The sequence below is a fragment of the Lactuca saligna genome, chromosome 4, assembly GCF_052625555.1.
Source record: "Lactuca saligna cultivar CGN05327 chromosome 4, ASM5262555v1, whole genome shotgun sequence".
NCBI classification, from domain to species: Eukaryota; Viridiplantae; Streptophyta; class Magnoliopsida; order Asterales; family Asteraceae; genus Lactuca; species Lactuca saligna.
In genome coordinates, this window is record NC_136420.1 from 269,498,898 (window position 1) to 269,570,986 (window position 72,089).

The 72,089-nt window shown below is 36.8% G+C and overlaps 3 protein-coding genes across 3 annotated transcripts; 1 reads left to right on the plus strand and 2 right to left on the minus strand.

Annotated features, from left to right (window-relative positions):
• Positions 1–6,195: 6,195 nt before the first annotated feature.
• Positions 6,196–8,694, minus strand: AKRP (ankyrin repeat protein). Its single transcript, XM_078992303.1, has 7 exons — positions 7,872–8,694; positions 7,673–7,749; positions 7,455–7,553; positions 7,248–7,346; positions 7,048–7,146; positions 6,729–6,827; positions 6,196–6,539 (listed from the first exon to the last, which is right to left on the minus strand). Exons 1-7 carry the CDS (start codon positions 8,617–8,619, stop codon positions 6,420–6,422), a joined length of 1,341 nt encoding a protein of 446 aa, XP_078848429.1. The 5' UTR covers positions 8,620–8,694; the 3' UTR covers positions 6,196–6,419.
• A 19,077-nt stretch (positions 8,695–27,771) lies between these two features.
• Positions 27,772–30,046, plus strand: LOC145043600 (putative pentatricopeptide repeat-containing protein At3g49142). Its single transcript, XM_078992304.1, has one exon. It carries the CDS (start codon positions 28,002–28,004, stop codon positions 29,610–29,612), a length of 1,611 nt encoding a protein of 536 aa, XP_078848430.1. The 5' UTR covers positions 27,772–28,001; the 3' UTR covers positions 29,613–30,046.
• An 852-nt stretch (positions 30,047–30,898) lies between these two features.
• On the minus strand, positions 30,899–35,108 carry LOC145043601 (phospholipase D delta-like). Its single transcript, XM_078992305.1, has 10 exons — positions 33,947–35,108; positions 33,750–33,866; positions 33,452–33,646; positions 33,069–33,377; positions 32,711–32,779; positions 32,474–32,621; positions 32,188–32,336; positions 31,882–32,034; positions 31,605–31,805; positions 30,899–31,427 (listed from the first exon to the last, which is right to left on the minus strand). Exons 1-10 carry the CDS (start codon positions 34,859–34,861, stop codon positions 31,131–31,133), a joined length of 2,553 nt encoding a protein of 850 aa, XP_078848431.1. The 5' UTR covers positions 34,862–35,108; the 3' UTR covers positions 30,899–31,130.
• Between the last annotated feature and the right edge of the window lie 36,981 nt (positions 35,109–72,089).

Genomic DNA, 72,089 nt, shown 5'->3' on the forward strand with positions numbered 1-72,089 from the left:
CATTTGAAATACTGTTTACGGAGAACTTTGTAACAAAATGTTTCTCGTTCAAAATTTCTATTAGAACCTACGTTTAAATATTGTTAATTAATAAAAAAAAATAATATACAAATTAAATTTAAAATATCGCTTGTGAAAAAAACAATTTACATTAAAAGAAAAAAAAAGTTGGATCGTATGTGACCAGTTTGAAAAATGTTTGAAGTATAATGAGTTTAATTTAAAAGCTAAAATTATTATTTTGCTTTTTACAAGGAGCTAAGTTGTAAAATTTTAAAATATGTTTTGCTGAAATCTTTATTGAATATTAAGGCAGTCAAATGGAAATCCCATTGCAAAAGGTTATTTGACTTTTAAATTAGATAAATTAGATGTCTAAGAGTGTTTAAAATGGTGACTTATTAGCAGCGCTCTATCTTGACCACTCTATCGTATAACACTCCATTCTACAATATAACTTTTTTTTTATTAAATGTCATTTATTTTTCAGCAAATACATGCAATGTTTACTTTACTTTTTGTTATATATATATATATATATATATATATATATATATATATATATATATATATATATATATATATATATATATAACACCCTTAGTCAAATACCATAATTATATTAATTAATATTAAATTAGCGGTGACACTATTACTGGCGACATGGGCTTTTAGCGGCGATAATTGCTCGTGTCGCCGCTAAAAGTTCAGGTCACCGGTAATAGTGTCGCCGCTAAAGGGTTATCACCCGAATCCGCGTTTTCCCCCTCTATTACATCTACGTTGTTTGATCAAATATCCAATCCAACGGTTGGGGTTCCTTATCCGCATTAACCTAATACCGGCGACATATCTGTCGCCGCTAATAGTTAGCTAAAAAATGGCGCGGTACCCTTCCCTCCATATTGTCACCGCTATTGATCATTGTCGTCGGTAAATCTCTAATTGTGGCTGCTATAAGTGTTGTCGCTAAAGGCTCTCGCAGATAAAAGAAAAAAAAAAAACTCACAGTTTCTTCATTTCTCCATTTTTCTTTCTGTTTGCTTCCATCGGTCTTTCAGCTATATCCCGAGTTTCTGTTGTTCCAACTACATATCTCCTTACATTGTGTGAGATTAAGCATCAAGGGGGTGGTTAGGGCTTTTGGGACTGATTTCTAGCTTCATTTCCTTAAGAAAGGTTAGTTGATTTTGTTGTTTCCTTTGTAATTTGTATGTTCATTTCGATTTGTAGCTGCATTTGATGATTAAATGGCAATAAATTGTTCAATTTCTTGTTTATGGTGGTTTTGTCTTTGGATTAGAAAAAAATGAATTTGATTGTTGTATTGCTTCCACTTGTAGTTTAGTATTTAGGGACATTTGGTGATTATTAAGAGTTGGAATTTGATGATTAAATTGCAATAAAATGTTCTATTATTTCATTTTTTTTGTGTGAATTTGGTATTTGTATGTGAAAATTATGTGAAAATTGTCATATGTGAAAATTAGATTGTATATTTGGTATTTGTATGAATATATGTGAATTTGATGTATATATGCCAATGTATGTGTGTTTGATGTATATGTGGTATATGAGTATTTGGTATATATATATATATATATATATATATATATATATATATATATATATATATATATATATATATATCAATAGCGGCGACAATATAATTAATGGCTTCCTCAGGGGCTACTACTTCCTGGGAAACCTTTGGCTAGGATCCTAGAAGCAACTTCGTCAACACTGTCTCGGAATCAGGTTAGGATACGACTCTAGAAGCTTCTGCTTTCTTGTCTCATGAGAGAACGAAGTAGTTCCTCCGGAATCCAATGAACAACAACGATTACTTAGGATCAGGTTGCGAATTTGCAGCAGCGGTTGCCGCTCGATCGAAATGGGTCTAATCCTGATATTGGTATTGGCGCCTTTGATTAAAGAATGTTCTCCGCCTTTTTCCTCCACCTACCGGGCTAGGTAATTGTTGGAATGTGCTTCAGACCCTCTTGGCCACCTACGACCTTGGCTTTTTAGAGAATCCCGCTCCTATCTCATAGGACTTGTAGCTCGGCAGTCCACCGGGTGGGTTTGTTTATCCTTCTAGTTTCAAGTGTATTCTTGGATAGTTATAGCGGCCCATAGGCGCGAGATGTACGTACAATCGTGTCCGGTGAGCAACAACCGCTTCGTCACAGTACTTACTTATGGGCTAACAGGCACCTTAAGGATGTCTTTATCCTGAGAACCCTCGGAAATATTTAGAGACTCAGCTAATGCTTCTAGGCCCACTTCTTCTAAAGTCCCTTGGAGCCAATCGGTTGCCTGAACCTTAGCATGATGAAGAAAGCAAAAGTGATTCCCGAATGTGGGCCTAGAAGCATTAGCCGAGTCTCTGAATATTCCCGAGGGTTCTCAGGATGAAGACAGCCTTAAGGTGTTAATGGAGCTTCCACGGTCTCAGTCCATTACCCCATATTGTAGGGTGGATCTCGAAAGACATGAAAGATCTCCCTCCAAGCCGTACATACGACTTTCATCGAATACAGCTTTCCACCCAGAAGGTAATGGGTTACTCCTTGAAACTCGAATAAAGGGACGTTTGAGCGGAGCTATAGTGCTTCAAATCCCTCTTTTCGGGTAGCGTCGAGGCAGTAGTGACGACTTATTACCGACGACATGTTGCCGCTAATACTATTACCGACGACACCCCTAGTTATTACCGACGACTTTTGTCGCTGCTATTGATCATTTTCCTTGTTGTGTAATGATTAAAAATAATAATTAATATTTTACTTTTATTTAACAGATATTAGAAAACGTTTATTTTAAAAATTCATTAAAAGTAAGCCCTACCTTTTCAACCATTTTTTAAAACAATAAACTCTAACCTTAATACCATATTTTCTCTACTCAACTTTCTATATCTCTCTAGTTAACAATCAATGGCCAGTCATCAAGAAAAAAAAAAAACAAAGATTCAAGTTATAAATAATACGTAAACAGTCGCCAGAGTATCTCAACAACCGGAGCATCGTCGCCACCGGTGCACCGTCGCCACTATACAAACAACATCACCAGACCTCTGCCTCTAGTTCCGACCACTCTTCATGTCTCTCACGTTCCATGGTGGTTGCCCACGGTAGGCTGCCGGCGTTTTGCTATCTGCCTTCATCTTTGTCTCTCGATCTTTCTCTATGTCGATCCCTCTCTTTTTCCCTTTCTGTTTCTCCAAGAGGTGGTCGACGGTAGCAATCCGACAGGACTACGGTGGTCGCCGTCGGCAGTGATGGAAGTGGTTTGAGGACTCGGTTACTCTAATGTTGTTATAGTGATTTATAAGATTACTAATTGAATAAGACCACAATTTTTTATCAGATATAGATGTATAAGATTGCTAATAATAATATGAAAAACATTTTTTATATGTGATGCATGAAAGATTTTAACAATGCCGTAATCTTTCAATTTTTGCTCTGCTTTTTTAGATTTTAACATTTAATTTAATAGGGCACAAACTTTAAGATTTAAGGGTGTTTTTTAGTAGAAAAAATTGATTTTTAAATAAAAGTATTTATGGGGTGTGTATTTAGTAGCACCTATATATATATATATATATATATATATATATATATATATATATATATATATATATATATATATATATATATATATATATATATATATATATATATATATATATATATATATATATATATATATATATATATGGGAAAAGTGAATATACCCTTAAGGGTATATAAGCGTAGGTACCCAAACTCATAATAATACGTCGTTTTGTTTTTTGATATATTCATTATAATATTGTTAAACTTCAATCCTTAACTTGATTTATATTCAATATTTTTAAATTTTCACTATCATCTTCCTCTTACATCACATCTTTTTGTAAAACACTTACTAGGCTATATATATTATTGTTGAAAATGACAATTATATAAGAGGAAGATAAATATGAAATTTATAAAAATCTTTGAAGTAATTTAAGTTAGAAGTTGAATTATAAGAACATTTGACAATTACAATGTTTATATATGATACAAAACGATGTAGTATAGTGAGTTTGGGTACCTAAACTTATATACCCTTAAGGTATATTCACTTTTCCATATATATATATATATATATATATATATATATATATATATATATATATATATATATATATATATATATATATATATATATATATATACATTGACCTTTCATAATTTTATTTATATCTTATAGAAATATAGAAATATATTGGTATAACGTAAATGAAATTCCTAAATAACTGTATTTATTTATTTTAATTAACGATTTAAGAATTAAAAAAAATTTAACGTTTACAATTTAAAGTATTTTTAGTAGATTTAAGAATTAAAAAAAATACAACTTATGATGACCAAAATATAACAAAATCGAGAACTAAAGTGGATGTGTTTTTTTTTTACCGGGAAACCATTTTGTAAGTTACTCTCAAATTTTAATTTCACACAGAAATGATGTCCATTTTTAACATGCGAATTATAACTAAATATAATTTCAATATACAATCTTGTTAATATGCATCGAGAAATTCATATACAACCAAATGTTTATTTTGAGAATTTATCATTTATAATCAATGAGTTATGGGAGGGTAAAAAACTACCTGAACAACACAATTAACTAAGAATCAACTAACTAAGAATCAACGTAAATCGAGAAGAATTTTGTTTTATAATATGAAATAATATATCATCTATAATCGCACTTTTGAATTTTTGCTTTATAATATGAAATAATATATCACCCTAAACATAATAAAAATGCATAAAAAAAATACTTTGAGATCACAATTTTTTTTTTTTAATTTTTGTTTGAAAAAATCGCATCTTTTAACATAAAATCGCTGAATTTTTTTTTTTTTTTTTTTTTTATAAAAAAGATTGATTTTTTATTATTTTTTTTCAACAAAATTTTATAAAAAGCTGCGATTTTTTTTTGTGTAAAGTCAAAAAAAAAATTTGTGATGTCTAGGTATTTTTTTATGCATTTTTATGATTTTTAGGGTTTTTTTATTTTCCATATAGCCATTCTATATATATATATATATATATATATATATATATATATATATATATATATATATATATATATATAGAGAGAGAGAGAGAGAGAGAGAGATAAGTAAGAGAAACAATTTTTCAGAAAAGAATATTAATATTTATTGACCATGATGTATGTTAGACTAAGCAATAAAAAGTACCTAAACAGTTTTACCTATTTGCATCTTTTTTATTTTTCACACTCTAGGTAACCAAGTGTGAAAATAATATTCTTATATAGGTCAAACATTTCAATTAATCAATAATTTAAACCACATAAAATTGAAGATGTTGATTATTTAAGTTGCATAAGTTGAAAAGGTTGTATGATTTCAAATGAATATAGTTCAAAAGAAATGGTTTATCTTGAACCACATTCATTTTAAATAGTTTCCATTATAAGATTTAGAGATAAATACATAAACATAATTATACATATATATGTATCTAATATAATATAATAACAGAACATAAACGAATATAAACGGATGTAAATGAACATACAAGATTATTATTCGTGTTTATTCGTTTAACTGAACGAACGAAAAAACTTGTTCATGTCCGTTCATTTATTTAAATAAACGAACACAAATGAACTTCTCCTTAAATGGTCCATTAGCCTTAAATTAACAAACATATTTGAACGGATTGCCCTATTTTTTAATGTCAACCAAACATGACTATGGAATCTAATAATTCATTCCATTATCCAGCTCATTATCCCTTAATGAATAATAAATCACCTTCACAAACCCAAGTTTTTGATTTCTTATGACCCAACATAATAAAAAAAATATATATCACTCCTCTCCCATAACAACAATCTATCTAACAAAGTTGCTCTATTAGCAATGTTATCAATTAAATTTGTATCCCAACACATGTTTTGAACCGCAATATTTATAAAAGTACGTAGAATTAATAATGTATTATTGTAAATATTATACAAAGGCTAGGGACATAACTGGACAGGACAGAACCAAACATGACATGACAAACATTCCAAGTCTATTTTCAATGATAGGGGCATTCATGTCTTTTGTCTCATTGATTGGTCTGAGTGCAATGCACGCCAAATGCACAACAAGCAAGAGAAAGGAACTCAAAGTTTGGAGAAAAAATAATTAAAAAAATTTACATGTTGTTCATGTCTCTTAGCTGCATACTAATCCATACATGTCTATAATACCTATCCTACCCCTGGCATTGTGTAACAGTAACTTTGGTCATTAGGATCTTGCCACTTGTCAACCAATCAAAGTTTTGCATCATGATGATGATGATGATGATGATGATGATGATAGCCAAAGAAAGCATGATGGAAGTAGATTGCTATTCCATGAGTTGAACATATTTGCGTGGTTTGGGTGGCAGTTTTAGTAGCCTGATCAACTCATATGTTCGTGTGTCTCTTCCACTATAAAGGCAAAGATCCACCGGGGTCAACCCTTCCTATATACACCATCACAAAAACTACATTTTAGATTACTTAAATGAACTTAATAAAACAATACTTACTCCATTGTTTCTTTATACAAAAATTAGTTAAAAGTGTAACGTTGTAGTAGAAAGAAACAAAAGTCGGATGCTATAATTAATAACTAGTAAGCAAAATATGGATCTTTAGGGTAGAGAGAATACTTGGTTTTTAATGGTCTTATCAGCTTTCTTGATCAACAAAAGCCTCACCACATCAGTTCTACGCGATTGGACAGCTAGATGCAGTGGGGCCCACCCATCCTAATTTAAACAAAACAAAAACATTTCCAAATGAATGAAAAACAAAAACAACCCAAAAACGTCTTTTGCACAGATGAGCGATCAAGAAAAAATCTCAGTCCCACCAAAAAATTACAGTTTGTCTCATTGACGTCAGTATCAGTCGAAACGCAGTATAATCTATCATGTCATGTCATATGTAACAAACAAGGCTAAAGTAAATAATAATATTTCGACGTACGTTGTCTTGAAGGTTTATATCCACATTATAAAGTAAAAGGATTTTTATCATTTGAGTCGATGCAGTGCGTACAGCATAATGCATAAGGGTAGCCCCATCCTGTTACCAAAAAGACCAAATTATTATTCATATATAATACTATATAATATAATATACAATTTCCTTCAATAAAAACAAATTAATTTTAGGTTTATGCTTACTTTGTCACGAACAAATGGGTTAGCTGAATTTCTCAATAGATAATTACAAATGGCATGCTTTTTTCCAAGTATTGCTTTGTGAAGTGCTGTGAGTCCCTCCTACAAAAAAAAATCACAAAAAGACGTTAATACCCTTCTTATCCTATTATCAAAAATAGTAACTTGCCAAAAGTAATAAAAAAAAAAGGAAAAAGTCATGAGTTTTACCTGATTGGGGACGTTGATATCTACGTTGTATTTCATTAAAGTGTCAACAAGGTAAAATTCTCCTGATGCAGCAAGAGTGTGTAAAGGTTGCCATTTATCCTGTTTAAAGAATCATCTCCATTCGATTAAACTTGCAACAATTTTCTTTTCATATGTGACATGAAAATTGCAATTTCTGAAAGTTTTCATGTTAAATTAGTATGTAACAGGAAGCTTACAGAGGTGGCAGTTGACAAATCAGGAGTCCGCCTATTCATAAGGACTTTCTCCTCCTTTGAAAACAACTTACGAGGACCTAATCGAGGTTACAATAACACAAATTCGTCTTCAACTCATGGAATTATAAGAATTCAGCTTTATAGAAGTGAAATTTGAGTACTGTTTGAGCCAATTTTAGTGGGAATGTTATAAAATTACCTTCTGGATCTTTGGCAGCTTCAGGATCATACATGCCGGAGTTCAAGTATCGTGAAATATCCTCCAAATTCCGGCCATATACGGCCATTTTAGGGTTCCTAGGGGTCACTCTAATGCCCCTGGTACCTTCACCCTCGTCAATTTCATCTTCGGTGTCATCACCTTCGTTCTTTTCCACCAAAAATTGAGGATTATCCAACAGAACTGGCTTCAATTCCCTTAGTTTTGCAGCTTTGTACTCTTTCATACTCTCATACCCCATCGGTATAGGTTTTAAGCCGTCTTTCCTCTTCTGTAATCTGCTCCCGAATTCCATTTCCTGAGCCATCTTTCTCCTCTCTTTCTTCGTGATATTAATCTCCGTCTGAACGTCTTTCCAGTTCGCTGGAACCAAATCCTCTGGTTGAACCACGATTTTGGTAACCCTTTTGGAGGGTTTGGGCGCTTCAAGCTGAATTTCGTTTTGAATGAAAGGGTCTTCGAATATGCCTTCTTCAAAAACCAAGCAGTCTCCGATTACTTGTTCATCTTCATCTTCTTCGTATCCTTCGTCGTCTCTATTGACGTTGGTGTATGATTGTTGCTGGGGATGGTGGCGGAGGGAGAATTGAAGGAATGATAAGGTGGGTTTACGGAAGAACAATGGTTGGGTTTTGTGGTGGGATTTAGATAGGGAAGTAGAAGAGGTGGTTGGAAGGAGAGGGGAGATGGTGGTTTGCTGGTGGAGTTGGGGGTTTAACAAGAACATTGTTTTTCTCCGGCGCCGGCACGAGGAGCCGGTGAAGAGGGGAGTATTTCAGTTATCTACTTCTATGTTTCGATACTTTTGGCAAAATAATGCGAAAAGGGAAGATTTAAGGTGTTGTTTATATTTTGGTAATTTTTTATTTTTATATATATTTATTTAAATATGTATAAAAATAATTGTTTAAATATAAACAAAAAATTAATTACTCTCGTAAATTAATTTTTCTATTTTTAATAGTAATTTTATTTTTTATATTTGCTTGTATTATTTTTTTCAAACTTTATTTTTAAAATATTTATAATTTTCTAAATATTAATTAATATCGATCAGTTTTAAACTTTATTTTTTAATTAATAAATATATATTTGTTTTGTGAAATATTTTATATAACATTTTATAATTTTTTCTTTGTTTTTAAGTATATATAATATTTTTAAAGTAAATAGTATCTAATAATAAAATTAAATATATAACAATAAGTATGAATGATCTTTTAAAAAAATAAAAAGAAAATATTACTTAGCAAATTAAAAGAACAAAAAAAAATCTATATAATGTAAATGTTTTAAAATTATTCCAACTTTTTAATACTTTTTAATTAGAAGTTTATAAACTTTTAATTTTTTAATACAACGTTTTAAACTAGTATTTTGCAAAAGTGTTTTAAAATGTTATACAAATTATTAAATTGTCATGTAAAATTTGTGAAACACTTTAAAAATGTTGTAAAAGAAAGTTTAGAAATAAATGTATGAAAGTTATAAAAATTTTGTATGAAAAAAAAAATATATATATATATATATATATATATATATATATATATATATATATATATATATATATTAAAAAAAAAGTTAAAAACCTGTAAGAAAATTTTATATCGTTTATAAAATATTTTGGTTTAAAAGCACTTATATTAAAATTATATGTAGATATATAATTAAAAAAAATAGTTTAAAAAAAAATATGAGCAAAATTTAAAACATTATATTAGAAAATCCTATAAGAAAAAAATATCATAAAAATGTGTTAAGAAATTATAAAAAATCTTAAGAAATTTGTAATATATATATATATATATATATATATATATATATATATATATATATATATATATATATATATATTCACATTTAGACAATTTTCTTTTTTGTATATATTTGACCATTTAACTTGTTAAATGGTCAAATGTATACAAAAAAAATAAAGTTACCTAAACGTAAACAAGACGAAAAGATATTACACTCGCAAGTCATTTTTCCAAAATATTTTTTCATATGTTTGGTAGGATTGTTATTCTAAAGATACGGAAATAATCATGAAAAATCAGCTCTTACATATATGTAAATTAAGATACAAATGGTAAAAGAATACACTTTTAAGAATTCCTATTGGAATATGATGACTTTAACTATAAAGACATGATATCATCTCCTTTCATTCATTAGAAGTTTAGAACCATTTTTGTTATTTAATGTTGCAACATCACATAAACATTAATCTTTGTTGATGAGCATCATGAGAATTAAGTATGAAGGTTCTAAGTGGCGTTAGACGTGGCGTGACGACAATGTCAAGTATCATGTTTTACATGTTATAACGTTTTTCAAGACGTGATTTATCACGACAATTTTATATACATAAAAAAGATAAATCACATATTTATAGATTTATATTAAATATATCAAGTCATTAAAAGATTTATATCAACACCTAATAACAAAAAAACATAACAAAAACTTAACGAATTCAAGCCCAACAAACAAACAAAAAAGGTTTCTTGAAAAAATCCACATGTTGATCCATCTTGATAAGTGTACACGCCAAATATCATCACCATGAAGGTTTTCAAGACAACATACTCATAAACAAGTTCAATATTAATACATGTATAATAAACACTTTGTGACTAAATGTGTATGCAACACCATGATTTTTACTCAAATTTTTTTCTTTATTTTTAAAGCATCATTTAGTGGAAAGATGCAACATAAGACTTAATTGTTCAACGTTACAAAAACAGTCATCAACCTTACATTATTCCAAAACATTACCCAACAACTAAGGTCTTTACAGAAATATTCAAAATAAAGTAATAACCAAAAACATCCAAGTTGTATCATCTACTAAAGCAAATATCAAACACAACTACCTAAAGAACCTCATTCTCATTGTAATCTCCTAAGGCACCTAATTCAATACAAGACAAACACAACAAGCAAATAGTGTCATCAACTTCTAAGTGACTCAGTAATAAGTACAATGTTAAATGAAAACATACATGTCCTAGATTGGGTAAATCATTCACATAATTGTAACAACCCAAAAGTTCATGTAAAAATTTTCATTTAATAGTTAAAAATCTCATTCATATTTGGTTTCCAAAATTACATTACATAAACACATTGTTCAAAAGATCAGAATATCCAAAACAACTAGAGTGGAAATATTGGAGAGTACACACTGCGCCATCAAGTCGGGCCCTTGCCCTTACTGATGGGTTTTGAGCAAAACAACAATCCTATGGTGCACATACAAACCCTAAAGCTTTGGATCTAGGTTTTTCTAATTCTACATGCAATAATCATCCAAAGCTTGTAAACCCTAAATCTAGCGTACAAAATCGAATACTATGACTAAAACAAGTTAGAAACACACCTTTCAATTGTAGCTTGATAATCTTGAACCTTTGAGAACTTAGCACGTCAAATGTGATGCCTCTAATAGATCACAAACACCAAAAGCAATTGGAGAATATTAGAGAGAGAGGAGGAAGGCTAATTTCGGCTCTAGAGATCCTTAGGGTTCAGTGTAGCTAAAAATAAGATGCCAAGGGGGTCCTTTTTTAGGTGAGGAATTAGGATTCAGTCAAATACCTAATCCAGTTGCTTAGGCCATAAGCAGCCCAAAGGAATCTTCCAGAATACCTAGCCTTGAACGAAATCCTTATGGGCTTCCATAAAATTTCGTCCACCTCTTATCCAAGATATCCTAAGCCCATTTTGCAATTATCTTATAATTACAATATTAGTCCCCTTAATTCAATTAACCTCTTTTGACCATAAAATTAATTCTTGACCAATATTAATTTTCTTTTAATATATTATTCTCATAATATATTAATACATTTATCCTCTTTCTCCATTATTCATCCAGTCAAGTTGCTTTGGTGAAGGCAACCCAAAAGGACCATGCTACTATCGGGTCAAGTACATACAAAATATAATTATGGGATTAGACACCTAATCCAAAACTTACAACCAGAAATACCTGAAACACCCAACAAAATTGTAAGCACACGCTTAGTGAGTTTCCCAAAATACACAAAACACATAACCATATAATGTCATGCACATATACACATAAATCTGCCATGGACTCCCTCCATGCTCTTCAGTTGGGATGCCATGGGCTACCCCCATGGTCTTATATCCAAGAGCCATAGGCTCCCCCTCGTGATCTTACCATGTGATATAGGCTCCCCCATGGCCTTCACATAAATCAATACATACCAAATATCAAAACCATTGCATATTCATCTATAGCAATCTCATATCAAGTAATGGACCGGCTTTGGTGCCTTCGACCTAGTGGTATAGTGAGAAGACTCACATCATTCTGATGAACACAAAATTTGCTCGACTACTAGTCCAAAAACTCACACTGAACAAAAAACAAATAACCCTAGTTAGAATTATGGCATAACCTAGACATGGACCCAAAGTCCTAATTCCAAGTCCCTTCATTATAACCCAAAGGCCTTTCCTTCACTAATGAGCCTAACATAAAAATCCAATTCTATATCGGTCCATAAGGCCTAAAAATCGCAACATGCCAACCATGGCCCAAATGATAAATTTAGGCCCAAAACACCATCGAGTCCAGGCACAAACACTTAGGGCCCAAAGGTTCAAAATCCACCAAAGGCCCAAGCCTTCCTGAGACCGTACACCCAACGTACCTCTTCTGTACACCTAGTGTACTGAGCTAAGGGGTTGTATGCATAGTGTACAACATAGTATGCCCATCGTACAAATCGTTCATGCACAAAATCCATTAAGTGCTTAATGCATGCAAGCTCTTCACTTAAATTCCAGATCTTGGTCGATATAATGGTCCTAAGGCGTAAAGTTGGCAACTTTATGCCTTTGCATGCTATATAAGATCCCAACAACTCAATCTGATTTATTAAGACCTTTCCAAAGGTCGTAACTCATGCATGGAGCCAAAGAAGACATCAAGTTTGCATTTTTATACTATAAACAAATCCAAGAGTCTTAGATCTAGCCTTCCTAACCTCTAGAGTTGCTCAAACTCCCAAGAGAAGATTTGTGGACTCAAAAGTGGGCTCTAGCAAACCCTAACTTAACAAGCAATGAGGATAGACAGGATGCAAGCGTTTTACCTTCAAAAGCTCTCTAAGATGCTCTAGATGCAGGATACAAAATCTCCTTCCTTGATCAAGACTAGAACACCACCTTCTTATTCTTAAACACCCTCTAGAAAAGTCACCAAACACACCTTTAAGCTCAAAACTCACAAGTTCTTGCAAAAATAGGGTTTAAGGAACAAATGAGGCTATGGAGGCTGGTTAGGATTTGGTCCAAGTGATATAGGGTTGTTTAAATAGAGTGCAAGTCTAGAAATTAGGTTTTTAGTGTCACACCCCAAAACCAAGAACGACGGAAACATTCCGGGGTGGAGGACGTCATGTACAGTATCACAACAGTGTAAAGTAGTAAACAAGCAACAACATCATCCATTGCATTAAAAGTAATGTTTTAATACATGTGTGTTCTTTCAATGTAATAAGACACCAAAATATACAATCAAAATAAAAGACGAGTCTTGTCTGTGCTCCGTCTTCTCAAAACCTGGTCATCGTACCTGTCTACTGGTGACCTGAGAATACAAGTTATTTTGATAGTGAGTATCAGCCTAAAGCTGGTGAATTCATAAGTATTTAAGTGTCATTGCCTTGTTTTGGAAAGCTGTTATGAATGCCTTGTAAATCTTTAAATGAAACAATTGATATAAGTATGAAAACCCTAGAAAATCCATTATTTCCTACTAGTATGAAATGTAGTCTTCTACCAAGACCAGAATGTTTTGTAAGTAAAAAAATGATAGTTTTTCCTTTTCTTTTGACTAATACTAACAGTACTTAGTCTAACTCATCGTTTATGTGAATGTATCACAAAATAAAGTAATAGGAAAATGTACTCATGTAATTGTTATCCTTTTGTATTAGGATTAACACGACATCGCGATTAGCGAAATGTATAACCTTTGAACATCCGTAGATTGTTCAATTGTCCTCTGTAGCTACAGCAGGTGGGAGGAAGGGTTAGTCCCGTAAAAGTATTCCTAATATAAGTATTAACCGTAGGCATCCGTAGATGTTCATCAACCTCTGTAGCGAACAGTAGGCCCGAGGAATGGTTAGTCCCGTAAAGGTACTCCTAGTATAAGTAATAATCGTAGGCATCTATAGATGTTCATTGACCACTGGTGCTAACAGCTGGGATTCGGAATGGTTAGTCCCGTCTAGATATCCCGTTGAACTGGGATATGCAGGATAATTTACACAGAATGTACTAATAAATCATCCTTGTGAATCGAGATACAAGTATTCATGTAAGTGTATACAGGTAAATGTATCTACGTAAAGGTACTCATGTAATGTATTCAAGTAAGGTACTCATGTAAGTGTATTCATGTAACATGTAATGTATAGTATAGACTCATGAATGAACTGACTCTGATGTAATTCCTTGTAATAGGAATAATGTTTCGTATCTTCTAACTATCCCTATAATAGTTAACTGGAAGGTAATTGGTTGTCCAAGCAGGTTTATACACCCTTTCTACACAAGAGTGTGGGAACTGAATGAAGGATGAAAACTATAACATCAATACATATATAAGAACATAAGTGTATAGATATAGTTTTGTTCAAGGAGGTAAAAATGGTTTTGTAAGATATCTAAGAGTTTTGAACAACACTTAAAAATGACTTGATGTCATTTTAATAAACATTTCAAAAACTAATTCATTTGATAACAAAGTATTTTAAGATAGAAAACCATTTCATGCATCACATTTTGAAGTATGTGAAATCTGCTGGATGAAAACACAGTTATAAATACATATGAGTGATTTAATAACATACTGTTTTCTACTTGTATTCCCCCCCCCCCCCCATTAAAGCATTTAAAATCATTTAAAAACATTGATTAAGGGGTATGAACTCACCTGTAGATGGTGGTTTGGATGTACTGAATGATGTAGGATAGCTAGGTGACAAGTGAAGACTTGTTCACACTCAAAGATCCTAGATAACATTTAATCACACATATATGTATTCAATTAGACTTTAAACCACTAATTGACAAAGTTAAGACATCCTAAGGCATGTAAAACACCTTATTTAAGTGCTACAAGTCATAAGGATTGCATCTAAGTGCTAAAGGACCTTGCTATTGTGTTTGGGATTCAAGGGTAAACTCCCTTGGAGTTTACGGTTTTCATGACCTTGACCTAATGAGTTTATGGTTGTAAACTCCTCTCCTTTTGACCATAAGTTGTTTTGAGGATTTGCAAGTCCTTTGAAGCATTTCTACTTGGTGGTTTGGACTTTGGAAGGGACTAGGGCAACAAAACACCCCTTGTTAGGTGTTTACGGCCTTATGGTCATTTCCCTTTGGGTTTACTACCTTAAACCCATATGGAAATTGGTATTGTTATGTTTTCAAGTCCCTAGCTCATCAAGGTAATTGCCTATGTTAGTTTTTAGGCCAAAGGAAGGAATGTAGCCCAAATAAACACACTAAAGGGTGTTTACGGTTTTGGGAGCTCCCCAAACCGTAAACACATGATCATGGCATTCTTTGGTGTTTTTCAAGGCTACAACACATCAAGGGAAGGTTCAAACATGTTAAGGAAGGCTTAAACATCAAACTAGGGCTTAGATTAATGACTTAGGCACACTTTGGTGCCTTATATTGTGTTTACGGCCCAAGAACATTCTTGGACCGTGAACACCTTGTTCCATGTGTTCTTGGCATATTTTCTTGTTGCTAACTTGTAATACTAACTCAATAAGACTCAAGGATTGAAGTACCTACTATTAAGAAGCTTGAAATATGCTAAAAGTCCAAGAACACTTAGTATGTGTTCTTGGTGTTCTTGGTGTTTTTGGAAATCTAATCAAAAACACAAAAGTGAATGGATGAATAGATGCACAAACACTAGATTAAGTGTTTAATCAACTTGGAATGGATTGAACACTTACAAGTTTAAAGATCTTGAATTGTTTCTAGTTTGCTACTTGAGAGGTTTTCTTGAGTTTACTCTTTTGGGGTGAAAAGTGATAAACTTGGGGAGTAAACTCATGTATAAGCATGAGTTCACGATTTTTGGAGTTTTTCCGACTCAAACGTAAAAGTTTGGCCGTGAACTTGTAAGACACGAGGAGTTTGCGGTTTTTAAATTTCAAAACCCAAGACGGCACTTTCTTTCACCCGTTTGTTTAAAGAATAATATTAAAATAATCAAACGAACCCTAAATTTGTTAAAATCAGAAATAATGACATTAACTGATAATAAGAAGTGATTGACTTCTAGGGTGTGGCCGAATGAAAATTTTGGGTTGTCACATTTAGTCATCTGCCATGTACGCCCCGCGTACATGCTCATACGCCCAACGTACGAGCCTCAGCCACCCGATGCACACACGTGTACGCTAGGCATACCCAAATGTACGCCCAATGTACTGAAGGAAACTTTTTGCCGAAAATGAAATACTTGAGGGTAAATAATGGAATACCTACATTGGAGTGTTACAACTCTCCCCCACTTGAACTAGACTTCGTCCTCGAAGTCCGCTGTCGCAAATAGATTCGGGTAATGCTCTCTCATATCGTCCTCCGGATCCCAAGTCCATTCGGAGCCCTTTCGGTGCTATCATTGCACCTTCACTAGCTTTACCACCTTGTTACGAAGAGCTTTAGGTTTTCTATCCAAGATTGCAATGGGCTTCTCCACATAATTCAAGCTCTTATCCACCTGAATATCATCCAAAGAAATGACGGCGGCCTCATCTGCAACACATTTTCGGAGATAAGACACTTGGAAGGTGTTGTGGATCTGACTAAGCTCATATGGAAGATCCAACCGGTAGGAAACCCTGCCAACTCGGGCAGAAATCCTGAACGGACCAATGAATCAAGGCCCCAGCTTGCCCTTCTTCCAAAACCGAATGAAACCTTTTCGAAGGTGACGCCTTCAGCAACATAAAATTCCCACCTGAAACTCGAGATCTAATCAGTGCTGGTCTTCATAGCTTTTCTGGTGGCTCTACGCAATCTGCAATCTATCATGCACCTGCTGAATCAATTCAGTGGTCTAAAGAACCACTTCGGTGCTTCCTATGACTCGATGTCCAATCTCTCCCCAACAAACTGGAGTCCTACACCTCCGACCATACAACATCTCAAATGGGGGTCGGTCAATACTAGCATGATAACTATAGTAATATGAGAACTCTGCTAGTGGAACGTAAGTATCCCAACTCTCTCCGAAGTCTAACATGCATGCTTGAAGCATATCTTTGAGCGTCTGGATCGTCCACTAGCTCTGACCATCAGTCTGGGGGTGGTAAGTAGTGCTGATATGCAACTGAGTACCCAACTCTTCATGAAACTTCCTCCAAAATTTAGAGGTGAATCGAACATCACGGTTCAAGACCATAGATATCGGCACTTTGTGCTTGACCACCATTTCCCGTATATAAATAGTTGCTAATTTCTCGGCGGAGATACTCTTGGAAATCAGAATAAAATGAGCACTCTTGGTCAACTTATCCACAATAACCCAAATGGAATCAACACCCTGCTCTGTCCTAGGTAACTTTGTGATAAAGTCCATGGTGATCTCCTCTCATTTCCACATGGGGATGGGTAACGGCTGAAACTTTCCGTGAGGCGTCCGATGCTCGGCTTTGACCTTCCTGCAGGTCTAACACCGCTCAACAAACCAAGCAACTTATCGCTTCATGCAGGGCCACCAGAAGCTCGATCTCAGGTCACGGTACATGTTCGTGGCCCCGGATGGATAGAAACTTGGACTTATGCGCCTCCTCCAAGATCTTTTGCCTCACTCCCCCAAATTTTGGAACCCAAATCCTGCCACACTGAGTCAATAATCCTTGGTTGTCTTACCATATACAAACAAAATTAATGGAAAACAAAACACGTTGCATTTTGTATTAATGTCGATCATCAAATCAAACAAACAAACATGACTAAAAACACTTCCCATTACCAACACCACATGGGGATGGGTAACAGCTGAACCTTTCTGTGAGGCCTCTGATGCTCGGCTTTGACCTTCCTGCAGGTCTAACACCGCTCAACAAACCAAGCAACTTTCCGCTTCATGCAGGGCCACCAGAAGCTCGATCTCAGGTCCTGGTACATCTTCGTGGCCCTAGATTGATAGAAAACTTGGACTTATACGCCTCCTCCAAGATCTTTTGCCTCACTCCTCCAAATGTCGAAACCAAATCCTTCCACACTGCGTCAATAATCTCTGGTTTTCTTACCATATACAAACAAAATTAATGGAAAACAAAACACGTTGCATTTTGTATTAATGTCGGTCATCAAATCAAACAAACAAACACGACTAAAACACTTCTGTGACAACCCAAAATTTTCATTCGGACAAACTCTAAATTCAATCACTTCAATTAAAATTCAATTACATTTCTAATAATTTTTAGCCAATTTAAAAGTCCGTTCGGGTGTTTTTAGTGTTTATTCTTCAAACGAATGAAGGAAAGGAAGTATCGTCTCGGGTCTTGAAGTAGCAAACCCACCAAATGCAACCTAATAAAGAGTTCACGGCCAAACTTTTAGAGTTTGGGTCGTAAACTCTTCTGTGACCTTGAACTCATGCCTTAGGCATGAGTTTACTCCCCAAACTCCTCATTTCTCACTTCCACCCTCAAGAACACTCCCCATTCTCTCTCAACTATCATCCCGTTCTTCACCCGATCTCCCGAAAACGTAAGTGTTTCTCGACTTGATTTTTTGTTATAAATTAACATCTAGTTTTTATACATCATTTCATCCATGCATATTTGATTTTCACTTAGATCTTCAAGTGTTCTTCAAAACACCAAGAACACACACTAATGTTCTTGGACCTTAAACACCAAATCAAGCTTCTATCTTGTAAGTACACTTACCCTAGCTTCTTGTGTGCTTAATATGAACTTGATAACATTTGAAAATCATCAAAGATCATAAGAACAAAGGAGTTTACGTCCAAGGATGTTCTTGGGCCGTAAACCACGCTTAAGGTGGTTAAATGGACCTTAGTCCCTTCCTAAGCCTTGGATGCCAACCTTGATCCTTCCTAGAAGTGTTTAAGACCTTAAACAACAATCAAAACAAGTCCCCATGAGAGTTTACGGCCATAAACACATAAGAATATGGTCCTTTGTCCATAAACTTCACAAGGTAGTCTTAATGTGCCCCTAATGCTTTCCTAAGGCTTGGACTTGATCATTGGATGTGCAATCATGACTTATAAGACCTAAAAACACAAAATGGAACTTAGTACCATGATTTTACGACCATAAACTCATAGGGAAATGGTCATGGGCTATAAACTCCATAAGGAGTGGTTCACGGGCCATAAACTCCAATGTCATGCCCTATAACCCTTAGATGCAACCCTTTGGTACCTATAGCACTTGAATCAAAGTGTTTCCATGTCCTAGGGTGTCTTAACTTGATTAATCAGTTCTTAATTGACTAATTAGATACATATATATGTTTATTATATGTTAACTAGGACCATTATGTGTGTTCAAGTCCTCACTTGACACCTAGCACCTTGTCCGACACTTCCGTACAAACCACTCACTACAGGTGAGTTCATACCCATTAATTAACCTTTGAAATGCTTTTAAATGTTTTTAAATACTTTATGGGGGGACACAAGTTGAACCATGTTAGTTAGTAGATCAATCACATGTGATTAATAACTAGCATACAAATGGATTTTTCATACTTTAAACTGTTTTACCAAACAAATGACTTCAAACTATTTATCAAACTATTTTACGTGTCAAACTCTTTATCAAATTCACTTTTGTATACTAAACCTTTCTTTTACAGTTTTCAAACTTATATATTGTTAAAACCGTGTCTACTACATATATAGTTATATAAATAAGGTTTGAAGGACTTAGGAGAGATAACCCACTTTACTTCATGTACTTGTTTGGTTGTGGACTTAAAGTACCCGGTTGTTTGTTCGAGTGTCGTTGAATCCTTACTTATATATTATGTATATATGTACAGATATAAAGACTTTTATCTCAGTTCAGTACATTTAGTCATACAAACAATTCTACCAATAAACTATAATATGTATAGTTTAGGTTATACTACTTACTACTTCTAGTCCAATGAAGCCTACAAGAGTCAGTTCATTCATGAGTCATTACTTATTACTATAAGAACATATACAACTATACTAGGATGAGAACATATACAACTATACTAGGATGAGAACATATACAACTATACTAGGATGAGAACATATACAATGATACTATGATGAGAACATATACAACGATACTATGATGAGAAACAATACATGACATATACAAGTATACTTTAACATAAATGTGATCCACTGTATCGGAGCATGCCTTCATTGTCATGGCCTGAGTTGTAACAAGAATCTCCTGGAGGGAGAGTGTGAGTTTGCGTATAGATCTATACTGGATTGACTATCCTACACCTTGCTGCTAGCTACAGCGGGGCCTGCAGGTCTTCGGGTGCCAAACATCATACCTTTTGACGACTTACATTGTCGTGTTTTCCAGCCGATAGTATGGTACAATTAATCACATAATATTGTAACACCCAGAATCAGAAAGACCAAGGAAGGAAAGGAAAACCCTAAGTTAAAGGGGTCAACTCGTCGAGTCCATGGGTGAACTCGACGAGTTGGAGTGGGACCCGTGTTGGGGTTTAAGTGACAACTCGGCGAGTCGGAGGGACCGACTCAGCGAGTCAGGTCTTGGTTGGAAAACCCTAATTTCTAGGCTTAATGCCCTATTTAAGCATCATTTCAGGCCTTCACCCCAGCCTCCATCACTCCCTCTACCTTCACTCGAAACCCTAAGCGGCCATTGAGTGTCATTGAGCTTCTCTTGCCATTTTTGAGTAATTTAAAGCTATAAGGAAGAAGGAAGACTTTGGGTGATTCAAAAAGTAGCAGTGGACTCTGTGTTGGTGTGTCATTTCAGATCCTAGAAAGGTATGAAGCTCATACCTTGGTTGTTATTCACTTAGATCCTCTTTCCTAGTTAGATTTTGTCATTTTGGGCAATTTCCAAGGCCAATTCGTGTATTGTGCCTTTGTGAGCAAGGAGAACTTCGGATCTAGGGTTGTCTTGGCCTAGAAACCCATAAAGCAGCAGTCCTTGGTGTGTTGGTGAAGCATGCTTGTCACAAAACTAAGCCCTAGAATGTTTTAAGCCTTTAGCATCTTGGTTTCACGTAAAGTTTGCAACTTTACGTGAAAGATGGGCCTTAGAAGAGTGGATCTACAGTTTGGAGCCCCTGTATGGCTCGAAAAGCCACTGTATGGATTAAGAGATGAAGCTACTCGGCGAGTTGGATGAAGATAGGCAGGAACTCGGCGAGTCTGTTGAAGATTGTCCAAGACTCGGCGAGTCGGGTCGCAGAACCCCCCCCCCCCCCCCCCCCAACATCTTCTGGTTAAGACGCAGATCGGTGAGTTGAGTGGTAACTCAGTGAGTTGGACAGGAAGGGACTCAGAGATCATTGAACTCGATGACTCTTGGGGTGACTCGGCGAGTTGAGTCGTGTTATGGGAGTTTCTGAGTTACGGACTCGGCTAGTCTATGGGTTGACTCGGCGAGTCGATTCAACTGGAAGGTTGACCAGGACTTCGACTTTGAACATAGTTGACTTGGTTTGACTTCTAGATTTCAGTTTGGAACTAAGCGTTTTATTGGTATTAGTAGCTCGAAGAGCTAGGGGAGCAGCGGTTCAGAAAGTGGTCAGGCAACAGCCAGAGGATTATCAACAAAGTTCAGCAGTGCGAGGTGAGTCTCCTCACTGTTTGTATGGGTCTAGGGCACCAATGTCGACCTATCTAGTTTATGTATGCTAGGAAGACCCGTGGGTTAGCCCTAGGCATTATGCATGAAAGACCGGGAGGCGGCTCTTGGCACACAGTATGTAATTATGTATGTTAGGAAGACTCGGGGGTTAGCCCTAGGCATTATGCATGAAAGACCAGGAGGCGGCTCCTGGCACACAGTATGTTATTATGTATGATAGGAAGACCCAGGGATTAGCCCTAGGCAATATGTGTGAAAGACCAGGAGGTGGCTCCTGGCGCACTGTATGCCATTGTGTATGAAAGACCAGGAGGTGGCTCCTGGCACACTATATGCGGAGTAGCCTAGTAGAGTAGTATGTATAGTTGTCTTTGTGATACTTGCATGAAAGACCAGGGGGTGGCCCTTGGCACCTATCTGTAAGACCCATGGAATAGCCCCAGGCTAGACCAGGAAGACCACGTGCGGCCCGTGGCATAACCACCATACTATGTTTGGCACATAGCACCTTAGCAATACTATGTTTGGCACATAGTACTTTACTTGATTATGGTATGTTGATTATGTATGGCTCTTGGCTAAGTATGGCATGCTTGGATCAATTAGTTGTATGGTATGTGGTATCTGGGGAACTCACTAAGCTTCGTGCTTACGGTTTTCAGTTTCGGTTTCAAGTATCCGGTTTTCAGAATAGGAGCTCGGGAGGGTTGCAGTGCACACACCATGACAAGTTAACCTGGGATGTTTTACTCTGATAATTAAACAAGCGATTTTGGAAACGAAACTATGATTTGTCATATAAACCCTTTTTGTATGTTTGAATAACTTTACGCTATGATTTAGTAATGTTTTTAAAAGATTTTTTTTGCCTTGAAATTTGGGACGTTACAAATACCTTGATATAAATCCGGTTTAAGGTAGTTAGTACAATATTACAAAACTACAGTACTACATTAATTTACCCTTTATATTTATTTGGTGATTACTTCACTTAAACATTAATGTACAAACTATATTTTGATAATGATAGTTACACTTGGGAAAATTACACACTTTTACAAGAAACAAACATACAAAATAGTTGTGCCTTAGTAGAAGGCTACTTTTAGTAGAAAATATAGGATTTTCTAGGAGTTACAAACTTTTATGTAACATCCAGATTCCCAGGTATATTATTTTATTCATTTATTTTGGAGTTTGTGGAGGAACTCAGCGAGTTGGTGCTTAGACTCGCCAAGTAGGGTCGCAGATTCTCATCCGGGTTCATGAGTGGAATCGACGAGTCCATGAGTGGACTCGGAGAGTCCATGCTGTTTAATGAAACCCTAATTTCCTGGGTTTGGGACCTATTTAAAGGCCCTTAGGGCCGTCAATTGCGGCTACCAAACCCCAGAGAGAAACCCTAAAATAGCTAGAGCGATTGTGAGAGGAAAGGAGCCATTTATTGATCTTTGTGGTTGATTCTTGCAAGAAGGAGGTGTTTCCAGCTTAGAGGAGACCATAAAGGTGGTGCATCTGTGGATTTCGAGCAAAAGACTTCATCTTTGAGGTACTATATCGCCCCTTTATCTGTCTTGTTGAAGGAATCCATAGATGTAGAGTTTTCATGTCCTTTAATGGAAGAAATTGTGAGAATATGGCCCTTATTCACTTGAGACTTCGGATTTGGACCCATAGTGGTCTAAAGAGCTTATCTCAGCTTGCTTTAGGTTGAGCTATGGAGGTGTTGAGCTTAGGATGTTATTTTTGGGGCTAAATCACCAAGTGCAACCTCTTAGGCGTCCTATGAGTGTCAAGATTCGAGCTTTACGTGTTTATCAGGCTTGGGAAGGTCAGATTTATGGATCAATGGAACAGATCTGACCTCAGGAGGTCAATTAATTTTGTGCATGGCATGAACTCGCCGAGTCCAAGGGCAGACTCGGCGAGTAGGGTTAGGGTTTTCCGTAAATCACTCAGTGAGTAGACTTGCCGAGTTGGGAGAATAACTCAATAAGTCAGAGAGGGATTAGAGGACTGGAGTTTAAGGCGGAACTCGCCGAGTTGATCTTGAGACTCAGCGAGTTAAGTCAGGGTGGCCCCGCGATTCATGCCAGGTGTGACTTGTCGAGCAAGGGGAGGGACTCAACGTGCCAAGTGAGACTAGAGAGTTAGTGGACATGTGTAGACTCGCTGAGTCGCCCAAGTGCACTCGACGAGTCGGGTCAAAGTTTGACCGTTGGCTTTTTTTGACTTTTAGGGTTTGGTCAACAATGGGGCCTTTGGGCCAAAAGAGGGGTAAAATGGTCTTTTACCCTCCTGAGGGGTGCCAAGATAGGGTTGAGTCTAGCCCCGAGAGTTATATTTATGAGGGTATTTACTTTATGTGATTAGGCGGAGGCTAGATCGTACTTCTACCGAGTCAGAGATTTACCGAGACATCTGAGGTGAGTCTTCTCACTATACTTTACCTTGAGTGGTAATTAGAGTTATGTGACAGAGTTATTGTCTGCTAATTATGTGTTGTGTTGCACTGCATTATTTCTATGTGATTTATGTCATGTGTATATCAGAGTATATCAGAGTTAGAACCGGAAGGTTCACAGAGCTAGGACTAGAGGGTCCACAGAGTTAGGGCCCACAGGGTTATTGTTGGATTAGTGTCTAAGTCCATAACTATTTTGGTATGTACTTGACCCGATGGTGCATGGTCCTTTTGGGTTGCCTTCACCAAAGCAACTTGATTGGAGAAATAAATAGAAAGAGAGGTTATTATGATTTATTAATATGTTATAAGAATAATATATTAAAGGAGAAATCATATTTGTTTAATTAATATTGGTCAATAATTAATTAGGGATTAATTTTGTGATCAAATGTAATTAATTAAATTAGAGGGGCTGAATTGTAATTACGTGATAGTTGCAAAATAGGGCAATGGTTATCCTTGTTAAAGGATGGACGAATTCAAGGATAAGGATATCCTTGAAATCGTTCAAGGCCAAGAGATAAGGGTTTTTCTAAGACTTATCTTATGGGTTGCTTTGTGGATAAGCAACTAGATAAGGATAATGACTGAAACCTTATCTCTACACCTATATAAAGACCCCAAGGCTTATGAATTCGCGTATCCCTTCCCAAGAAGTCCTAAGGATGAATTCTAACATCTCTCCTCTCTCTTTATACCTTCTCCATTTGCTCTTGGTGTTTGTAAGTCATTAGAGGAGTGACACTTGTGACTCTAAGCATTCCAAAGTCAATACAAGGAGATTTGGGATTGTTATTGCTACATAACAATCAAGGTAACATTATAAACTTACTCTTATGTTAATATGATTACTTGTATGCTAGAATTAGGGTTTATAGTCTTGGATTCAAAGCATGTACAATAGAGAAACCTAGATCCAAGCATTAGGGTTTGTATGAGCACATAGGATGTCTTATGAACAAAACCCATCAGTTATAGCCTCGAGTGGCTAGTATGTGTTATGTATGGTATTTTAGGGAACTCACTAAGCTTTATGCTTACAGTGTTATGTGTTATGTGTTTCAGGTACCACTGATGATCGCGGGAAGGCGCCGATATGATTCGTACACACACATGGGATTTTATGTATTTTGATCTTGGGAAATGTTTTTGTGAAAAGAAGATATGATACAATGAGATTCTGTTAATAAATGTGTTTGGAAAATGTGTTTTAAAATGCAAAAAATTGTCTTAAATTTTATGGTGTTACATTTTACAAACATTCACATAATTTTACTACAAATGTTTACAAACTCGTACTTCAAACACCGTTTCAAACATTTTGATACAAACATAGACACTAAATACTTATGAACTCACCAACTTTAATACTGATAAACTCTTTCAAAATAACTTGTATTCTTAGGTCATCAGTAGACAGGTACCAATGCCAGCTTTTGAGAAGATGGAGCACATACAAGACTCATATTATATTTTGATTTATGTTTTGGTGTCTTATATACTACAGAACACACTTGTATTAAAATTATATATTTAATGCAATGGATGATGTTGTTTACTTGTTTGCTATTATACTGTGTTGTGATACTATACATGACGTCCTCCGCCCCAAAACGTTTCCGTCATTCTCGGTTTTGGGGTGTGACAACTTCCCATTACCAACACCAACAAACTCCTTAAAAAAATATCAACCAAGATGATAATCAAATTACCCACCAATTCGCACAAATCACTTACTTAATGTACAACAAAACATCTTATTTATCCGACTTCAATAATAAATACTTTTTTTACACCAAACCAACTCCTTATATAAACAAAAAGAATCAATCGGGCCCATGCCCACAATCACTTCGTTAAAATATCAGGTAATGTAGTTGAATGAGCCCCAATGATTTTCCCTCCAAGATCCAAGGAACTTTCACACCGGGGTAACGAACCCACATTCCCATAACATTAACTTTCAAAGGATAAATCATAATATGCATTTCCATATCCCAAAACTCATCACTTACATATATTCTCCGATTATCTTCGATCGATTCATTAACCCTTTTTACACTCTCCAAACTCCTCGGCTCCTCATAACACCCCTCACGTAACCCAAGTTACTTCACCCACAATGACATTCTATACCCGTAAACCTAAAACATCCAACAAAAATTATTCCAACTAAACGATTATATTTTCATTTTTTTTAAATGAAAGTATGTTGCTATTTTTTTGTACCTGTCCGTATGGATGATTTTTTTTGTTTCCCAAATATGAACCCATGACGATTTATGTGTCTTTTAAACCGGCTAAAGATCTTTGATTGATGTTTTTGAGCCTTGTTATTACATATTTGTCATGCACTATCATTCCTTTTACGTGCACGTAACTCATTAACCTAAAAAACCAAAAAACTATAAACCCATGGTCTTAAAACCGAAAACTCGTAAACCTAAACCAAAAAACCGACCTATGCAGAAACCAAACTCATACGGGTTTAAAAAATGAAAACCTGAGTTTCTATGGTTTAGGTTCGATTTTAGGCAAAATTTGACCCATGCTTATCCTTAATTATCACCATGTTGAGGTACACAGTGTGTCTGAATACCGTTAGCCTAACCAATACATATAGATATGAATATGTGATTTACACAACATCAATAACTTAATAGTAATAAATTAACATACCTCGTAATTCAATTCATCGATGGCAAATACTTTGGCTAATTCATTTCAATTCTTAAAACATATTGTTTTCTAAATTTGGTACGGTGAAAATGAAATTGAGGGGCTTATTTATAAAATAAAAAAAATACATATGATATGGTGTAGGTTAAGTAGATTAATTATTTGTCATTGAATTGTGTGTCGGATAAAGTTTATGAATTATATGTTATTGAATTGTATATCGGATAATATTTTTGAATTATATGTTGTTGAATTCTATGTCGGATAAAATTTTGAATTATATCATTGAATTGTATGTCCAATGAAATTTATATACATATCATTACTATGCATTCAAATATTATATTTATAGTCCTCTTGTTTATAGTTTATTTTTTATTTCTTTTCATTTTCTTTTTAAATCATTATTTATATATTGCTTTGGACTAAACTAGATTATTGTTAGACTTTTTATTCTTATTCAACCAAGGAACAAAGTAAAACAACATTCTTTTCTAAAAAGTGATTTCATTTTGAACCTAAAAGAAACTTTTAATGAAAAAAAATTATTAACTTATCATGATGAAAAATTAAGTTTTTTAAAAAGTGTTTGAATTATTTATCTTTTACAATTTAAAAAAGTTATAAATTATTTTGAAAAATCTCTTTTTTCTTTAATTTAAAAAAAATGTTATTTTAAAAATGTTTTTCATAACTTCAAACATTTTTTTTATGATTTACTGAATTTTTTAAAAAAAAAAATCAATTAATATTTTTAGATAAATCTCAAACGCCACCATACAAGCAACATATTATGATTTTTTCGTTTGCATAAAATGTTGGTTTTTATGGGATTTTCTGAAGTAATTTGCCCATAACAGACAGCCTTCTAATGTGTCACTACTTGGCATTTCTTTCCCTCCAAATTGATTTTCAATTTCTTCGTTTCACATTCATTTTTTGCACAGCAGGCTCGATCAAATTTGGGTTTTTATTTTTGCAACCAAAACTTCGGATAATTTACAAAACAAATAGAAATCGTCTTTTACTTTGATTGTTTCAAAAAAGAAATTCCACGATTTAATGGCGAGGACAATACAGAAGTTAAGAAAGGTGCCAAACTCTTATTCATGGAATAATTCCACTTATGAACTGTTCGGCAATGGAGTTCTTAGAGTCTTAACAAGATCAACTTTTGCAGCCATCAGATACTTCGCATCATGCACATCAAAAGAAGATTCATACGAGTTGAACAGAATGTTAACACAATGTGAAGGTAGTATAAGATCTATTAACAAAATGCATGCTAAGATCATCATTGGAGGCTATGAGCAAAATGTTTTTGTTGGGTCTAAACTTATTGCCATCTATTCTGGGTTGGGTCAATTGTACATGAAAGATGCAAGGAAGGTGTTCGATCATTTGTCTGAAAGAGATGTTTTCTTGTGGAATATGATGATCCAAACATACGCAAATTCAGATATGTCTCCTGAAGCATTGGACGTGTATAAAAAGATGTGTGAACAAGATATGCTTCTTGATAAGTATACATTTACGTTCGTTCTAAAGGCGTCTGGCATCACAAAAGATGAAAAAACAGGCTGCGTCATCCATGGACATGTAATAAAATGTGGATTTTACTTTAATTTGTTCGTTGGGAATGCTCTGGTATCGTTTTATGCGAAGTGTGAAATGATCGAGCCATGTATGAAGGTGTTCGATGAAATGCCACAAAGGGATCTCGTTACTTGGAATACTGCCATTTCCAGTTGTGCTAACAATGATCGAATTGCAAAAGCTCTTGATCTTTTTCGTACATTACTACATGAACAATCTCTTAGCTTACCAGATCACGCCACTCTCGTTAGCATCCTTCCCGCTTGTGCTCAAGCAGCAGAAATCCAATTAGGGTTCTGGATCCATTGTTACACCATTAAGACAGGTTTAAACAAAGATGCTATGGTTGGAAGTGGTATGATCGCTATGTACGCAAACAGTGGCCATTTAGACTATGCGCGCCAAGTGTTTGATGAAATGCCCGAAAGAAACATCATGGTATGGAACGCCATGATGAGGGGTTACGGAATGCATGGAAACGCGGAAGAAACACTCAATCTTTTCTCAAACTTCTTGAAAGACGGTTTTACCCCCGACGGGATTGTGTTTCTATGCTTGTTATCAACATGTAGCCACGCAGGATTAATCGCAAAAGGGCGTGAAATTTTCAAACAAATGGAAGATTACAATGTGGAAAGAGGTCAAGAACATTACGCGTGTATGGTTGATTTGTTTGGGAGAGCGGGCTTGGTTATGGAGGCGGTTGAGTTGATTAAATCCATGCCAATGGGGCCCGGGAAGAGTGTGTATGGTGCCCTTCTTGGTGCTTGTAGGATGCATAATTATACTGAACTTGGTGAAGTTGTGGCGGAGAAGTTGTTTTTGTTGGATCCGATGAGTGGCGGCCGGTATGTGACTCTGGCGAAGTTGTATGGCGGTGTTGGGCGGTTGAAGGAGGCTGCCGCTGTGAGGAAGATGATGGTGAAGAGTAATATCAAGAAACCGTTTGGGTATAGTTCGGTGAAGGTGGATAGTGTTGTTCATACTTTTGGGGCGGAAGATGAAAATCATGTAAGAAGAATTGAGATTTTTGATATACTTGCGTGTTTGGATAAAGTAATGACGGAAGAAAATTAAAGCTTTAGAGTCTATCATGGCCTTATACTGCTTTTGGTGTTTATTTAGACTGTGAGACTGATGTCAATGAAACAAAAATTGTATTTTTTATCCTAGAAAGACATGCCTTGATATACTTTGAGCAAGATTTTGAGGGATTGGATGAGTTAAGGACTACAAAGGTGCATCACCTAATATAAAAATACTCCAAAATATAGTTGATCCGGGTTCGAATCTCAAACAGTTTCTTTGTGCATTTTATATTTGTTATCACCTATACTTATGTGGTGTATCATTGTCCATATGTCGTCCACATTAGAAAATATATATGTATTCTTGGTTCTTCAAAAAAAAAGTATTGTTTATACGATTTGTGTCTAGTGAAAGGTTTATACATTTGTACCATTCCGATGAACTCATTTTATGATTTTGTTTATGAAAGTATTAATGTAAATTCACACATTTTATGGAAAATTGCATAAAAAACATTAAGTTCACATAAAATTTTGATTTTGATATTATGTTTTTTTTTTTTTCAAATAAATCATTAAGTAATCATTGGGTTTGTTTCACATGTTTTATACTTCTCATTTACTGAATAGACAAAAAACTAATATGGTTTCCACATATGATCATAGTTGGTAAATATTTTGGGTAAATTGAATCTTTACGTATTTTTGTACTCATTTTCCTTTATCTTTTCTTAGATTTGTACTCACTTTCCCTTATTTTTTTTTATTTTTCTTCTTTCAGATCATCACAATTTTATGCGATTACTTTCCAAGATCGTTCAACTGGTTCATCTTCCCGGATGGTAAGCAATGCAAGGAAAGTTGTCCACACTAATGTTTTCTAAATGAGCTTTCATTACCATGCTTACACCACTCTAGGTGATAAACCAAATGAGCAACCTTAAAAAGTCATTGCATAAAATGGTAATGTTTTAAAGGAAAGAAAGAAAAAAATAAGAAATATCAAGTAAAAATCTATATAAAGGTTCAATTTAACCCCCAATATTAGCAATCATATCCGAAAATCACATTAATTTTTTATTTAGTCAGCAAGTGAAAAACATAAAACACCTAAAACAAATTAGTTGATTTGTTAAATTTGCAACAAAGTTATAACTTAATGACTTAATTGAGAGAAAAAAATAAAAACACTTCAATAAAAATCAAAATTTTATATAAACTTTAGTGATTTTTAATGCGATTCACCCTCCTTTTTACGAAGTTTAATGTAAACTCATTGTGTTTAAGAAGTATTCTGATTTTGGATCTGATCCCATTAATTCGTGATCACCAATGGACGAAAACAAAAACAAATTACATACAAAAAATCTCCCAAATCAAATGAATATCAACCAAGTCACCTACCAATTCACACAAACCACTTGCTTAATGTACAACAAAACATCTCATCTATCCAACTTCAACAACCAAAACAAAACCATATGTCAATACACACCTTTTCCCTTTACACCAATACCAAATCCTTATATAAACAAAAAAGAATCAATCATACCCCCGGGGCCCACAATCACGTAGTCAAAATATCAGGAAGCGTAGCCGAATGAGCTCCAATAATTTTCCCTCCAAGATCCGGGAAACTTTCACACTCAGGCAACGACCCCACATTCCCATCCACATCAACCTTCAAAGGATACATCATTAGATGCCCTTGCAATTCCGAAAACTCATCACTCACATATCTTCTCCAATTATCTTCCGCCACCTCATTCACCCTCTTCACACTCTCCAAACTCCCCGGCTCCTCATAACACCCCTCAAGCACCCCAAGTTGTTCCGCCCACAACGACATTCTATACCCGTAAACCTAAACAGATAGTTGCTGACTGAGTCAGATCTAACTACACAACCCTAAATCAAACACAGACACAGATTGTCTGAATCTGACCGAGTCGGACCCAACCTCTTATACGTTCAATTTGTTAATTATTATTTTTATTATTGAAAATGAAAAATGAAAGTATGTTGCTATTTTTTTGTATACCTGTCCGTGTGGATGACGTTTTTTAGCCGCCCAAGTGTGGTGGGGTTGATACGAACCCATGGCGATTTCTGTGTCTTTTGATCCGGCTAAGGATCTTTGGTTGATGTTTGCGGACCCCATTATGACATATTCGTCATCCACTATCATTCCTTTTGCGTGCACGTATATCATGAAGCGCTTGAATGTTTGTGAATTCGAGACCTATTAAACCAAAAACAAATTACTAAGATTGGAATGGAATGTGTGATTACATTCCATCGTTAGGTTTGTTACTCACCTTCTCGTCTGGGGAAGATTGAGGCATTCCCGGAGGTAATTCTTCACGTTTTCCAAGGCAATAGAAATTTAGATAGTCTTGAGGGTGTGCATCAAGTTGCATAGCTTTGATTTCACGCGCTACGATAGTGTACATTGTTTGCATCGACTGACTCTGTAATATTTAATGATGAGGATGAGGAGGGTATTTACATCTTTTGTACAGAAAAAAGAAGAAATCAAGAGCGAGAGCGAGTCCATGTCACACTTTTTTCGGTGGAACAAAAGTAATTATTTTAACATTGGGAGGGTAAAAAGGTAATATTACCTGCCAATAGAGAATTTCTTGGACAGTGGCGGATGATGGAACACCTTCAGGCCACATTGGTATGACAACATAAACTGCAAACCTCTCTCTTGCTCTAATCTTGCTTGCAATTTTTAAGGCCAATTCCATTGGAATCAGATTATCAGCTCCTTTTGATATGTAATGTACAACAAACAGTTTATAAATATAAGACCTAAAAGAATTAAGAATTGGAATTTATCTTATTCTTATCAGAAACCATGTAAGACGAATATGTTAAGATCAAGTATTTGTGTATATACTATACCTGCATCTTTGTATGCAGGCCATGCGTATGATGATCCAATGAAATACTGGTTTTCAATATAAATGAAATGCTGAGCTGAGCGAATGGCTTGGATATATGCTGTCTGAATACTTTTGTCAATCACTAGACTTTTTGCACTAATAAGATTCTGCACCAATGAAAAATATGCATTTGTTTCTTGCATTTTACTACAAATATGGTCTAGAACAAGAAGATGAACAGATTTCAATTACTAACCTGTGACTCACAAACATCAACAGTTTTGGGAAATCCTTTCAAAGATCCAGAATCAATAGACCGAAAAATCTGTGAAGAGGTAAAACTCATGAGAATTGATTATTCTTTTAGATGAGGAGGGCATTCACGTCTTTTGTACAAATAAGAAATCGAGATCAAGTCCATGTCTTACCTTTTTGGGACTAAAAATTGCATTTTTTTTGTCCCATTGACATGAGTGATGAGTTTCAATCCACTACATGCCAAACACATTACAAACTCTTATGCCCTTTTGTGTCTAACAAAAGGGGCTTAAAGAGTCACACAAGAAAAGAAGTTGGAGAGAGAGAGAGAGAGAGAGAGAGAGAGAGTTTGTAACCTGCACATGCCAGTTATCTGGATGATCTTCCTTGGAAACATGCAACAATGGTTCATCTTCAGGAACAATAGTGTGATCTCCATTTTCAGGAACAGGATATTTAGGACTAATAATCCATGAAATCCGCTCGATCTTTATCAATGCATCATCTTGCCACTGAGCCATTTTCTTGGCAATAAATGCAAATTCTCTCCACTTAGTAGCCTTTCTCCATCTCTGCTCAAAGTTCAAAAGCACATCATATGCAGCAGGACCATCAATCTTGCAGTGTAAATCATGCCATGGTTGTCTTGGAGCCTTGATTCCTGCCTAATATAAGAAATGACACCATTAGAAAAGAATTAGGGCACATTTTGGAATAATAATATCAGAACCCCACTCACTGGATATGTTGGCTGATGAACATCATCCTTGAAAACAGTGTCTAGATCATGAAATAACCTATGCTGAGGTGTATCATAACGCCCATCACAGAGATCAAGACCACCTATAAATGCAGTAATTTTTCTGTTGTTACCAGATGCTTGTGTATCTACAAGTACACATTTCTGATGATGTGTAAATGCAGTTCCAACAACCTGAAATGTAAATGGTATAAGAAAGATTCATTGCAATAAAGTGAGTAAACTGAATGAAAACCAGAGGAGGGAAATGGGAATCAAAGAAGAGAAGTGTGTTTGCCTGTTGCTTAAAAAAACTAAGTTTGCTGCTTCCATAACGAGGTGATAGAACACACATGACAGATGAATGCTTGAAGAACTTCCTGGTTTCTTCATCATGAGTCCCCATCACTCCAGTCTGTGGAAAAGATTTATAAATGAAATCAAAACAAAGAAATTTAAGCAATCAGCTGAGTTAAAAAGATTTGAAGTTCTCACCGTTTTAATGAAGAGCTTATTGTGGGAAGTTTTATCATCCCAAACTAACAACAGTACACGAACCCCTTCTTCAGATTTATACTTGAGCAAGTCACCGAGTGTCAAATCGCCTCCTCTTGGTAGTGGCTTGGTGGGCTCTCTGATCAGTTTAATTTTATGGAAAACAGACCAACCGACGATGTATATCATGTGGTGAGCCTCTGTTACAGCATAACAGATGTCTTCCCAACACGAATTTTGCTGATAAACCTTACCCCCGTCTAATTGAATCAGAGGCATCTTACAATCCGGTGTAACGTGAGCATCCTGGTATAATGTCACCTGAGAACCTTTCCTTACCGGAAAATAAGTGTTTCTGACGCCTTTATGTGCCGGATCTCCGGCAATTCCGTGCTGGTAAAGCGGATTTTTCTCACACGGAAAAAATGTCATTTCCAGTTTGAGTTCCGAGTCTTTCTTACTTGAATTCTCCACCTTGAACCAACCGGAAATAGTCTCGCCGGTGGCGATCTTCTCCGCCGAAATCTTAACACTTCCCAGCACATCAGCACCAAACACGTCATCGTCTTTCACATGAAACTCCAGGTTTGCAAGGGGGTGGGCTAACGGAATAATAAATCGTTCGTCCCATTTAGGGTTTTTCGAGTTCTTCAACACACGCGTACGCGCCACCGTTGCTTGAGGCACCGAAACCTTGACGTAAGGGTCACTAGTAATTATCTTCCGGTGACTAGAACGCAGCTTCGTGTCAGTGGTTGCGGCGGAGGAATTGTTGTTCCGGCAGGCCTCAAAGGTAACGCAACGGCGGATGTGGCCGGTGAAGACATCCATGTTAGGTAAGTTTCGTGCTTCTATAATGTTGAGTTGCAGGTCACCGTGTAAGTAAACAATCCTGTCCGAAGCATCATCCGCCATTTTTCCAATTCAAACTGACAAATCAACAACGCAAAACCGCTTCTTTTCAATTGATCCAACAGCGGAAGATCAAACACACACACACACACACACAAGGTATACCCGTGTGTATGTGAAATGGAGATTTCCGTAGGTGTAGTGGGAAGGGTTTGATTGATATAATTGATCTGTCGGTAGTTGAAGAAAGAACTGGCGGATGACGGTTTTCACGATGTAGGCCTGTAAACAGCGAAGCATGTCTACAATTGTTTCTCTTGATATTTGTTTTCAGTGTTTGAAAATTTAGTTAAATGCCAAAGCAGACCCTTAATATTTAGGTTATTGTCAAGTTGAGCTCCTTATGAAACTGTCATCATGAATAGTCCACAAAAAGTAAAAACATTACTCCACTTTTACATCTTCTTCATCTTTTGATGAAAGAAAAATACAAAAGTAGATAAAACGTTGTTATAAAATGCCCACATTTTTTAAAATGCTCAAATAGGCATATCTTTTGTAGAATTGTAGAAGCTATTGTAAATTGGGCCCACTACAAAGTTGTTTATGTCATATGGATTATGTTTCACAACTTCAACAATTAAATTGTATCTCATTTAGGCTTTATATCATTTTTTTTTTCTTTTCTTTTTACTATCATTTTTTCCAGTCCATTATCCAAAATACCTATCTTTTTAAACACTTATAATTTTGATTAAAAATTAATAATAAATAAATTTTAGTAAAATCACAAAATGAATATTTCATTAAAAATTTACAACTACTTTTTAAACACTTCTAATTTCGATTTAAAAAATAAACAATAAATTATAAAATAAATAAATAAAAGTAAAATCACAAAATGAATATTTTCATTAAAATTTACAACTACAAACGAGAATTAAAATTCTTAATACGAGTTTTTAAAATCCTAAATAAGATTATAAAATAAATAAATAAAAGTAAAATTACAAAATGAATATTTCTTTAAAAAAAATACAATTACAAACAAAAATTAAAATTTTAAATGTGAGTTTTTAAAATCCTAAATACGATAATTAAAATTTAAAACAGTAACATCCCAAAAATAATAACATAAAAATTTTCATTCTTAGATTAATAAATCGACAATACATTTCATTTCCATAGAACCAAGGTAATTTAGATTTAGCAAAACATCATTAAATCAGAATAAATCACAGAGTGCGGAATCATGTGGTGTGTGCTATGCAATCATCCCGAGCTCTTCCATTTAAAAACCGATGTAACAAAAACATAAACTGAAAATCGTAAGCACAGAGTTTAATGAGTTCTCCAAGATACCTCATACTACACATACATATATTACATATTGGGCCCCACCTTCCATGGAGCCTCGCCCGGTATCGAGTCTCACTCGGTCTTGGGCCCCGCTTGGATTACAGATCTGCCCATCACCAGGCCCCGCCTGACATTGGCCCCGCCTGATACACACATAATCATATAACTATATAATCATATAAACATATAACCTTACTAGCACATGCAATAATCACAGACTATAGCATACCATACAGTCATCGAGCCCCGTGCGACATCGGGCCTCGCCCGATAAGCATAAAAACATATATTAATGACTAGCCTACAATTTACTCATCAGGCCCCGCCTGGCATCGAGCATTGCCCGGTAAGCATACCATCACACATTACATGCAAGAGTCACACGTGCATCTAGCATCCAAACATATAAACCATGAGTCGGTATTGGTGCCTTCGACCCGCTAAACCCAATGAGGAAACTCACCTCACACTGCCAAATTACACAGACGATCCATGGTTGCTGGCTGACAGATCCTCGAACTGTCAACATCAAAACTACACCAAATCAACATTTGGGTCCCAATCCATATCCATAAATCCATACTTGGGGTAAAAAGACCATTTTCCCCCTACTTTAGCTTGGTCCAAGACTAAGGCTCAACTCACAATCTAAAAGGCCTAAAAGTCAAATAATCAACCAAGGCCCAATTATGGCCAAATTTTCCAAATTGGGACCAAACCCCTTACATGCGCCTTACCCTAAGGTCCAACCATTCTTCCTAGTACATAACACTTGTACTCAGATGGCCCATTAATAATTCAAACACCCAAGCCCAAAAGAAAGCCTAAACTTGAAGCCCAAATACAAAGTCTCCTCTAACTGAGTATGCCCCGTGTACTCAATGGGTATGCTAAGCGTATGCAGACAAAACTAAGTACGCCCTGCGTACTGACCCAGCTCATGATCAACCTAGAAAATGTCTTAATCCCTTAAGCCAAGACGTCCAATGCTCAGATATGGACCCAAAACACGCCTTAATCCATAAAGTTGATAACTTTGAGCGTTTGCATGGCTCAATGGGTCCTAAATCTAAGTTATTACTTTCCAACTTCATTAAAAAGGCTAACCCACATGCATGAGATGATATCAACAATCAAAAGCACATTTTTATGCATTTGGGACACCTAAAACATCCAGATCTAGTGTCCACACTCTTGGGGCAAGCTCAAACTCATAATTGATGGGGTTGAGCTAAAAGAACATCTTATGTGCTCATGCAAACCTAATGCTTGGATCTAGGTTTCTCTATTGTACATGCAATTCATCCAAGACTTTCAAACCCTAGATCTAGCATATGAAATTCAAAGTTAACATAATGAACAGATCTAGATGATTACCTTGTTATTGATTAAAGATCTTGAATCCTTGAGAACTTTAGCACCTCAAATGTTATGCCTCTAATGAATCACAAACACCAAGAACAATTGGAGGAAACAATAAAGAGAGAGGAGAGAGGTGAAATTCAGCTCTAGGACTTCTAGGGTTCAAGTGGCCGAATTTTTCATGCCCAAGGGTCCTTTATATAGGTGTGGGAATTAGGGTTTCGGTCATTATCATTATCCGGTTACTTAGCCACCAAGCGGCCCATAAGATAATTTTAGAATCCTTATCATGGACGAATTCTTAAGGCTTTATCCCTAGAATTCGTCCACTCTATCTATTAGGGTTTCCTTGCCTAACTTTGCAATTATCATATAATTACAGTTCAATCCCCTTAGTTCAATTAACTTCCTGTTGACCACAAAATTAATTCTTGACCAATGTTAACTAAACAAATATGATTTCCCTTTTAATATATTAGTCTTATAATATATTAATAAACGATAATCACCTCTTTCTTTATTATTCCTCCAGTCAAGTTGCTTTGGTGAAGGCAACCCAAAAGGACCATGCACAACCGGGCCAAGTACATACCAAATATAGTTATGGACTTAAACACTAATCCAAAAGTCTCCCACTTGAATAATTCTAATAACTATAAATGTAACTTCTGGATCCGATTAGCAATCGCAATTCTCAAAACTCTTGATCTTATCAATAACTTGTCCTTAAGATAAGGGATCATATAATCCCCTGTTCTAGATATCATGCGGACAATTACATGGAACATAGTCATATTTATTGTCCAACAGTTTGTTTCTCGATCTCAGATTCGTTTGACATAGAACTTAATCGAACACATCAATTCAGTCCTGACCGGGCCCAACACATAATTCAAACTAAATCATCGAGGGGCCCTGATATCGCTTTTATCCTCTTAGAATAAAAGGAACATATAAACTTCGACTTATATGCATTTACCATTCACTAATCAAATCATATGCAACAATGCATTTTATAACATCAAGTTACTGATGTGTTTACGTATTATCAATGCACAGCCAATTAGCAAACAATAAACCACATATCTAGGTTTTTAGACCATATGATATTATCGTCTTGCGATCACTCGTGATAAATTCCATGAAGTGATTCCAGCTAGCGTGGTTTTATTCCAATGCTCAAATCAAGTTCATATGCACTCATGAACGTTGTAGCAAACTTTTGCTATGTCTAACACACTTTAGACAGTCTACACACCAATGCATGACAATCTTCATTCATACCTACTTCCAACATATGAACGACTGTGGACCGTTTGAATAATCTTATTATTTAGGAAGTCAAAATATGCAAAATGAAACAATAAGTAAACAATTAACATAAGACAATAGCTTTACTCATAAATAATACCCATTTATTTAATCATTGAATATTAATTACAATTTATCTATTACACGTTTCTAAGCTATCTAATCTAAACTAATATCGTCCTTCAACCCGATGCTCCTAGCATGCTGCAAGTGCTTGACCCTACTCAGTCCCTTCGTAAGCGGATCTGTTGGGTTATCCTCCGACGATACCCTTTTCACTATGAGGAGTACTTCTTCCACCCGATGTCGAATAAAGGATATTTTATGTTGATATGTCGAGATCTTCCACGATTCATCGGTTCCTTGGTCAAGGAAACCACTCCTTCTTTATCACAGAAAATTTTCATAGGCTCCTGTATGGCCGGTACACTCCAAGGTATCCAATGAATTTCTTCAACCATATTTCCTCCTTTGACGCTTCGCTCGCTGCAATATACTATGATTCGCACGTTGAATCAGCTACGGTCTCTTACTTGGAACTTTTCCAAGTCACTGCTCCTCCATTTAGGGTAAAGACCTGATGGGTTTTGAGCATTCTAACACTTCCTAAGTGTACATGCAACCCTAATAACCTTGGATCTATGTTTGTCTAATTGTCATGCAAAGTTGAATTCCAAGGTTATATTCCTACCTAGCATACATGGGGAACAATTTTATCATAAAGTATAGATAGAATAACTTACCTTGTTGTTGTTTGTGTTCCTTGAAACCTTGTGAGCCTAGCACCCCAAGTGTGATGCCTCAAATGCTTCACACAACACCAAATGCTCTTGGAAGAACTTATGAGAGAACACACACTTCTTCAAAATCGGCCAAGCCCTCTTATTTCTTAGTGTAGTCGATTTTAGGTGGAGAACATGTTACTTATATAGTGTTGACACATCTAGGGTTAAACCCTAATGTGTCATGACTCTTCATTTCCATGACCCATGGGTTTGTAACTCCCATGGAGCATCCTATGGGTGGAACCCAACTTGATAGTCCATGGAGCCTTTTAGCCCACTATACAAGATATGGATGATTTACATAATCAACCCATATATTTAATTAGTTATCTTTTGATCACTTAATTAATTCTAAATTAATTCTTGATCAAACTAATCAAATAATATTATTAATATATTAGAACTTATAATATATTAATAATCTCCAAGTGTTATTTCTCTCATTTAGTCTATCCAATTGCATGGTGCCATGCAACCCAAATGGACCATGCCGGGTCGGGTCAAGTACATACCAGAAATAGTTATGGACTTAGACACCTTATCCAACAGTCTCCCACTTGGATAAGTCTAATAACTATTACTGCAAGTATGACTTCAGGAACCGATCGGCAATCGTAGCTCTTTACAAGGTTTCTCGAAACTGAGAAAATGATGGTACGCCATTTAAGATAAGTGATCATATAATCCTTTGTTCTAGATATCGGTCGGAAAAATACATGGAACAATGTCTTACTTAATGTCCAACAATTTGTTTCCCGATTTCCGATTTGTTTGACAAAGAACTTCATTGAACACATCAATTTAGTTCTGACCGGGCCCGGTACATAGGTCAAAACAAAATTATCGAGGGGCCCAGATATCAGCTTCTAATCCAAGAAGGAACAGATAAACTTCGACTCATATGTTTGTTCTACTACTCATTGAATTACACACAAGAGCGCGATTTATAACATCGAGTTACCAATGCGTTTTTCGTACAATCAATGCATAACCAACTTGTAAGTAACAAATCATATCTCTAGGTTTAAAGACTTATATGATATTACCGTCTCACGATCACTCGAGATAGAATTCCATGAAGTGATTCCAGTGAGCGTGGGTTGAGTCTAATGCTCAGAACTTATGAGCACTCATGATTGTTGTAGCCTTGTCCCAGACCTCTACAACCAAACATGACAGTCTTGATTCATACCTACTTCCGACATATGACCGACTGTGGAGGTTTGAATAATATGTTATACCAAACAAAATTATTCTGGAAGTCAAAACATGCAAAAGAAATATAGTAAACGATCGACAAGAGATAGCAACACTTTACTCATAAATAAAACACTTTTATTTATCATCAAATGTCAATTACACTTTACAAATTTCGAGGTTATCTAACTACTAAATCTAATATCATCCTTCAGCCCTATGCTCCGAGCATGCTGGAGATGCTTAACCCGAGTCAGTCCCTTCGTGAGGGGATCTGCCGGATTCTCATTTGATGATACCCTCTTTGCCACGAGGAGTCCTTCTTCGATCCGATGTCTGATGAAATGGTATTTTCTGTCGATGTGTCTGGATCTCCCGTGATCCCTTGGTTCCTTGGCTAAGGCAACAACACTTTCACTATCACAGAAAATTTCCATTGGCTCTTTAATAGCTGGTACAACTCCAAGGTCTCCTAATGAAGTTCCTCAGCCATAAAGCCTCCTTTGCCGCCTCGCTAGCTGCACTATACTCTGATTCACAAGTAGAATCTGCCACTGTCTCTTGCTTGGAACTCTTCCAAGAAATTGCTCCTCCATTTAGGGTAAAGACCCAGCCCGACTGAGAACGGAAGTTATCCCTATCAGTTTGGAAGCTAGCATCACTATACCCTACAACTCTCAAGTCATCACTCCCACCGAGGGTAAGGACCCAGTCCTTAGTCCTTCGTAGGTACTTGAGAATATTCTTTACCGCAGTCCAGTGTGCCTTGCCAGGGTTCCCCTGAAACCTGCTAACCATGCTCAGGGCAAAAGCTACATCAGGTCGAGTACACGTCATAGCATACATGATCGATCCTACAGCCGAAGCATAAGGTACTCGACTCATTTCTGCTATCTCAGCCTCAGTGCTAGGGCTTTGTGTCTTACTCAATTTGGCGTTACTCTGGATGGGCAACTCTCCTTTCTTGGAGTCTTGCATTCTGAATCTCTTCAGAACCTTCTCCAAGTAGGTACTTTGACTAAGTCCAATTAGTCTTTTACTCCGATCTCTCAAGATCCTTATCCCCAAAATATAGGCATCTTCACCAAGGTCCTTCATAGCGAAACACTTTCCAAGCCAGGACTTTACTTCCTGCAGGGTTGGAATGTCGTTTCCTATGAGTAGTATGTCATCCACATACAATACCAAAAAGCTAACTATACTCCCACTAGCCTTGACATATACACAAGATTCATCTTCACTCCTAGAAAAGCCAAATTCCTTGACCTTTTCATCAAAGCAAAGATTCCATCTGCGAGGTGCTTGCTTTAATCCATAAATGGACTTCTCAAGCTTACACACTCTATTAGGGTACTCGTTGCTGACAAAACCCTCTGGCTGACTCATGTAAACATCTTCAGCCAACTTCCCATTAAGGAAAGCGGTTTTGACATCCATTTGCCAAATTTCATAGTCATGAAATGCGGCTATGGCTAACAGAACCCGAATAGACTTAATCTTGGCTACCGGAGAAAAGGTCTCATCATAATCCAATCCAGGAATTTGAGAGAAGCCCTTTGCAACCAGTCTAGCCTTATAAGTGTGTACTTTACCATCCATGTCGGTCTTCTTCTTGAAGACCCATTTGCACCCTACAGTCTTTCGACCTGGTACATTCTCAACCAAGTTCCAAACTTGATTGTCATACATGGATTGTATCTCGCTATCCATAGCCTCTTTCCATTTAGCAGACTCGGGGCCTGCCATGGCTTCCTCGTAGCTGTTAGGGTCATCTTGACTTACTAGTGTCCCATCACTAATAAGTGTCTCACCTTCTGCAGTAATATGGAATCCATAGTAATGCTCAGGTGCACTCCTAACTCTCGTGGAACGCCTTAGAGGTACAGATTCGTCAATTGGCTCAACAGGAGTTTCCTCCTCAAGTTGAGGGCTAGAGTTTGAAGTTCCTTCACCACTTGACTCTTGAATTTCTTCAAGATCAACTTGCCTCCCACTGTTTCCTTGGCTTATAAACTCTCTTTCTCGAAAGACTCCTCTTCTTGCTACAAAGACCACATTGTCACTAGGTCTGTAGAAGAGGTAACCAAAGGATTGCTGTGGGTAGCCGATGAAAATACACCTCTCGCTTCGGGGTTCGAGCTTATCATGAGTCTCGCGTCTCACGAAAGCCTCGCAACCCCAAATCTTGATGTGGTCTAGTTTAGGTACTTTACCAGTCCACATCTCGTGAGGAGTTTTGGCAACTTTCTTTGTAGGGACTAGATTAAGGATATGGGCGGCAGTCTCTAAGGCATACCCCCAGAATGAGATTGGTAGCGAAGCTCGACTCATCATGGAACGAACCATGTCCAACAAGGTTCGATTACGCCTCTCAGCCACACCATTCAACTGCGGTGTTCTGGGAGGTGTCAATTGTGAGACAATCCCACATTCCCTTAGATAGTCGAGGAACTCTGAACTAAGATACTCACCACCCCGATCGGATCGAAGCATCTTAATGTTCCTGCCCAATTGATTCTCGACTTCCTGTTTAAATTTCTTAAACTTCTCGAAAGTCTCTGACTTATGCTTGATTAAGTAGACATATCCATATCTACTGTAATCATCAGTAAAAGTCAAATAATAACGATTAGCATCCCTTGTGGCATGTTTGAATGGCCCACACACATCCGTGTGTATAAGGTCCAACAAACCTTCACCCCTTTCACACGAGCCTGTGAAGGGTGACTTTGTCATTTTTCCAAGTAAGCATGATTCGCAACTATCATTTGACTTTAGGTCAAACGACTCCAAGACTCCATCCTTTTGGAGTTGGCCTATGCGTTTCTTGCTTATATATCCAAGACGACAATGCCATAATGATGCTTTATCCAAGTTATTATTAGTAGTAGAATCAATACACAAAACATTATTTCCTAAGTTATCTACAACAGATACAGCTTCATACATACCATCACAAGGTAATGCTTTAAAATAAAGCACATTATTAAAGAAAGCATTAATCGAACCAACTTCATTATCAAACGAAAAGGTGAAACCTTGTTTGTACAATGCATGAAAGGAAATAATATTTCTTGCCATTTCTGGCGAATAACAACATTTATTCAAATCTAAATTTAACCCACTACTTAGCGATAAAGTATAAACTCCAATCTTGGTGACAGGTGAAACTTTCCTATTCCCCATGATTAAGTTTATTCTTCCTTGCTCCACATTCTCACTTCTTCCTAGTCCCTGCAAGTCACAACAAATATGAATACCGCAACCGGTATCAAGGACCCAAGATTTCGAATGGGGTGAGTTATTAGAAATGATAGTGTAAATACCTGCATGGTTGGGTTTGACTTTCCCATCCTTCACATCCTGCTGGTACTTTGGGCAGTTCCGCTTCCAATGAGCTTTTTCATGGAAATAGAAGCATTCAGCCTCTTTTGGGTCAGAAGAAGGAGTAATGAAACCTTTCTTGGTTCCACTTGAAGAAGAGCCATCAAGGGTCCGAGCCTTGGTACCCTTCGAAGATCTCTTTCTCTTCCTCCCTCGACTTTGCCCGATTGCCAAGACCGGAGTTGAGTCTGGAGTAGGAGTGATAGCAACCGACTTCCCCTTAAGACCTGTTTCTGCGGTCTTGAGAAGTCCCTGAAGTTTGCTGAGGGTGACCTCTTCCTTGTTCATGTGATATGTCATGCGGAATTGATCATAGAACGATGGTAAGGAGTGCAAAATGATATCTATTGCAAGCTCCTTAGGGAAGTTCACATTAAGCTTCAGCAAACGATCCACATACCTTTGCATTTTCTGCATGTGGCTCGTGACGGACTCTCCGTCCTTCATCATGGTTGTTATCATGGAGCAAATGACTTCGTATCTATCTTGTCGTGCACTTTGATGGTATCTTTCCATCAAATCTTGGTGCATTTCATAAGGGTAGAAGTCCTCATAAGACTTTTGGAGTTCAGCTGTCATGGTGGCCAACATGATGCAAGCCACCTTGGTTGCATCTCTTTCATGAGTATGAAAGTCAGCGATCTCCTGGGGAGTTGCAGTGGACTCATCAATTTCCTTAAGCTCCTTGTCAAGGACATATTCTTTGTCCTCGTAGCGGGTAATCATCCTGATGTTTCTGATCCATTTATTGAAGTTGGATCCATCAAAGGTGACTTTCCCACACAAACTCATAAGAGTAAAGGAGCCATTAGGATTTGAGCCAGAAGCATTATTTGAAGACATCTGAAAGAGAAGAACAAGTTTAGTTTAGATTTAAGAGAGTCCTTAATAAAACACCCAAATGTAATATTAAGGCTAGGATCCAATCACAATATAATATAACTTAGAAGAGGTATGCCGTAATCTAAGCTATACCATATTTGAAAGGTAGGTGAATGACGATTCACCAATTTCCACCACGAAAACCGAAATATTAGATATTTAGTTTTTATTGGTTTTAGAAATTCCTAGATTCTTTGAGATCCAATGAACTTTTCAAAGGCATGTTTCAATCTCGAGAGTGCCCTCCATGTTTTGTGACTGGGATGCCGAGGATCACAAAACGAGGTGTGAAGTAACCATGCAAATCACTTGGTACCCTTAAAGTTTATCACTCAATCGATGTGCCGGTAAACCACACACGCTCCACCGATACTATAATAAACCTTAAGTCACCCTTTACCTACCTTGTTAAGTCCAAGTTAGTGTGCCGGTTAACCACACACGCTCCACCAACGACTTAGACAAAGTGTAAAGTGTAATTTCATGGATTAGCACCTTATTCACATTTTTCCTAAAGTAACTAAGATTGGGAATTTAATAAACATTTAGTTACTTTATTATATTCATCATAATTTGAATGAGAATTTATAAGTCCTTGTCTTACCCGTTCGGCTAACGACCCTCCACCAGTCAAGCAAGCGGTGGGTGAGAATATTCACCCATTAAGTCACCATTTTATAGGCAACAATCTTATACCCACCTTATAGACCGGCTTCATGAATGAGGCGTACTAGCGGTAAGACGACTTTATTCTTATACATATATATATAATTATTAAATCATCATAATATAAGTATAAGGGTTGAATTTTAACTTTTAAAATGCTAGGGGTTGGAACTTAAAGTTTTAACTTAACTTTACTTGTTCCAAAACTTGAGGGCAAGTTTTGTAACTTTCAAAACTTTTCATTTCTTGTAACTTATGAGTTTAATAGAGTAATAAAATGAAGACTCTTCATTTTTCTAACTCTTGTATTTGTTTTAATGGTTTTAACTCAAGTGTGACTCTTGGTTTTCCATAACTTAAGGATAAGTTATGGACTCCATTAAAACAACTTATGATCAAGAATTAATCTACCACATAGGTTACAAATAATTCCTATGATCATCTAAAACATCATAAGAACAAGAACATGGATATGAACACAATCAAAAAATTACATTTAAAACTTTGTAATTTTGATAACTAGTTGTTGTAAATGAATTAGCAAAGACATTACACCACCAAAAACAAGTTTTCAATTACCAAAACAGTTTAGGGTAATGTTTCTAATTCATTTCCAGCAACTGAATCGAAATTCTGCAGTCAGGCGACCCTACTCGCCGAGTGCATGAACTGACTCGCCGAGTTGGTTGAAGATACTCATGGACTCGACGAGTCCCCCCTATGGACTCGATGAGTCCATTCGCAGACAGCAAGATTTCCGATTCTGTTTTCAACTTTTAAGCACAAATAATAGCAAACAAGCCCAGGCTCTGATACCACTGATGGGTTTTGAGCATTCTAACATTTCCTAAGTGTACATGCAACCCTAATAACCTTGGATCTATGTTTGTCTAATTGTCATGCAAAGTTGAATTCCAAGGTTATATTCCTACCTAGCATACATGGGGAACAATTTTATCATAAAGTATAGATAGAATAACTTACCTTGTTGTTGTTTGTGTTCCTTGAAGCCTTGTAAGCCTAGCACCCCAAGTGTGATGCCTCAAATGCTTCACACAACACCAAATGCTCTTGGAAGAACTTATGAGAGAACACACACTTCTTCAAAATCGGCCAAGCCCTCTTATTTCTTAGTGTAGTCGATTTTAGGTGGAGAACATGTTACTTATATAGTGTTGACACATCTAGGGTTAAACCCTAATGTGTCATGACTCTTCATTTCCATGACCCATGGGTTTGTAACTCCCATGGAGCATCCATGGAGCATCCTATGGGTGGAACCCAACTTGATAGTCCATGGAGCCTTTTAGCCCACTATACAAGATATGGATGATTTACATAATCAACCCATATATTTAATTAGTTATCTTTTGATCACTTAATTAATTCTTGATCAAACTAATCAAATAATATTATTAATATATTAGAACTTATAATATATTAATAATCTCCAAGTGTTATTTCTCTCATTTAGTCTATCCAATTGCATGGTGCCATGCAACCCAAATGGACCATGCCGGGTCGGGTCAAGTACATACCAGAAATAGTTATGGACTTAGACACCTTATCCAACAAGACCCAGCCCGACTGCGAACGGTAGTTGTCCATGTCGTTCTGAAAACTGGCGTCACTGTACCCACGCACCTTTAAGTCATCACTCCCACCAAGGACTAGAAACCATTCCTTGGTCCTCCGAAGGTACCTAAGAATATTCTTGACTGCAGTCCAATGCGCTTTTCCAGGCTTCCCTTTATATCTACTGACCATGCTCAAAGTGAAGGCCACATCAGGACAAAGTACAAGTTATAACATACATAATCGACCCAACTGCAAAAGCGTAAGGTACTCGGCTCATTTCTGCTATCTCGAATTCGGTACTCGGACTTTGAGTCTTACTCAACTTGGCATTACTTTGGATTTGTAACTCTCCCTTCTTTGAATTCTCCATACTAAAATGTTTTAGTAACATGTCCAAGTAAGTATTCTGACTAAGTCCTATTAGTCTCTTACTTCTGTTTCTTACTATCCTTATTCCCAGATAATAGGCAGCTTCTTCGAGGTCCTTCATAGCGAAGCACTTCCCGAGCCACGACTTAACCTCCTGCAATGTCGGGATGTCGTTTCCTATGAGTAGTATGTCATCGACATACAATACAAGGAAGCTTACTATACTCCTATGACATATACACATGATTCATCCTTGCTTCATAGAAAACCAAACTCTTTGACTTTCTCATCGAAACAAAGATTCCATCTGCGAGACGCTTGTTTCAGTCCATAAATGGACTTTTCAAGCTTGCACACTCTACTGGGATGCTTCGCACTGATAAAACCCTCTAGATGAGCTATGTAAACATCCTCAGCCAACTTTCCATTAGGGAAAGCGTTTTTGACATCCATATGCCATATTTCATAGTCATGAAATGCAGTAATGGCCAGTATCACGCTAATAGACTTTATCTTCGCAACCGCTGAGAAGGTTTCATCATAGTCAACTCTGGGAGTTTGAGTGAAACCCTTCGCAGCTAATCGTGTCTTATAGGTGTACACATTCCTATCCATGTCGGTCTTCTTCTTGAAGATCCATTTGCACCCGACCGTCTTACGACCTGGTACATTATCAACCAAATTCCAAACTTGGTTGTCATACATAGACTAAATCTCGTTGTCCATCGCCTCTTTCTATTTCGCAGAATCCGGACCTACCATGGTTTCCCTATAGTTGTAAGGTTCATCCACATTCACTAGTGTACTATCACTAATGAACGTATCCCCTTCGGTAGTAATATGAAAACCATAAAACTGGGGTTAAAGGACTCGTCAATCGGTTCAACCGAAGTTTCCTCCTCGGGTTGAGTGCCTGCGTTAGAGGTTCCTTCATCGCTCGATTCTTGAAGCTCTTCAAGATCGATTTGCCTCCCACTCTCCCCATGGATTATGAGTTCTCGCTCATGGAAAACTCCTCTCCTCGCAACAAAGACAACGTTGTCACTCGGTCTATAGAAGAGATATCCAAAGGAATTCTTCAGGTAGCCAATGAAAATACACCGCTCACTACGAGGTTCGAGCTTGTCATGAGTCTCTCGTCTTACGAAAGTCTCGCAACCCCAAGCATTGATATGTGATAACGATGGAGCTTTCCCTGTCCACATCTCATGAGGTGTTTTGTCAACCTTCTTCGTAGGTACTAAGTTAAGGATATGGGCGGCAATATCTAAGGCATACCCCCAGAATGAGATAGGTAGTGAATCACGACTCATCATGGAACGAACCGTGTCTAGAAAAGTTCCATTACGCCTCTTAGCCGCATCATTCAACTGCGGTCTCCTAGGTGGTGTCAATTGCGAAACGATTCTGCATTCCTTGAGGTAGTCGTGTAATTCAAGACTTAAGTACTCTCCACCTCGATCGGATCGAAGCATCTTGATTTTCCTACCCAACTAATCTCCACTTATTGTTTAAACTCTTTGAACTTTTCAAAGGTTTCTGACTTGTGCCTGATTAAGTAGATATACCCATATTTGCTATAATCATCGGTAAAAGTCACATAGAAGCGGCTCACATCCCTTGTGGTGGATCTAAAGGGCCCACACACATTGGTGTGTATGATATCCAATAAAACCTGACCCATTTCACAAGTGCTAGTAAAGGGTGACTTGGTCATCTTTCCAAGTAAACAAGATTCGCACACGTCATCGTCCCTGCTGTCAAATGACTCCAACACTCCATCCTTTTGGAGTTGGGCTATGCGTTTCTTGTTGACATGTCCAAGACGGAAATGCCATAAGCATGCTTTATCCATACTATTGGAAGAATCAACACACAACACATCATTTCCTAAGTTATCTACAACCATCACAATCTCATATATTCCATTACAAGGCAATGTTTCAATATATAAAAACACTATTAAGATAAGCATAATAGAACCCTTTTCATTATCAAATGAATATCTAAATCCTTATCTATATAAACCATGAAAGGAAATGATGTTTCTTGCTATATCTGGCGAATAACAACAATTATTTAAATCTAAACCTAATCCTTTACTAAGCACTAGGGAATAAACTCCAATCTTGGTTACAAGCGACGATCTTCTGTTTCCCATGATTAGATTTATCTTCCCATGCTCCACATCCCTATTTCTTCTTAGTCCCTGCAAATTAGAACATATATGAAAACCACATCATGTATCAAGAACCCAAGAAATAGCATGTGATTAATCATTAGATTTAATAGTGTAAATACCTGCGAAGGATGGCTTGATCTTCCCATCCTTGATAGCTTGCAGATATTCTAGGCAACTTCTTTTCCAATTCCCTATCTTGTCACAGTGGTGGCACTCTGCCTCCTTGGGTTTAGAATTGGGCTTAGCAAAACCAACTTTGGTTCCACTAGAAGAGGTAACATCTTGGGACTTTCCCTTGTGGTGGCTCTTTGAGGGAGCCTTCCTCTTCTTACCCTTCCTTTGCCCAATAGCCAAAACAGGGGCAGTAGCAGGAGCGGGAGTTGATGCAACAAACTTATCTTTGAGATTGCTCTCAGCAGTCCTTAGCAAGCCTTGAAGCTTGCTCAAAGTAACCACTTCCTTATTCATGTGGTAGCTCATGCAGAACTGGTTGTAGCAGGGTAGCAAGGAGTGAAGGATAATTTCGATTTCCAGCTCTTCATCAAAGTTAACATTCAACTTTAATAGGCGATCAACATATCTCTACATCTTTTGCAGATGGGCGGTAAGAGACCCTCAATTACCCATTCTGGTAGTGATCATCGAAGTGATGATCTCATACCTTTCTCGCCTCGCACTTTAGTGGTACCGGTCCAGCAAGTGTTGAAGCATTTCATAGGGATACATGTCCTCATAGGACTTCTGGAGATCTGCAGTCATGGTCGCTAGCATGATGTAATGGACTTTCGTAGCATCACGCTCATAGGCCTCAAAGGCCACGATCTCTTCAACAGAGGCAGTGTTGAGGTTGATTTCCTTTAGCTTCTCATCGAGGACATACTATTTGTCCTCATAACGAGTGATCATTCAGATGTTGTGGATCCAATCATTAAAATTGGACCCGTCAAAGATCACTCTCCCACACACGTTCATGAGTGAGAACGAGCTGGAGGAATTCGAGCCGGAAGCATTGTTGTTGACATTCGACATCTGAATAAGAAAAGGAACAAAGTTTGATTAGAAATGAATCCCCAATTAAACACCCAAATGAGAAATTAGGGCTAGGATCCAACTATTGGATTAATGTCTAAGTCCATAACTATTTTGGTATGTACTTGACCCGATTATGAGCATGGTCCTTTTGGGTTGCCGTCACCATATCAATATTTAGGATGAATTAAGGAGACAAAGGTTTAATTATGATTTATTAATATATTATAAGAATAATATATTAAAGGAGAAATCATATTGTTTAATTAATATTATTCAAGAATTAATTAAGAATTAATTTTGTGGCTAAAAGAGATTAATTAAACTTAAGGGACTTATTGTGTAATTATAAGATAATTACATAGATGGGCTTATGGACTCCATAGAAGGTGGAGTGGATGAATTCTATGGGGAAACCCAATAGAAATCGTCCAAGGCTTCTAAAGAAGGAGTCAATGGGATGCTTAGGGCTTAAGCAGTCAAATTAGGGTTTCCTAGCTTGGTAACCCTAATAGCCTAAGTATACAAGGATCCCTTAGGCACCAAAAACGTGGCTAACACTTCCTTTAGGGTTTCCAGCCGTTTTTGGTGCCTCCCCTCTCTTCCCTCTTCATCCAAGTTGCTTAGTGGTGTATGTGACTCCATTAGAGGTGCAACACTTGAGGCACTAAGCTTTCTGAAGCCAAGGATTAGATTGTTATTGCTATATAACAATCAAAGGTTAGATCTAAACCCTATTTTATGTTAATATGATTAATTTTATGCTAGATCTAGGGTTTATGGCTTTGGACAATCAATTGCATGTTCATTAGACAAAGTAGATCCAAAGTTATTAGGGTTTACATGTACACCATAGGATTGATGTATTGCTCAAAACCCATCAGTGGTATCAGAGCCTAAGGCTGTTTGTTAGTGAATTTGATTCTTATTTGAATGAAAAATCGAAATTTTTGACTTTTTGGGGCTGGACTCGCCGAGTCCATGACTGAACTCGCCGAGTCCACTGGGTACTCGACGAGTCCAGTGCTGACTCGACGAATCAACGAGTCTGACATCTATATTTCGCGATTTTCTTGCCTTTTTTGCTTTGGGATAATTACCAAAATGTTTTTGATTGATAAAAATCAAAATTTTATGATATTTGGTGATTATCCTTGCCAAAATAAAAGATATCTTCATATTAATTGAATAATTACTTCCTTATATGATTAAATTTAATTATTTGAATTATTTGGTGAATTTATCTTGCAAGAAATTAGATAACCACCAATTAATTGTTAATTGCCTTATTTGAATTTTTGTTCTTGATAAAGTTTGAAAAAGTTTCAAATTACTCCCTTTAGGTTTTATAGTTTAAATTTGAACTTAAAGGTTTTGTTTTTGATATTTAAATAAGTTAAACCCTAATGTTTTGAAAAGTTTCAAAAACTTACCCTCAAGTTTTGGATTTTAAAATTTAATTAATAGTCTTAATTTGAAATTTTAAATTCTAAAACCTAAGTATTTCGAAAAGTTCAAATTACACCCTTATGGTTTTATTAATTAATTAAGGTGTATAATTAAAAGAGATTTAATAAACCCATAAAGTTTTGGTTTACATATAATTAAATTAAAAGTATAATTTATTAAATTTGATCACCTGGTATTTTAAAAAGTGTAAAATACACCCTATACTATATATAACATTAAAAGTCTAATAGTATATATATATATATATATATATATATATATATATATATATATATATATATATTAGTGGGCCTCATTCATGAAGCTAGTCTATAAGGGGTGTTTAAGGAAACTGCCTATAAAATGGTGATTGAATGGGTATCCACTCTTACCCACCGCACTCTTGACTAGTAGAGGGTTGTTAGCCGAACGAGTAGGATAGGACGAAACCTTCCATTATAAGTATAATGAACTACAAAGTAACTAATTTTTTTTTCAAATTCCCAAATCATAGTTACTTTAGGCAAAATGTGAAATTATATGCTAATCCATGGAATGACACTTTGCACCCTTGTCGAGACGTTAGTGGAGGGTGTGTGGTTAACCGGCACACTAATTTGGGTTTGGAATTGGTAGCGAAGGGTGACTCGATGTTTTTCATAGATCAATGGAGCGTGTGTGGCTAACCAGCACATTGATTAGGTGATAGTAGCATTGAGTGCACCACATAGATTCGTATGGTTATTCACACCTTGTTTGTGATCCTCGGCATCCTAGTGGCAAACTTGAAGGGCATAATCAAGATTAAACATGTCATTGAACAGTTCAATGAATCTCAAAAGATCTCGGAGTTTCAATTCATTTAAAACTTAAACTTCATTTTCGTTTTCCATGGTGGAAATTGGTAAATCGTCATTTACCTACCTTTAAATATTCTGCAACTAGATTATGGCATCCCTCTTCTAGGTTGTAGAGTATTGTGTTGGATCCTAGCCTTGATGTTTCATTTTGGGTGTTACATCAAGGATTCTTATCAACTGACTTGAATTTTCTCCCTTTTTGTAGATGTTTGAATCTTACAATGGTGTTCCAAAATCATTTGGAACAAGCTTTCCAAATGAAGATGAGGTTCTGAGATATGATAAAGGAAATAAGAGTCATGCTTCACTTCCTCCACTTCCTCCAATTTTTCTCCCTAACCCACAAGTTCTAAGGCTTGAAAAGTTCAAGCTCACTCAAGCCCTTTTGGCAAGTAATCACGAAGATGGGAAACCTGTGTGTGCACACGTTTTAGAGATGAAGTCACACATTGATAAGTTAAGGATGTTGGGTGTCGATATCTCAGAGATGTTGGCTGTTGACTGGGTTCTTTAGTCACTTACTGATTCGTATAGTGAGTTCGTAAGAGAGTACTATACGATGGTTCACGACGTGACCCTCATTAATTTGTCCTATTTGCTTATTGCTGCTGAATCAGCGATGATTTGGCTCAATGGTCAAACAAACTTGATTGGTCGATCAAACTCCCATACTTCATTGGACACTGGCAACGTTGAAAGTCTAAAAAGGACTGACCATGAGATTGTCTCATGTAATGTGCCAAGGGAGTCCATTTGCTTTTATTGCCAAGAGAAGGGGCATTGGAGACGAAGCTGCCCTGTTTACCTGAGAGATCTAAGAGATGGGAGAGTCAAGACGTATGGATCTACTTCAGGTAAAATCCATTAAATAACTCTATAAGTTCCTATTTTTGATCCTTAATACATGATGTGATAAGATTACATTTTGATGGTTTGCAGGATCGAAGAAAAGAAAGGAAGCTTAAGGAAGAAGCATGCTGAATCTGATCACGAAGACATGGATTTCAATCGCATGGATTCAAAGATCGGATTTTTGAGCTGCTACTTTAGAGTTAGGGTAGATTGCTAAGAAATATGTAATAGCATAGTTTTTCAGTTGAATTGCATTGTAAGGACAAGTTTTTCCGCAATAAAATAAAATTTTGATTTTATCTTATTTATTTATCCTTGCAATGGCATGTATGAAAAATTGATGTTTGAAGGTTTCTATTATTAGCAATAATGAATTTGATTCTTAATTATGCTATTTGTGGAAATGTCGAGAATTTACCAAATAGGGAGAGTTTCTTATTGCCCAAGTTTCAAGTGGACAAAAACTTGGAATCATACAACTTGGTTGTGTGATGAATGAGAAACTTTATAATTGGAAATTCAAGATTAATTCATCGACAAAGAGTCAAATGAAGGACTAGGAGATCGAGTTCACAATGTTGTGCATCAATCAAGTCCACCACAAGAGTGATAAAGATATTCATCATGATTTACTAAATTTTAGTAAATATGATTATACCTATAAGATTAAGTGTAACTCTGAGTTAATTGAAAAGGTTTCAATGAATGGCATAATGAATAAGAAGAATCAAGAAGGCAGAAAGATAAAGTTTTCTTTGTTCTAAGAAGAAGGGATAGTACCTTTTATTGTTTTTTATGATGAAGTCTTAATGATTAAGAATCATATCTCAATTGGTCCTCTAAGTGATTCTTAGTACATTTGTATGTCTAAGAAGAGGAATCAGGAATTGTGGAAATGGTTAAATCAAGAAGTCAGTCATACTTCGTTCCAATATCGAATCTTAGAGTCATACTCCAAGATTGCGAATTGAGTGACACATCTTTAGTAGGTTTATAACACTCAACAAATGTGGAATTTGGAAAAGTTTTCTTATTCTTGCACATTTGAAATTGGTAAGTTGTGCTGTCTTGGATAAGACAAAGCCAACTAGGACCGATTATGTGAAGTGTTTTGTCTTGATAAGAACTACAGTGACTCTTGAATATTTGTGTGGTCTAGGAAAGTTTCCTGAGAAGAGAATCATATATATCAAGAGGTCAGTAGGAGTTTTAATGATCTTGAAAAAGGTTTCAAGAACAAATCAAGAATAAACCTTATTGATCATCACTAACACACGACTTGAGGTTTACAACCTATTGTGTTGACATTATTTTGTTTCTGTGCCATTCCAATTGAGTTAATTATGTATGTGTGTTCTATGAGTTCTCATTTGAATGCATAAAGACAAAGTGCCTTGATCGATGGAAAGTACATTGATATGTAAGGATAAGTTGCTAAACTACTTGGAAGACATGGTGGGCACTTATGTTACCATGAGGCTAGAAATCAAGAAAGTTCAATCCATATGAGATTGGATTTGTCGCAATCTTGGTTTTGGAAAATTCACATGGATAGGAACTCATACACCATAAAATCTAAGTGTCATAAGATTCCTTCCTTCATGAAAATGACTGTGAGGAAATGCTTTCACTAAGAGAGATTTTAAGAAGATAGCAATTGTGAAAATTGTATTCTCAAATTCGATTATGGTTACGACATCCCTTTCCATAGTTAGAATTGTGAGATTTGGCAATTACTCTAACATTTGGGACTTATTGATATAAGTTCTGAATTGTTTAGACATACATATGAGCTATCTAAGACTAAGGTGTATAAGTTTAAGAAGCTTAGATAAAGGCTTATCGAAGCATCTAGTATTAGAAATATGAACTTCAAAAATTCAATAGGCATTGGTTTCTGGAAGTTCAGCTGTTTTCTGAATACATGTCAAAGCTAGTGGGAGCATAAGTGTTATGCTTATATGATAATAATCATCATGATAGTGGGAGCATAAGTGTTATGTTTGTATGATTATTATGGAAAGTATTTCAAGTTAGCAATATTAATTATAGAAAAACAAAGATTCAATTTGCAAAGTTGCATGGGTTGAAAAGTTGTTTTTGCTATAATTAAGGGAGAGAATATTATACTTCGTTTCAAAATCTAAAGCTTAGATTGAGAAATTTTAATAAATTTAGTCAAAGGATACATAGTGTGTTCTTAAATTTCGATTATGATTACGACATCGCTCTTCATAGGTCGAATTGTGAGAACGTGACACATAAAATGTTATGGCAGAAGATTGATAAAGTATCATATCTTTATGTAAGATATTATGCATCATGTCCCATACGCTTCAGGTATAGGATCGATTCCAAATGCTATAATATTTGACCATTCTAAAATTTTCCAAATGTCTAGCGCATTAAGAGGGAAAAAGGACTAGAATCGGTTTTGACTAAAATAATTAAACAACAATCAAAGGACGATCCAAAGTTCGCTGAGGATTGGTCGCTTGTGAGTAGTTGGAAGTATGGTATTGGATGGACCATATCGACACCATTATGAATAGATAAGATTCTATTAAGAATGAGTTTTCATATGGCAAATATGGAAATGTTTCCATATTGGGAGTTGGATATTGAGAGTCTATGTTTAGATTAAAATTTTTTATGCAAGAAGGATGTTCAAAGGAATGTACTTTGAAAGTGAGACTTCACGTCTATGGAATTGTCTTGTAACAATTTCCGATAGAGTACTTTGTAATTTCATTGGCCAAGTCTTGGTGACTTTTGTGCTATGATTTTGCGAAAGGATCGTTGCATAAAATGTTAGAACTAGCATATTCTAGTAGTGGCAAGAACCTTGTGTTCTAACACTAATGATAAGGATTAGAAATTATGAAATGAGCATCATTGGAAAAGTTTCTCAATTGATCTATTTCACCAAGTAAGGACCATAGGAAACATAGTGTGCATGCTTTGTGCATGGGACAACTATTGTTGTAATTTGAGTAATAAGTTGATTTTCTGAAACAGTGAACAATGAATAATGAGTAATCAATATGGTGTTTAAACAAAAAGTATTTTATTTACTCCCACTAGTTTGGGGCCATATAGGATTAAATTATTGTTGTGTTTTAGTTTGCATGTTTTGACTTCCAGAATAACTGGGTTATTCGAACCTCCACAGTCGGTCATACGTTGGAGGTAGGTATGAAGAAAGACTGTCATGAAGAGTCTGTAGATTGTCTAAAGATTTTAGACATATCACAAGTTTGCTGCAGAGTTCATGAGTGCTTTAATAAGATTAGGGTATTGGATTAGACCCATGCTCACAAGAATCACTTCATGGATTTCATCACGAGTGATTGTGAGGCGATAATATTGTATATTCTTGAAACCAAGACATGTGAGTTGTTATTTACTGGTCGATTGCACATTGATGATAAGTAAACACACCATGAACTTGGTGTTATAAAACTTATTGTTGTGTGTGATTCGATGAGTGAGTACAAGCGAGCATTTGAGTCAAAGTTTATCCATTCCTTTTACCCAAAGTAGGATAAAAGCGATATTTGTGGGCCCCTCGATGATTTAGTGATGACACCTAAACGCTTGGCCAAGCCGGGACTAAGTTGATGTGTTTAATTGTGGTCTGTTGCCAGTCATTATAAATCGGAAGTCAAGAAACAGTATAGAGAGAATGATCGATATTCATGTCTTTCTTTCTATACAGTATCTTGTGAATGGAGGAATATATGATCCCTTATCTAAAGGACATGTGTATCTGATAAGATCACAGTTGACAGTGGCTTATGAAAGCTACGATTGCTGATCAGGTTCTGAAGTCATACGAAAAATAGTTATTAGACTTATCCAAGTGGGAGACTGTTGGATTAGTGTCTAAGTCCATAACTATTTTGGTACGTACTTGACCCGATTATGAGCATGGTCCTTTTGGGTTGCCTTCACCATAACAATATTTAGGATGAATTAAGGAGAGAAAGGTTTAATTATAATTTATTAATATATTATAAGAATAACATATTAAAGGAGAAATCATATTGTTTAATTAATATTAGTCAAGAATTAATTAAGAATTAATTTTGTGGCTAAAAGAGATTAATTAAACTTAAGGGACTTATTGTGTAATTATAAGATAATTACATAGATGGGCTTATGGACTCCATAGAAGGTGGAGTGGACGAATTCTATGGGGAAACCCAATAGAAATCGTCTAAGGCTTCTAAAGAAGGAGTCCATGGGCTGCTTAGGGCTTAAGCAGTCAAATTAGGGTTTCCTAGCTTGATAACCCTAATAGCCTCAGTATATAAGGAGCCCTTAGGCACCAAAAACGTGGCTAACACTTCCTTTAGGGTTTCCAGCCATTTTTGGTGCCTCCCCTCTCTTCCCTCTTCATCCAAGTTGCTTAGTGGTGTTTGTGACTCCATTAGAGGTGCAACACTTGAGGCACTAAGCTTTCTGAAGCCAAGGATTAGATTGTTATTGCTATATAACAATCAAAGGTTAGATCTAAACACAATTTTATTTTAATATGATTAATTTTATACTAGATCTAGGGTTTATGGCTTTGGACAATCAATTGCATGTTCATTAGACAAACTAGATCCAAAGCTATTAGGGTTTGCATGTACACCATATGATTGATGTATTGCTCAAAACCCATCAGTGGTATCAAAGCCTAGGGCTGTTTGTTAGTGAATTTGATGCTTATTTGAATGAAAAATCAAAATTTTTGACTTTTTGGGGCTGGACTCGCCAAGTCCATGACTGAACTCGCCGAGTCCACTGGGTACTCGACGACTCCAGTGCTGACTCGATGAGTCAGCGAGTCTGACATCCATATTTCGCGATTTTCTTGCCTTTTTTGCTTTGGGATAATTACCAAAATGTTTTTTATTGATAAAAATCAGATTTTTATGATATTGGGTGATTATCCTTGCCAAAATAAAAGATATCTTCATATTATTTGAATAATTACTTCCTTATATGATTAAATTTAATTATTTGAATTATTTGGTGAATTATCTTGCAAGAAATTGGACTAGGTCAAAATTAGATAACCACTAATTAATTGTTAATTGCCTTATTTGAACTTTTGTTCTTGATAAAGTTTGAAAAAGTTTCAAATTACTCTCTTTAGGTTTTATAGTTTAAATTTGAACTTAAAGGTTTTGTTTTTGATATTTAAATAAGTTAAACCCTAATGTTTTGAAAAGTTTCAAAAACTTACCCTCAAGTTTTGGATTTTAAAATTTAATTAAAAGTCTTAGTTTGAAATTTTAAATTCTAAAACCTAAGTATTTTGAAAAGTTCAAATTACACCCTTATGGTTTTATTAATTAATTAAGGTGTAAAATTAAAAGAGATTTAATAAACCCATAAAGTTTTGGTTTACATTTAATTAAATTAAAAGTATAATTTATTAAATTTGACCACCTAGTATTTTAAAAAGTGTAAAATACACCCTATACTATATATAACATTAAAAGTCTAATAGTATATATATATATATATATATATATATATATATATATATATATATAAGTCTAGATGATTACCTTGTTGTTGATTGAAGATCTTGAAGCCTTGAGAACTTTATCACCTCAAATGTTGTGCCTCTAATGAATCACAAACACCAAGAGCAATTAGAGGAAACAAGAGAGAGAAAGAGAGAGAGACAGAGAGAGAGAGAGAGAGAGAGAGATGAAATTCGGCTCTAGGACTTCTAGGGTTCAAGTGTCCGAATTTCTCATGCCCAAGGGTCCTTTATATAGGTGTAGGAGTTAGGGTTTCAGTCATTATCCTTATCAGGTTACTTAGCCACCAAGCAGCCCATAAGATAAATCTAGAATCCATATCATGGAGAAATTATTAAGGCTTAATCCCTAGAATTTGTCCACCCAATGTATTAGGGTTTCCTTGCCCAACTTTGCAACTATCACATAATTAAAGTTCAGTCCCCTTAGTTCAATTAACTTCCTTTTGACCACAAAATTAATTCTTAATTAATTCTTGACCAATGTTAATTAAACAAATATGATTTCTCTTTCAATATATTATTCTTATAATATATTAATAAACCATAATCACCTCTTTCTATATTATTCATCCAATCAAGTTGCTTTTGTGAAGGCAACCCAAAAGGACCATGCACAACCGGGCCAAGTACATACCAAATACAATTATGGACTTAGACACTAATCCAACAATAATTACAAACCAAAGGGACCAAAAATCACCCCGAACAAGATCTAACCAAAGAGATGCCATTATGAGAGTTTTTTTTTACCTTCAATAGATGATAAAGGATGAGAAACTTCTGGATCTACAAGCCCCACTCCAAAAGATGATCCTTCACAATCTTTAACCTCCTCAAATGCTCAAGAACACTCCAAAATAACAAATAAAAACTTGAGAACTCCAAAGTGGTGGCTAAAGGATGAATATTAGGTTTTAGGAGGCTTGAAGGCTGATGAGGGTCAAGACTCACAAAGATAAGATGCTTAAATCAGGGTAAACCCCTAGAAATGAGGGTTTTGAGCCAAGGGGAGTACGCCCCCACGTACCCCTTAATACGCTTGGCGTACTCGAAGAAGGCTCACGATCATTAGCCCATTACGCCTTGCATACTTGGTGAGTACGCCCCACATAGTCGACCAAGCTATAATCCTTTCTATCTTCAAATGGCCATAACTCCCTTGTCTTAAGTCTATTTCCAACGAACTTTTATCCACAGAAAGGTGACGAGAAGCCCCACACTTCTACCAACTCATCTTCGTCTAATAACTTACTGAACAAAAACCCAAATTTCATAAAGGGTCGAGGTATTAAATTACGATTATACCCTTGGGCTCTGAAACACAAACAAACACCCAAATCACTTAGACTATAACACCCACATCAAAAAAGGGTCAAATCCTTTCTTCCCCAAGGCCCTAGGCCTTATGATAACTGATGATCGGGCTATGGCCCCGAATAAAGCAATTCGAAACTAAGTGTTACAAAAACGATGATAAAAATCAAGTAGTCATCCAAAATATGCCTGTAGACATGCTCAAAATGATCTAGAATATCCGGTTGAAGTTGGTGGTGTGTTCCAGAAATGCACAATTCCAAAATCATATATGAATTTATTTGTCTCGGTTGGATTGGTATAATGTACCGGACATATAGCAACACCTTCATCTTTCAGTATCATATTGTGTAATATAAGATAAACATACATTCGTTACACCTTGCAACATTCATAGACCGCGTATAGAGTCTTATTATGCCCCCAATGACTTTTTAGTACGCTAAAAGCTCTTTTAACGTCCTTTCCTACTATTTCTTGTGTCTCATCAAATTGTTTCTTTTTGTTAGAAGTCGTATACATAAGTGTTTTCACAAAAGTTTCCCAATTTAGGTATATCTTATCTATAAATAAAGTACCCATGCTTTTATTCTTATTCGTTCAAAACAAATGGATATTTTGGTGCTTTTCTAAGCAGTTCCTCGTTAAATAGTGGCGATTAGTAGGGGACATTTAGATCATTATTTCCACTAGTGAAACCATAATATGCATGTCATTTCCACAACTCTTGGGATACTATAACTTCAAGTATAATCAATGGTGCTTTGTGATTACCTCGGGAATATTGGGCTCACATTGCTATTGGATAATTCCTCCAATCTGAATGTATACAATCAATGCTACCTCACATAACTGGAAATCCATGTTTAGATTCATGTGCAACATACAAAAAGTGAATGTAGTTGAATGTTGATGTACGTAAAAAATTATCTGCATAAAAGCTTCATAATACCAGATCATAAGTTGTAGAGGATTTCACTTGAAGTTCCTTCTGATTTATTCATGTACTCATCCAACGCGTCTGTCATGTTACTATACTAAAGTTGACATGTCACATATGTGTATTTTTGTAATGTTGTCAAACCTTTCTACAATCGGGCATCATAAGTTCTTTGAAAAATAGATAGTTTTTTTCCATATCCTCAATAACACGTATGAATAAGTTTCTACTCATTTGGTGCCATCTTCTAAATTGGTTATCGCCAAACTTTGCATTAGTAGCAAAGTAATCTTGTAGAGGATTTAAATTGAAGTTCTTTTTGATTTATTCATGTACTCAGATGGGTTTTGGGTAGCTAAAAACGATCTTTTTTATAAAACAATTTTAAGAAGCAACATAAGCAATTTAAAATAACTATATTTTAAATCATTTTAAACAAAACCACCAAGGATCCAAATACATGATATAAAAAGATTTTAACAACACATGGGATGTTAAGAAGGCAACCTTCGGAGCCTTTGATCCTACTTGGAATTAAGGAGTTTATGAAGATATTAGAGTCAAAATGCTTGAACTTCTCTATAAGTATCTACCATCAAGAGTAAGGCACAATGGAATGCTAGCTCCCTTTTTATATACATAACTTATTAAGACTTTAAGTGCTTAACATAATTAAGCACTAAAGGATAAGAACTTTTAAACACCAACACTTACAACTAGCTTCAAAAGGGAGCAAGAGGGAGATAGGATAAAGAGTTTATGGTTTCTAAAGAGAAACCGAGGGAAATTTCAAGCGACTTAATAAGTAGTTATTCTTCTCCTTTATAGCATCATGCAAGTATTATGGATCATACTCCTCATAAATGAAAGTATGACATAAAGTAAGAGGCATGGAGGTGTAAGAGGTTGCTTTACAAGAAACCTTACTCTTACAAAGAGTACGTACGAATTTGACCTTGAAATTGTCAAAGCATAGGTGTCATGAACTCCATATTATATACAAGCATGTACACCTTTTATCTATATAAACTAAATTTATATAAATGGACTACAAAAGGTCCAAAAAGATGTACACAACATATAAATCATACCTTATGAGTCTCTAGGTATATTTTTCTCTCTTACAAAAATATATTTTCATAAATAATAATTTCTCAAATAAATACAATAATTGATTATATTTATTTATAATAAATATTCAATATGTGCCAACTTGATTAAGGTGTGACCCATTATAGGATCATATGTTATTAAAAATATCATTCCATAAACGACTCTTGAGCATATAGATCCAACAATCTCTCACTTACACAATATCCATTTTGGATTGACATAGTAGTAGTTAGCGTCTAGAAACCAGCTACTACCCCCAACAACACATAAGGGGATGTCATCTTATCAACAACCAATTACAGGAGCTCAAATGTAACATCCCAAATTTAACAGAAAATTTTGAACTTTTAATTTCATGAATATCAACCACAAGATGTCCAAAAATCCCATTACAAAGCCATGTTTTTTGAAGCTCATGATACAAAAGCAAAATATGAAATCATTGTAGAATGCACATCGCGCCATCAATTCGGGCCCTCGCCCTTATCAATTGAGGTACCTTAAACATTTAGTGAAACTGTAACCATAAGCTTAATGAGTTTCCCATAACACCCAAATCATATAATCACATAATACCATGCACACACACACACACACACATATATATATATATATATATATACACACACACACACATAAGCTTGCCACAGACTCCCTCCATGGTCTTCACTTGGAATGCCATGGGCTACCCATCTTGTATCCCAGAGCCATGGGCTCCTCCCATGGTCTTAACATATGTTATGGGCTCCTCTCATGGTCTTCACATAAATCCATATATAGACCAAATAGTAATGTTTACATACTCCATTACTATCATTACATGTCAATTAATGGGCCAGCCATGGCGCCTTCGACCCATGAGTGTGGTGAGAAGGCTCACCTCAATCTGCTGAACATGAAAGTTGCTTGCCTAATAGTCTGAAACCACGTACTGGACAATGATACAATTAACCATAAATTAGGATTATAATTTACCCTAATTAAAAGCCAAGAAATCTAAGTCCAAGATCCTCTATAGTGGCCCAAAGGTCATTCCTTCACTAATGGGCCTATCATCCAATATTTGTAACCATCATGGGCCACAAGGCCCAAAAGTCTCAACTAAGCTACTAATAATCCAATAATAAATTCCAGGGCCCAACTTATCTAAAACCTCCGGCCCACAATTACAACCAAAAAATCCACACAAGGCCCAAATAATTTAACCCCAAAACTAAACGAGTTTGTCTGAACCGTACGCCCGGCATACACAATGGTACACATAGCGTGCCTCAACCGGAGGCAGTACGCGCGGTGTACATGGGTGTACGTGCGGTGTACACGCCAATTATACTACAATCCATGCAATGACTTAATGCATTAAGATATTATGTCCAAAACTCAGATCTGGACTCATTAAGACCTCTAGGGCTATAAAGTTGCAAACTTTGAGCCCTTTCATGGCTACAAGAAGTACAAAAACAAAGATCAAGTCTTATAAGCCCTTCCCTATGTCTTATCTCAATAATGGGGACTAAACTACCTCAAAGCTTGCACCTTTAAGCATTGAGACACTAGATCCTAACTAAAACTTTAACTAAAAGGCTTGGGAGTTGCTCATACTCATCAAGATCAAATATTTTTGGGTCCAAATGAGAAATATAGTTTCAACCAAGAACTTAAGGAAGCACAGGAAAATATGTGAGCTTTATACCTCAACGTGGTGCCAAATGAGTAGCAAACAATGGATTTAAAGTCTTGGAGACAAAGCTTTCTTCTTGCCCCACCTTCTTCACCACTAAAGGAGCTCAAAATCTTACCACAAAGCTCAAGAGGTTCAAAAATGGCTAGGGTTAGCTAAGAGGGCTGAAATGACAATGGAGGATTAGGTGAGGGAAGGTCTTGGCGTCAAAATGGGGTTTAAATAGTGCACAAACCCTAATCAGCAGGGTTTTGGTCTGAGCCACGTACGCCCAACGTATGAGATGTATGCAGTGTACGCACTCGAAGCCCTCTACGCCCAACGTAAGCAAAGTTACACTCTGTGTACTAAAAAAAGGCTAAGATTCCAATCTCGAGGACCAATAATGCCATAAACTCAAATTCCAAAGTTAGGAAATTAACCTGATCAATCTTGGATGTTACAACTCTCCCCTACTTGTTCTAGACTTCATTCTCGAAGTCCGCTGGTGCAAATAGATCTGGGTAATGCTCTCGCATCTCGTATTCTGGCTCCCAAGTCCATTCGGAACCCTTCCAGTACTGCCATTGTAACTTCACCAACTTCACCACTTTTTTTGAAGAACTTTAGTTTTTCTATCCAAAACTGCAATGGGCTTCTCCACATAATTTAGGCTCCCATCCACCTGAATATCATCCAGAGGGATAACATAGGCCTCGTCTGCAACATACTTCCAGACTTGAGACACATGGAAGGTGTTATGGATCTGACTAAGCTCGTCCGGAATATCCAACCGGTAAGCAACCCTGCCAACTCGAGCAGAAATACTGAATGGTCCAATGTATCGGGGCCCCAACTTGCCCCTATTTCGGAATCGAATAACACCCTTCCAGGGTGACACTTTCAGCAGCACAAAATCGCCTACTTGGAATTCAAGATCTGATCGATGCCGGTCAACATAGCTTTTTTGATGTCTCTGTGCAACCCTCAGCCTATCATGCACCCGCTGAATCAACTCAGTGGTCTTAAGCACCACTTCGGTGCTTCTCGTGACTCGATGTCCAACCTCACCCCAATAAATTGGGTCCTACACTTCCGCTAGTGGAAGGTAAGTATCCCAAATCCCTCCAATGTCAAATACACATGCCCGAAGCATATCCTAGAGCATTTGAATTGTCTGCTCACTCTGGACATCAATCTGGGGGTGGTAAGCAGTGCTAAAATGCAAATGAGTACCCAATTCCTCATGAAACTTCCTCCATAATCTGGAGGTGAAACGAACATCATGGTCCGAGACCATAGTTACCGATACCCCATGCTCGACCACCATTTTCCGCACATAAATGTCTGCTATATTTCTCGGCGGAGATACTTTTGGAAATTGGAATAAAATACCCACTCTTGGTCAACCTATCTACAACAACCTAATTGTAATCCACACCTTGCACCCTCTTAGGTAGCTTTGTGATAAAATCCATGGTGATCTCTTCCCATTTCTACATGGGAATAGGTAGCGACTGCATATTGTCGTAAGGCCTCTGATATTCGGCTTTGACCTTCCTGCATGTGAAACACCGCTCGACAAACCACGCAACATCCCGCTTCATGCAGGACCACCAATAATTCAATATCAAGTCTCGATACATCTTTTTAGACCCCGGATGAATAGAAAATTTGGACTTGTGCACCTCCTCCAAGATTCTTTGCCTTACACCCCGGATGTCGGAATCCAAATTCTACCACACTTAGTCAATAATCATCGGATGTCCTGAACAAACAATGGAATCTGCCCCTGAATCCGCTTAGTCTTCCAGTTCTGCTTTTTCAAACCCTCCACTTGAGCCTCCTTGATCATATCCAATAAAGGTGAAATCACTGTCATCATCAACCAAACATCTCGAATCGGGGCACTTGCCGTCTTACTGCTTAAAGCATCGGCCACCACATCAGCCTTCCCGGGATGGTACAAAATTTCGCAGTCATAATCTTTCACCACATTTAACCACCTCCTCTGACATATATTCAAATTTTGTTGATCCATCAAATACTAACTCTTGTGATCAGTAAAGATGGTACATCGTACCACATATAAATAACGCCTCCAAATCTTGAGGGCAAATACCACTGCCCCCAATTCCAATTCATGAGTGGGATAATTCTCCTCGTGAGGCTTCAGCTGTCTCGAGGCATAAGCAATCACATGCCCCCTTTGCATCAGCACAACTCCTAACCATGAAATAGAAGTATTGCAATACACCACAAAATCATCCAATCCTTAGGGCAGCGCTAGAATCGGGGCCTCACATAATTTCTGCCTCACTGTCTCGAAAGTCGACTGTTGTGTGACATCCTCATTTTGACAGCAAAAAAAAGACCGATTTTGTTTATGCTTTATAAAAATCAGAGTATCTCTTTCAATAAAAACGTTGCGGAATTTGTTCCCAGAAAAACATGATAATTTCATTATCAAAGTATTTCTGAAGAAATGTATTTTTATTCCTTTAAAAACATTTGGGATTTCATCGTCAATATAGAAACATAAGCATAAAAATAACTTACATTCATTTACACCAGTGATCTATATCTCCTTAATTTCTCAGTGTAATGTAACTTCACATCGTCACCAGTGATACAAGTAAACTGAGTGGGTCAGGTTGGGAAACCTGGTGAGTACATAGGGTTTTCAACCCACAAAAATATAATTATTATTTTTAATCATCAAACAATTAACCCAATTACCCATCACCATTATCTTCTTTATTCCTAAGTACATTCCCTAAGAATTTAACCTAAGGGTCATCTCCTACATCATATTTACCTCTCATCTCCTTACATCGCATTTCCTTATATGTTTGTTCCTAAGGACTCTCCCTAAGAATCATCGCCTATGTTGTATAGACAATATTGATTCAGGGATTACTCCCCAAATACGTGCTCAACAAGGGTTAGGGCATCATCGCATGAATAAGTAGTTGCAACATTACCTGAACTCGTAATTCATAGTAAGGGGTTAGAGTATCATCACATGAATATGTAGTTACAGCATATCCTGAACTCGTAATTCATCACCTACAGGTTATGCACCTGCTGGTGTTTCCACGGGGTTGTCTATAATAGTCTGTGGTCGTCATCTATACTCTGGTAGATGACTACATCTCCAAATTTTCGGACAAGGTTATAGTATCCTACATCACCGATTCATCATCACCTATCTATTCTCACCTAAATATCATCACCTATCTCTCATCATTTTATTTCATCAAACATCAACTATTTCATCTACCCATGTTTTATCCTCACATTTTTGTAGATATAAAATAAATATCCAGTTTAAATCATTTAAAACATGTATAAAATCATTCATCCAGCATAGACAGCAAGTATCCAGATAATATGCACACATGGCATGTAATTTATATAAAATACTTCATATCTATGTGTAAGATGAAAGTAACTATGCAATCACTTGAAAAGGTGGTGCTTCCGAACTCAGACAACACTTCGCTTCTTAAAAATAATTTCCTTCGACGAAACCTAGTATTCTTACCACTAGAGTTTAGTCTATTATTCTCCGAGACTAATTAATAGTCTAGCTATTATTACTATTATATAAGCGTTAAACAGTACTTATATAACCCATAATAATAGCCCAAATACTTATTATAATTTCCTAATAACGTTATTATAATTAAATAAAAGCTATATTAAAAATAGCGTAGGCGTAGCTCACTTACAGCGGGTTTTATAGAAAACCAGGCTTTGCTTGGAGCAGCGTTCCTGAGCCGAAAAACTCTTCTTCTCGGAGCCGTCGAGCACTTCGGGGCTTCCGCCTCGTGCTAGGGAGGTTCCTTAGGCTTTTTTTTTTGGGGGGGGGGGGGGGGGCGGGGGGTTCGGGGCTAGAGAGAGGTTTCAGAGAGAGAGAGAGAGTAAAGAGAAGAAAGAATGGGAAAGGTGTGAAGAAAATGAAGGTGGGAGAGGTTCTATTTATAGGGTGAAATATGGCTGAACTTGGTGCCATATGTCACCATCTAGTGGCAAGACTTGGGGAGAAAGCAATGACTAAGATTGTGTTACGTCACCCATTTTCGCACAACACACTTCTGACTTCTAAAATCTGTAACTTTCACATACGAACTCCGTTTTTGATGTTCATTATATCCAAGCGAAGGTAAAAATAAGATCTACAACTTTCATTTTCACTTCGTCGGCTAATTCTCGACTGATCTTAAATTTAACAGTACGAGAAGATTAGACTGTTAAATGACCGCAAAAAATTCGTAACTCCTTCATACAGACTCCGTTTTCATCTGTCTTTTTTTCGTTGAGTTCCTATTAATGACATATTCAACTCTCATTTAGGTCACGCATGCGAAAAGCCACTCAAACTAAAATTCGAGTTTCGAGTCGTGCACTGCTAAGCCAAATCTTAGAAAAATCATAACTTCCTCATACAAAGACAGATTTGGGTGTTCTTTTTATGGACGCTCTCAGGTTAACATATTCTATGACTTTCATTTAGATCACTAAGGCTAAAAGTTGATCTATCATAAATTCACTATTTACGTCTCCCGGGTGCCGTGTCGGTTCCGTCACGAAACTTCAGCGGGTCATAACTTCTTCTTTATAACTCGGATTTCGGTGCTCTTTATATGTACAGAACCCTTGAGACATATTCTAAAACTTGGTTAAGATTATTTATTCTAAGTAATCTTTTGTCAAAAATTCATTTTCGACCCTTATTATCTCTAAATTGACTAGCCCGGATCTATGGGCGTTACAAGCTGATTTGGACCCACCGAAATGTCACACTCTTATTGGTCAAACGAGTCAAGGGTAAAATAATTTTGGAGATATCCTGGATGAATCTCTGATAATATCCTTCTAATCCCTAGAAACTCTTGATCTCAGATGTATTTTTCGGAACCTCCCAACGCATTACCGCCTCAATCTTGGAGGGATCTACCAAAATACCCTCTTTGTTGATGATGTGCCCAGAAACAGCACCTCACGCAACCAAAACTCACATTTGGAGAATTTGGCATAAAACCTCTCCCTCCTCTAGGTCTCCAACACCTCTCTTAAATGTTGCTCGTGCTGCTCCTCGGTCTTAGAATAGACCAAAATATCATCAATGAAAACAATCACAGGTTGATACAACGTCGTTTCGCAAACCTGATTCATGAGATACATGAACGTTGCTGGAGCATTGGTGAGCCCAAATGGCATCACCACAAACTCGTAATGGCCATAACGACTTCTGAATGCCGTCTTTGGTATATCTTCACCCTGAATCCTCATCTGATGATACCCTAACCAAAGATCAATCTTGGAAAACCACGACGCGCCGTGAAGCTGACCGAACAAATCATCAATCCTCGGAAGCAGATAACGGTTCTTCACCGTTATCTTGTTTAAATCCTGATAATCAATACACATCCTATACGAACCATCCTTCTTTTTCATCGGTGCTCCCCAGGGGGAACTGCTCGGACGAATGAATCCTCGGTCTAGTAGCTCCTGAATCTGCATAGACAACTCCTACATGTCAGGAGGAGAAGGATGATACGGTGCCTTGGCTATCGGACCTGCACTAGGCCCTAAATCGATATGGAACTCCACTTGCCTCTCGGGAGGCTCCCCGGGAAACTCCTTTACGAATACATCAAGAAAACCTCACACAATCGATACCCTGCTCATATCTAGCGTGGCCTGCACCCTCGTGTCCAAAATATAAGCCAAAATCCAGAACAACCCTGCTGAAGGAGTCTCCAAATCCTCGCATCCGAACTGAGAGCTGGTCCTTGCGAGGCTCTATCTCCATGAATAACCAGTTCTCCCCCACTTGGGGTTCAAACTCTCACCAACTAATGCTCGTAATCTATCATGGCCCCATTGGGCACCAATAATCCATCTCGATGATCACCTTCAATCTACGCAAAGAAATCGAAACCAAATTGATAGGAAACCTCTCTCCGAACATATTGAGAACACTCCTCCGAAATACTCTCGCAACGCTCACAGTGCGATCATCTGCAATATCCACCATGAGTGGGGAATCCAAAGTCCCCAGAGCATCTTGAAACTTCTTGCTAAGAGTAAGAGATACAAACGTTCGGGTAGCCCCCAAATCAAAAAGAATCTGAGCCGACAAACCATTGACCAAAAAGGTCCCTATATAAAATCATAACATCATAAGCATAATAATAAAATAAACAAGTCAAAAATAGATCACATACCAGTCACGACGCCAGGCGTTGCTCGGGCCTCCTCAGTAGTTAGCTGAAATGCACGACTCTTCACTGCAGGAGATTCCGCCTTAATCGGGCGTCCATCAGTAATCCTCATCGTGGCGGGCGCAGGTGCCGCCTCTGCTCCTCTCCTCTAACTAACCTCAGACAATCGGCCTTTTTATGACCAGTCTGGTTGCAGTGGAAACAAATCAAGCCCTTCTTGGGGAAATCCCGACTCATGTGACCCGACTAGCCACATGCATAACATGCTAAGCCCGCTGCTCGACAGGCTCCACTGTGTGGCTTACCTCACTTGGTACAAAGGCCATGACCCTGCTGACCCCTGATGGGAGGATCAGAGGTCTTAGGTTTTTTGGCTTGACCTACTACTGTGTGAACCTACTCCGACTTCCGCTTCGTGCGGAGCTCCAACTCAAATTCCCGTTCTCGGGCCTTCTCCACCATCTCATTCAGGTTCTTGCACCCCAAAAGCTCACAAACTCACAGATATTATCAATTAGCATGGAATGATACCTCATCTTCTTCATCTCCTCATCTGCAGCGTACTGCGGAACTAATAGTACCCTCCCCCGAAACTTGGTGGTGATCTCCGCCACAGTGTCGGTAGTCTGCTGTAAATCCTAGAACTCTCTCACCAATTGATGCACCTTAATGGACGGTGCAAACTCATTATCAAACCTCCTCACAAATGCCTCCCAAGACATCTCAGCCACACCCGCGGATCCCACCTCGTGGGTCACCTCCTCATACCAATCTCGTGCTCGATCCCTCAACATACAAGATGCAAACCCCACCTTCGCCACCTCAAGGAAAAAGCTCATGCGTTGGGCATTCTCTATGTCTGCACCCAATGTCAACTGGTGATGGGATCTTGAAACCGAAAAACTCAGGTGATCCACACGCCTTAAACTCCCCGAACAAGGGAGATCGGGCCCCAATCTGACTTGCAACAATCTCGACTCAAAAAGACTCGAGTCGCTCCTCCATGATCTCCATGATGCCCTCCTTCACGATACCAAAAATCATCGAGGTAGCATCAAGGATGCAACAAGTAACCTCGATTGCGATAAGATCGTGCAGCCTCTCATCGACGGGCTCTACACCGGAGCCTGAACCTAATCCCGATCTTGAACCTGAACCTCGTGTGATCATCACCATCCTCTAATGAAAATATCACAATTAACAAAGATAAGGAATTCGAAA

Excerpts from the sequence above, each read along its gene's own strand:
- LOC145043600 (XM_078992304.1), top strand. The coding sequence starts at position 28,002 with ATGGCGAGGACAATACAGAAGTTAAGAAAGGTGCCAAACTCTTATTCA.
- AKRP (XM_078992303.1), bottom strand. The coding sequence starts at position 8,619 with ATGTTCTTGTTAAACCCCCAACTCCACCAGCAAACCACCATCTCCCCT. Across the intron at positions 7,750-7,871 it reads AGCTGCCAAAGATCCAGAAG|GTCCTCGTAAGTTGTTTTCA; the intron begins GTAATTTTATAA and ends AACCTCGATTAG. Across the intron at positions 6,828-7,047 it reads ATATAAACCTTCAAGACAAC|GATGGGTGGGCCCCACTGCA; the intron begins GTACGTCGAAAT and ends TGTTTAAATTAG.
- LOC145043601 (XM_078992305.1), bottom strand. The coding sequence starts at position 34,861 with ATGGCGGATGATGCTTCGGACAGGATTGTTTACTTACACGGTGACCTG. Across the intron at positions 33,647-33,749 it reads TTAGTTTTTTTAAGCAACAG|GTTGTTGGAACTGCATTTAC; the intron begins GCAAACACACTT and ends TTTACATTTCAG. Across the intron at positions 32,337-32,473 it reads GCCTGCATACAAAGATGCAG|GAGCTGATAATCTGATTCCA; the intron begins GTATAGTATATA and ends ACATATCAAAAG.